This window comes from Palaemon carinicauda, chromosome 24, assembly GCF_036898095.1.
Source record: "Palaemon carinicauda isolate YSFRI2023 chromosome 24, ASM3689809v2, whole genome shotgun sequence".
In the NCBI taxonomy this organism is placed as follows: domain Eukaryota; kingdom Metazoa; phylum Arthropoda; class Malacostraca; order Decapoda; family Palaemonidae; genus Palaemon; species Palaemon carinicauda.
In genome coordinates, this window is record NC_090748.1 from 98,656,826 (window position 1) to 98,721,825 (window position 65,000).

The window sequence follows — 65,000 nt, forward strand, 5'->3', positions numbered from 1 at the left end:
ACAGATGTGCTGCATTGTCCACTGGTACACTATTGTTCGTCCCAAGCGCTACGTTAGTTTTTTTTTTTTTTTTTTTTTTTTTTTTTTTTTTTTTTTGGTCACGTATTATTACATATCAAAGTATTACAAAAATACATTGATATAAAAAGACAGTAGGCTATAGACCGAAAGGCACTGAAATTAATTACTATGCAGTACCATTACTTAATGCAATGTTTTATATGAATCTAAATAGGTTGTTAAGCAAAGACCTATCCACGCGTGCGCGCTTGTTCACACACACACATTCTTATATATATATATATATATATATATATATATATATATATATATATATATATATATATATATATATATATATATATATATATATATATATATATATATCAGACATTTCAAATTTTGATATTTCAAAATGGAAGATACAAAGGAAATCTGGATTCATATCAAACCTCAAAAATGAGATTTTGAAATGGGATTAAACAGTTTAATTATTACAAAATAATAAAGCACTGGGATGCACCTTCTTTTCGTAATTCGGTCATTGACTTTTTTTTTTTTTATGTACCGCACGTGTTTAATCAACGTAGTACACTGTAACGGTTTTGCTTATTTTTTTCTTTTCACTCGCTCTTCCCTACACTGTTAATAGACCAACCTGTATAAGCATGCTAGCTAATGATCTATTATTTTTTAATTTTTGTGACATTCTTACTCGCAAGTCCTTTTATATATACAGTACTCTTGTACCATGGTCTTCCACTGTCTCTTGGGTTAGAGTTCTCTTGCTTGAGGGTACACTCGGGCACACTCTATATAACTTCTCTTCCTCTTGTTTTGTTAAAGTTTTTATAGTTTAAACAGGAAATATTTATTTTAATGTTACTCTCCTTAAAACATTTTATGTTTCCTTGTTTCTCTTCTTCACTGGTCTATTTTCCCTGTTGGGGCCCCTGGGTTTATAGCATCCTGCTTTTCCAACTAGGGTTGTAGCTTAGCAATTAATAATGATAATAATAATAAAGTTTAGTTTGCATTCACCTCGCCTCTCAGTTACAACCGCGGTTGACCGTTTATGTGGCCAAGTGTCTTTTATAACTGACATAGCTGAATGTTGGCGATGATCTTAGAGCTGTAATTTAAGTGTCAATGTTGTCTAGGTCATATCTTATTTTACTTTCTTTAAGAGCTGCTTTCCTGGTTCTCTCACACATGGGAACCATGTGCCCGGTCAACAGGACTTGCAGGATCTGTTTGCCGTATACTATACATTCTCGGGTAGGCTATTTAGGGTTGTGGTGGCCAACTGGAAAAGTGCCTGCCTGGCGTCCTGCTTGACGGGAGATAGTCCCACTCAAACTCGATAGTTTCTCGTAGTGTCTGTAACCTCATCATCCTTTTGAGTTAAGGCTGAGGGGTTTGGGGGAGCCTATAGGTCTACCTGCTGAGCATCAGCAGCCATTGCCTGGCCGTCCCTGGTCCTAGCTTGCGTGGAGAGTGTCTTGGGCGCTGATCATATGGATATATGGTCACTCTCTAGGGGATTGTCACTGTCCCTTGCCTCAATTTTAACTGAAGCTTATGTCGTAGAGGATGTTCGTAGTCTTTTATAAAAAAAGAAAATAAAAAATTCTATTTCGGAATGAACAAAGATACACATGTCCCAAATGGCTGAATTTTTTTTTTTTTTTTTTTTTAATTCCGTTTAAGAGAATGTTAGTATCGCAGTAGCAAGGTCGAGATCGGGCACAGTGACAAGGTTCCTTATCCACGTGTTTCTTTTGCTCAAAAAGAAAATCTCTCAATTATCTCAAGTCTTTCCACGTGTGAACTGGTTTGATGGGATATCTCGACACGTGTTTCTTTTGTAAAAAAAGAAAAAAGAAAATAATAATAATAGTAATAATTCTTTAATCCTTCCACGTGTGAGCAGGTTTATCGAATATCTTGACAATTGTTTTTTTTTTTTTTTTCTTTTTTTTTTTTTTTTTTTTTTTGGAAAACCCCTCTCTGGGCCCGATGTGGTAACGTCCCTGGCTGGTGATCGCCAGACTAGGGTTCGAGTTCCGCTCAGACTCGTTAGTTTTTTTGGTCGCTGCAATCTCACCATCCTTGTTAGCTAAGTATGTGGGGTGGGTGGGTTTTGGGGGAGCCTACAGGGCTATCTGCCGAGTCATCAGCAGCCATTGCCTGGCCCTCCTTGGTCCTAACCTGGGTGGAGAGGGGCTTTGGGCGCTGATCATGTGTACACTGTTCTATCTAGTTTCTCTTCCTCTTGTTTTATTAAAGTTATTATAGTTTATATAGGAAATATTTATTTTAATGTTACTATTCTTAAAATATTTTATTTTGCCTTATTTCCTTTCCGCACTGGGCTATTTTCCCTATTGGGGCCCCTAGGCTTGTAGCATTCTGCTTTTCCAATTAGGGTTGTAGCTTAGCATTTAATAATAATAATATATGGTCAGTCTCTAGGGCAATGTCACTGCCCCTTGCCCATGCCATTCATGAGTGGCCTTTAAACCTTGAAGTCCGTTCCCAAGTGAGTAGGCTACACTCGGATAATTCGTGTCTCCAAACTGGCGGGCGTTGGCTTGGAAAAAATCGGATCAGCGTTTTACAACATTGCCTTCCAGTATGGTATACTTCATAATTTGCAACGCACGTTTACTGCTAGGCGGTTGAAATCTCCTGTTGAGAATAGGGCATCGGTGATTTAGGGAGGAGCAACGGCTTGTACTGCTGGGTCCAGGTTTCGCTATAAATTTGTCCCCGTTTTGTCCGCTTTGAAGAGCTTGCAATGGAAGAAATGATTTAGTTGGCGTATTATTACTATTATTACTAGTTTATGCGACCCGTCAAAAATGGTGGTTAAATATTCAGATTGATATCTGCTGGGTCTAGGTTTCTCTATAAATTGGGCCCTATTTGTCCGCTTTGAAGAGCTTGCAATGGAAGAAATGATTTAGTTGTCGTATTATTACTATTATTACTAGTTTATGCGACCCGTCAAAAATGGTGGTTAAATATTCAGATTGATATCTGCTGGGTCTAGGTTTCTCTATAAATTGGGCCCTATTTGTCCGCTTTGAAGAGCTTGCAATGGAAGAAATGATTTAGTTGGCGTATTATTACTATTATTACTAGTTTATGCGACCCGTCAAAAATGGTGGTTAAATATTCAGATTGAAATCTGCTGGGTCTAGGTTTCAGTATAAATTTGTCCCCGTTTTGTCCGCTTTGAAGAGCTTGCAATGGAAGAAATGATTTAGTTGGCGTATTTTGTTCACCAAAATGTATATAAATTATTGTTTTTGAGTGACTAAAAATCAAAATCAAGATGGGTGATGTTGTAAATTGTTAAATTAGAGGGATTTGTTTATAGAAAAATGCAATTAAATGTGAATATACTGTAAATATTGTGATTGTAAAGAAGATATAATTTAACTTTTTGATAAAAAGATAAAAAAATTACTACTAGTTTACGCGACCCGTCAAAAATGGTGGTTAAATATTCAGATTTAAATCTGCTGGGTCTAGGTTTCAGTATAAATTTGTCCCCGTTTTGTCCGCTTTGAAGAGCTTGCAATGGAAGAAATGATTTAGTTGGCGTATTATTACTATTATTACTAGTTTATGCGACCCGTCAAAAATGGTGGTTAAATATTCAGATTTAAATCTGCTGGGTCTAGGTTTCAGTATAAATTTGGCCCCGATTTGTCCGCTTTGAAGAGCTTGCAATGGAAGAAATAATTTAGTTGGCGTAGTATTATTATTACTAGTTTACGCGACCCGTCAGAGGGACGGGGAGAGCTCAGCGTGACCGGAAAAAATATATGTATTTATAAATGTATAGTCATACACTTACTCTTTTTTTTACATAGGAGAGATTATTATTATTATTATTATTATTATTATTATTATTATTATTAAGCCACAACCCTATAATCCCAAGGGCTTCAACGAAAAAAAAAATAGCTCAGTTAGGAAAGGAAATAAACTATATGAGTTTTTAAAGTTTTTATAGTTTATATATGAGAGATCTATTGTGATTTTGTTACTGTTCTTAAAATATTTTATTCCAGTTGATCATTATTTCTCTTGTAGTTTATTTCCTTGTTTCCTTTCCTCGCTGAACTATTTTTCCCTGTTGGAGCCCTTGGGCTTATAGCATCCAGCTTTTCCAACTAGGGTTGTAGCTTAGATGGTGATAATAATAATAATGATAATAATAATTGAGACATACAATGAGAGAATAGTACTACCTTTCCGGTCTCCCATTTAACAGCGTTGCTGTTTAATGAACTAGCTATTTGTGTTCATTTGAAGATACCAGTGTGCACTTTTTATTTTTATGAAGTAGGAAGTTTAAAAGGATTTACTCTGTTTATTTTTACTATTATAAATATCAACATAAATTATCATCTGATAGTTTAGTCAATGATTCAGGAAACTGATGCAACTGTTGGTTAAAGGATTGGTCTCAGATTTAAATCGAAAAGGAAGTCTGAAAGAAACGACCAGCATCTTCGATGCAGTTGCAATGATCACTTGGGTGTCTGAGTTGTGTTCGAGTATCGTTCGGGTAGCAAAATATGAAATCTACTGTTGGAAGGCCATTGGAACCGTTATTTATTCATTATCATTTCCTCCTAGGCCTATTGATGCACAGGGCCTCGATTAAATTTCGCAAGTCGTTTGTCTATTTTGGGCTTTTAAATCAATAGTTCTCCATTCATCTACTTCACTCTTCATAGTCCTCAGCCATGTAGGTCAGGTCTTCTAGCGCCTTTCTAAGAGGGCAATTTTATATGAACGTTTAGGCTCATTAAAATTGTGGAGAGAGAGCCTTACCTTATTGCCTTATTGTCTTATTTTTTGTTTGGGTTCCCCCAGGTCCCTCAGTGTGAGGCACCTCGTATATCCACCAGAGAGTTGCTAATGCATCTTCCGGTGTATTTTGCATCTTCCAGTCTTGGATAGCCTGAGATGCATCTTAGGTATTTATCGAACTTATTCTTAAACACATCTACGCTCACTTCTGATATGTTTCTTAGATGAGCTGAGAGAGAGAGAGAGAGAGAGAGAGAGAGAGAGAGAGAGAGAGAGAGAGAGAGAGAGAGAGAGAGAGAGAGAGATATATATATACTGCTTTGCAACTCTTGTAATATCGTGCATTTTGAACATGAATTTGTGGCATTTTCCCGGACTGCCTTAGCAAATAGACATTGTTAATGAAGATTGCCCACGGTTTGTTGAAAGCTGAGTTGTCATTCCGATAAATAATTACTTTCACGATGTTGTCGTGATATATATGCAACCAGAAAGATCGGTCAGAATCTGTTATGATACTTTCCATAACTGACATGGATCAAATTGAAATTTTTTCCTTTGACAACAGAAGCTAGTTTAAAGGTCTATCATGAAGTATGCTTAGAGACTGACCATATATTATTATTATTATTATTATTATTATTATTGTTGTTGTTGTTGTTACTTGCTTAGCTACAACCCTAGTTGGAAAAACAGGATGCTCCAAACTCAGAAGCTCCAACAGGAAAAATAGCCAAGTGAGGAAAGGAAACCATGAAAAAATAAAATAATTTGAGAAGAGTAACAATATTAAAATAAGTATTTCCTATGTTAACTATGATCAGCTCCCATAGCCCCTCTCTATGAAGCTAGGTATAGGGAGGGCCAGGCAATGGCTGCTGATGGCTGAGCAGGTAGACCTATAGGCTCCCCCAAATACGCTATCCTTAGCTCACAAGGATGGTGAGTTGCAAACACTACAAGAAACTATAGATCTTGAGCGTGTCTCGAATCCCTGTCTAGCAGATCGCCTAGCAGAGATATTTCTAATAAGCTATCGCAAACAAAATGTTGCGTTGCAGAACTAGAGGGAGTTATTCATTTCCAGTTTTTATCTAATAATTATTCATTTTCAGTTTTTATCTGATAGTTAGTCATTTCCAGTTTTTATCTGATAGTTATCAATTTCCAGGTTTTATCTGATAATTATTCTTTTCTAGTTTTTAACTGGTAGTTATTCATTTCCAGTTTTTATCTGATAATTATTCCTTTCCAGTTTTTATCTGATAGTTATTCATTTCCAGTTATCATCTGATAATTATTCCTTTCCAGTTTTTATCTGATAGTTATTCATTTCAAGTTTTATCTGATAATTACTCATTTCCAGTTTTCAGCTGATGATTATTCCTTTCCAGTTTTTATCTGATAATTATTCCTTTCCATTTTTTATCTGATAATTATTCCTTTTCAGTTTTTATCTGATAGTTATTCATTTCCAGTTTTTATCTGATTGTTATTCATTTCCAGTTTTTATCTGATAGTTATTAATTTCCAGTTTATATCTGATAGTTATTCATTTCCAGTTTCTATCTGATAATTATTCTTTTCCAGTTTTTAACAGGTAGTTATTCATTTCCAGTTTTTATCTGATAGTTATTCATTTCCAGTTTCTATCTGATAGTTATCAATTTCCAGGTTTTATCTGATAATTATTCTTTTCCAGTTTTTAACTGGTAGTTATTCATTTCCAGTTTTTATCTGATAGTTATTCATTTCCAGTTTATATCTGATTGCTATTCATTTTCAGTTTTTATCTGATAGCTATCCAATTCCAGTTTTTATCTGATAGCTATCCAATTCCAGTTTTTATCTGATAGTTATTCATTTCAAGTTTTTATCTGATAATTACTCCTTTCCAGTTTTCATCTGATAATTATTCCTTTCCATTTTTTATCTGATAATTATTCCTTTTCTGTTTTTATCTGATAGTTATTCATTTCCAGTTTTCATCTGATGATTATTCATTTCCAGTTTTTATCTGATAGTTATTCATTTCCAGTTTATATCTGATAGTTATCACTTTCCAGGTTTTATCTGATAATTATTCCTTTCCAGTTTTTAACTGATAGTTATTAATTTCCAGTTTTTATCTGATAATTACTCATTTCCAGTTTTCATCTGATGATTATTCCTTTCCATTTTTTATCTGATAATTATTCCTTTCCATTTTTTATCTGATAATTATTCCTTTCCAGTTTTTATCTGATAGTTATTCATTTCCAGTTTTCATCTGATAATTATTCCTTTCCAGTTTTTATCTGATAATTATTCCTTTCCAGTTTTTATCTGATAGTTATTCATTTCCAGTTTTTATCTGATAGTTATTCATTTCCAGGTGTTATCTGATAGTTATGCCTTTTCAGCATTTACTGGTATCCAGGAATAGTATCAAATTTTATCCAATAATAAGCAATGGTTGATTTCATAGACATCTGTATGTCGTTGTATACTTTTCTCTCCACCATTAATTTTATTTTGATATGGTATTTCTTTATCAATTCGCCATTAATTTTATTTTGATATATTATTTCTTTATCAATTCACCCTTGATTTATTTTGATGTATTATTTCTTTATCAATTCACCATTAATTTTATTTTGATATATCATTTCTTTATCAATTCACCCTTAATTTTATTTTGATATATTATTTCTTTATCAATTCGCCATTAATTTTATTTTGATATATTATTTCTTTATCAATTCACCCTTAATTTTATTTTGATATATTATTTCTTTATCAATTCACCCTTAATTTATTTTGATATATCATTTCTTTATCAATTCACCCTTAATTTATTTTGATATATTTCTTTATCAATTCACCCTTAATTTTATTTTGATATATCATTTCTTTATCGATTCACCATTAATTTTATTTTGATATATTATTTCTTTATCAATTCACCCTTAATTTTATTTTGATATATTATTTCTTTATCAATTCACCCTTAATTTTATTTTGATATATTATTTCTTTATCAATTCACCCTTAATTTATTTTGATATATCATTTCTTTATCAATTCACCCTTAATTTATTTTGATATATTTCTTTATCAATTCACCCTTAATTTTATTTTGATATATCATTTCTTTATCGATTCACCATTAATTTTATTTTGATATATTATTTCTTTATCAATTCACCATTAATTTTATTTTGATATATTATTTCTTTATCAATTCACCATTAATTTTATTTTGATATGGTATTTCTTTATCAATTCACCATTAATTTTATTTTGATATATTATTTCTTTATCAATTCACCATTAATTTTATTTTGATATATTTCTTTATCAATTCACCATTAATTTTATTTTGATATATTATTTCTTTATCAATTCACCCTTAATTTTTTTTTATATATTTCTTTATCAATTCACCCTTAATTTTATTTTGATATATTTCTTTATCAATTCACCCTTAATTTATTTTGATATATTTCTTTATCAATTCACCCTTAATTTATTTTGATATATTTCTTTATCAATTCACCCTTAATTTATTTTGATATATTTCTTTATCAATTCACCATTAATTTTATTTTGATATGGTATTTCTTTATCAATTCACCCTTAATTTATTTTGATATATTTCTTTATCAATTCACCCTTAATTTATTTTGATATATTTCTTTATCAATTCACCATTAATTTTATTTTGATATATTTCTTTATCAATTCACCCTTAATTTATTTTGATATATTTCTTTATCAATTCACCCTTAATTTATTTTGATATATTTCTTTATCAATTCACCCTTAATTTATTTTGATATATTTCTTTATCAATTCACCCTTAATTTATTTTGATATATTTCTTTATCAATTCACCCTTAATTTATTTTGATATATTTCTTTATCAATTCACCATTAATTTTATTTTGATATGGTATTTCTTTATCAATTCGCCCTTAATTTATTTTGATATATTTCTTTATCAATTCACCCTTAATTTATTTTGATATATTTCTTTATCAATTCACCCTTAATTTATTTTGATATATTTCTTTATCAATTCACCCTTAATTTATTTTGATATATTTCTTTATCAATTCACCCTTAATTTATTTTGATATATTTCTTTATCAATTCACCATTAATTTTATTTTGATATGGTATTTCTTTATCAATTCACCCTTAATTTATTTTGATATATTTCTTTATCAATTCACCCTTAATTTATTTTGATATATTTCTTTATCAATTCACCCTTAATTTATTTTGATATATTTCTTCATCAATTCACCCTTAATTTATTTTGATATATTTCTTTATCAATTCACCCTTAATTTATTTTGATATATTTCTTTATCAATTCACCCTTAATTTATTTTGATATATTTCTTTATCAATTCACCCTTAATTTTATTTTGATATATTTCTTTATCAATTCACCCTTAATTTATTTTGATATATTTCTTTATCAATTCACCCTTAATTTATTTTGATATATTTCTTTATCAATTCACCCTTAATTTATTTTGATATATTTCTTTATCAATTCACCATTAATTTTATTTTGATATATCATTTCTTTATCAATTCACCCTTAATTTTATTTTGATATATTTCTTTATCAATTCGCCCTTAATTTATTTTGATATATTTCTTTATCAATTCACCATTAATTTTATTTTGATATATTATTTCTTTATCAATTCACCCTTAATTTATTTTGATATATTTCTTTATCAATTCACCCTTAATTTATTTTGATATATTTCTTTATCAATTCGCCCCTTTTATCAACAGAACCCTTCAATTGTCTCACCCTCCTCAACTTCGTCTTCCGGGTCGCCCTTTCTCTTTCCTTATCACCTTCCCTTCATTTGCCCTTTGTAAATCCCTTCATTTGCCCTTTGGAAAAATGTATAGGTTCCCGTGTTTCACCTTTGTTTTCCATCTCCGCGTTCGTTATGTGTATTTATGCGGCCGGCTAGGGCGTCAATCCTCCGGCAAGAGAACATATATACGTAGCTTAGGAGGTTGTGAGCTGCTGTGAGTACACGAAGCTTCCTTAAGATGAGCTTTCTGGGGGGATATATGGGTGCGCTATTGCGCACTTCAACTCCTCTAATTGACACGCTCAAGGGCTTTGGGCAATTTAAGATGGAAGGGAGAGAGAGAGAGAGAGAGAGAGAGAGAGAGAGAGAGAGAGAGAGAGAGAGAGAGAGAGAGAGAGAGAGAGAGATAAAAACGTTGAATCTAATGCATATTAAATAAAAGAATGAATTAAACATGCATACAAAGAGAGAGAGAGAGAGAGAGAGAGAGAGAGAGAGAGAGAGAGAGAGAGAGAGAGAGAGAGAGAGCTGAAAACGTTGAATCTAACACATTTAATAAAAGAATGAATTAAACATACATACAGAGAGAGAGAGAGAGAGAGAGAGAGAGAGAGAGAGAGAGAGAGAGAGAGAGAGAGAGAGAGAGAGAGAGAGAGAGAGAAATGTAAACGTTGAATGTAATACACATTTAATAAAAGAATGAATTAAACATAAATACTGAGAGAGAGAGAGAGAGAGAGAGAGAGAGAGAGAGAGAGAGAGAGAGAGAGAGAGAGAGAGAGAGAGAGAGAGTCATAAAAATTATTATACTCGAATTAATTGCAATCTCTAGGGATCTTTTGTGTTACTTTGAATATTCATCTATTATTTTTTATATTTTGTGTGCTTATGTACATATGTAAATTTAGGCGAAAAACACAGACAAATTGAACATAGCTAACGCAGATCTTTAGGTATTCATTTGCTAAGGTTATGTGAATTACTTATAAGATCCAGAGGTAATGAAACTATTTATGTAAAACTTAACTGAAAATTTTCCAGGCATTGTAAGAGAGAAGAGCAGTAAACTTCATTATTATTATTATTATTATTATTATTATTATTATTATTATTATTATTATTATTAGCTAAGCCACAACCCATGTTGGAAAATCAGGATGCTATAATCCCAGAGGCTCCAACAGGGACAATAGCCCAGCGAGGAAAGAAAAAAAAGGAAAATAGAATATTTTAGAAAGAGTAACAACAGTAAAATAGATATCTCCTATATAAGTTATATTAACTTTAACAAAATAAAAGGAAGAGAAATAAGACGGAATAGTGTGCTCGAGTGTACCCTCAAGCTAGAGAACTCTAACCCAAGACAGTGGAAGACCACGGTTCAGAGGCTATGGCACTACCCAAGGCTAGAGAACAATGGTTTGATTTTTTAGTTTCCTTCTCCTAAAAGAGCTGCTTACCATAGCTAAAGAATCTCTCTCATAAGATTCCTTAAGGGTCTACAGGTGCTCTCAATAGAGTGCAGACCTCCGCCGTGGTTTATTTTCTCGACTTTTGCTCGACCTTGACCATCGACCTTAACATGCATCAATTGGCGTGATTTTTCGTACATTCGAATATGAACCATGTTTGAAGTCTCGTTGGCGGAGGTAAAACTAAAAGATATATTGTAAATCAGTAAAACCATATGGATTTTGGGCTTGATTAAAAGTCTAATAGTCAATAGCTTGAAGGTGCACTCGGGCACACTATTCTATCTTATTTTTTTTTCCTCTTTTTTTTTTTTTTTTTTTTACGTTTTTTATAGTTTATATCTGAAAGATTAATTTATAATGTTGTTACTATTCTTAGAATATTTTGTTTTTATTGTTCCTTACTTCTCTTACAGCTACTTTATTTATTTCCCTATTTCGTTTCCTCACTGGGCTATTTTCACTGTTTGAGCATCGTGCTTTTCCAACTAGGGTTGCAGCTTAGCAAATAATAATTATAATAATAATAATAATGATAATAATAGATATAGTTGCATTGCATTATTATTATTATTATTATTATTATTAGTAGTAGTAGTAGTAGTAGTAGTAGTAGTAGTAGTAGTAGTAGTAGCTGCAATCCTTCGAAGAAAATTACTAATGCTTTTATCGAACTGGTAGAGCAAAACTTGCTGTTATACATAATGATTGACCCTGGGTACACATTCAATATATGGTAATGGTTTTGCTGTGGAAATTTTACTTCGCGGTGTGATAATGTACTTTGTTGTTGTTGTTGTTGTTGTTGGTGGTGTTGTTGTTGTTTTGGCAATGAATATGATAAAGTATAAATCAGAACTAAGTATAATTTTTAAAAGCTAAATTTTGTGTTTCTACTACTCGACATTGTGCCAGAAAAAAATATTTGTAAATGCAATATGACCAAGTGTAGATAAAACAGATTGATAAAGATAGTTAGTTCTAGAATACGAAATTCTCAATTGGCTGGATTGTTCTGATGATGCAATTTTGAGGTCCTTCCCATATTCTTTTCAATTTCCAAGTGCGCTTCTAGAGTAGACTTCATTTATAAGCCCTCCATAATTTTCTTATGAAAGTAAGCTAATCGTCAGGCTACCAGCTTAACCTCCTACAAAACTGTCATGGCAAACTCTTCTTTAATTGACAGTACTTGTCAGTTTCTGTTAATTGAGCCTTATATATACCTTTATTTATGGACAAATTGAATGGGAATCTGTTTTGGGGCTTGGCACAATTATTACCATTTGATTAGTCTTTGTTTGCTATCAGCTCAACCTCCTACAAAACTGTCATAGCAAACTCTTCTTTAATTGACAGTACTTCTCAGTTTCTGTTAATTGTGCCTTATATATACCTTTACTGATGGACAAATTGAATGGGAATCTGTGTTGGGTCTTGGCACAATTATTACATTTGATTAGTCTGTGTTTGCTATCAGTTCAACCTCTTTCAAAACTCTCATAGCAAACCCTTGTTTAATTGACAGTACTTGTCAGTTTCTGTTAATTGAGCCTTATATATACCTTTACTGATGGACAAATTGAATGGGAATCTGTGTTGGGGCTTGGCACAATTATTACCATTTGATTAGTCTGTGTTTGTTATCAGCTCAACCTCCTACAAAACTGTCATAGCAAACTCTTCTTTAATTGACAGTACTTGTCAGTTTCTGTTAATTGAGCCTTATATATACCTTTACTGATGGACAAATTGAATGGGAATCTGTGTTGGGTCTTGGCACAATTATTACATTTGATTAGTCTGTGTTTGCTATCAGCTCAACCTCTTTCAAAACTCTCATAGCAAACCCTTGTTTAATTGACAGTACTTGTCAGTTTCTGTTAATTGTGCCTTATATATACCTTTATTTATGGACAGATTGAATGGGAATCTGTGTTGGGTCTTGGCACAATTATTACCATTTGATTAGTCTGTGTTTGTTATCAGTTCAACCTCTTTCAAAACTCTCATAGCAAACCCTTGTTTAATTGACAGTACTTGTCAGTTTCTGTTAATTGTGCCTTATATATACCTTTACTTATGGACAAATTGAATGGGAATCTGTGTTGGGTCTTGGCACAATTATTACCATTTGATTAGTCTGTGTTTGCTATCAGTTTAACCTCTTTCAAAACTCTCATAGCAAACCCTTGTTTAATTGACAGTACTTGTCAGTTTCTGTTAATTGAGCCTTATATATACCTTTACTGATGGACAAATTGAATGGGAATCTGTGTTGGGGCTTGGCACAATTATTACCATTTGATTAGTCTGTGTTTGTTATCAGCTCAACCTCCTACAAAACTGTCATGGCAAACTATTGTTTAATTGACAGTACTTGTCAGTTTCTGTTAATTGTGCCTTATATATACCTTTACTGATGGACAGATTGAATGGGAATCTATATTGGGTCTTGGCACAATTATTACATTTGATTAGTCTGTGTTTGCTATCAGCTCAACCTCCTACAAAACTGTCATAGCAAACTCTTCTTTAATTGACAGTGCTTGTCAGTTTCTGTTAATTGTGCCTTATATATACCTTTACTGATGGACAGATTGAATGGGAATCTGTGTTGGGTCTTGGCACAGTTATTACCATTTGATTAGTCTGTGTTTGTTATCAGCTCAACCTCCTACAAAACTGTCATGGCAAACTATTGTTTAATTGACAGTACTTGTCAGTTTCTGTTAATTGTGCCTTATATATACCTTTACTGATGGACAGATTGAATGGGAATCTGTGTTGGGTCTTGGCACAGTTATTACCATTTGATTAGTCTGTGTTTGTTATCAGCTCACCTTCCTACAAAACTGTCATGGCAAACTCTTCTTTAATTGACAGTACTTGTCAGTTTCTGTTAATTGTGCCTTATTTATGCTTTTACTGATGGACAGATTGAATGGGAATCTATATTGGGTCTTGGCACAATTATTACATTTGATTAGTCTGTGTTTGCTATCAGCTCAACCTCCTACAAAACTGTCATAGCAAACTCTTCTTTAATTGACAGTGCTTGTCAGTTTCTGTTAATTGTGCCTTATATATACCTTTACTGATGGACAGATTGAATGGGAATCTATATTGGGTCTTGGCACAATTATTACATTTGATTAGTCTGTGTTTGCTATCAGCTCAACCTCCTACAAAACTGTCATAGCAAACTCTTCTTTAATTGACAGTGCTTGTCAGTTTCTGTTAATTGTGCCTTATATATACCTTTACTGATGGACAGATTGAATGGGAATCTATATTGGGTCTTGGCACAATTATTACATTTGATTAGTCTGTGTTTGCTATCAGCTCAACCTCCTACAAAACTGTCATAGCAAACTCTTCTTTAATTGACAGTGCTTGTCAGTTTCTGTTAATTGTGCCTTATATATACCTTTACTTATGGACAAATTGAATGGGAATCTGTGTTGGGGCTTGGCACAATTATTACCATTTGATTAGTCTTTGTTTGCTATCAGCTCAACCTCCTACAAAACTGTCATAGCAAACTCTTCTTTAATTGACAGTACTTGTCAGTTTATGTTAATTGTGCCTTATATATACCTTTACTGATGGACGGATTGAATGGTAATCTGTGTTGGGTCTTGGCACAATTATTACATTTGATTAGTCTGTGTTTGCTATCAGCTCAACCTCTTTCAAAACTCTCATAGCAAACCCTTGTTTAATTGACAGTACTTGTCAGTTTCTGTTAATTGAGCCTTATATATACCTTTATTTATGGACAAATTGAATGGGAATCTGTTTTGGGGCTTGGCACAATTATTACCATTTGATTAGTCTTTGTTTGCTATCAGCTCAACCTCCTACAAAACTGTCATAGCAAACTCTTCTTTAATTGACAGTACTTGTCAGTTTCTGTTAATTGTGCCTTATTTATGCTTTTACTGATGGACAGATTGAATGGGAATCTATATTGGGTCTTGGCACAATTATTACCATTTGATTAGTCTGTGTTCATGAGACTTTTCGTCCTCTTGGCTTTGCATACTCAGCCAAATCGGATCTTGTTCTTTTTGTACTCTTGGTAATATTTCATTCATTTGTTTGTTGGCGTTTGATGAACATAGTACAATAGATTTGGTTCATTCCTAACAGTTTACTTGCATTGGTAGAGGATTTTTTTTTTAAATGGGGTAAGTCATATCTGCTTTTTAACTGGAAAGTCAAAATAGCTCAGTAACGTTAATGTCTTCTGTGATACAGTTGCTCATCTTATTAAAAGGGAAAAATTAACTACAAATTATGATACCACAGATGATTCAGCAGATAGACCTATAGGCTCCCCCAAACCCCACATCTTTAGCTCACAAGGATGGTGAGGTTGCAGCGACCAATCTAATATCAATGTAACATAGACACTTTTTCCTTCTTTTTGCTCATTTTCCTTTGGATAGACGAATCATCATCTCCTCCTACACCTAATGACGCAAAGGGCCTCGGTTAGATTTCGCCAGGCGTCTCTATCTTGAGCTTTTAATTCAATACTTCTCCATTCATCATCTACTACTTCACGCTTCATAGTCCTCAGCCATGTAGGCCTGGGTCTTCTAACTCTTCTAGTGCCTTGTCTCTAGGCCACTCCCTTTGCCATTCATGAGCGACCTTTGATATTTCTAGAAGCAAGCTTTAATCTTACTAAATAGGAATAATGAAATTTATTTATATATAGCCTTGTTTCCTAAGTACTTAAGCTTTTTTGAACATTCATTTCAAGAAATAGAATTAATTCTTTAGTATAAATCATAACCTGATATCTTCTAACGTTTTATCCTACAGGTAAATGACCAACCTTCTGATCTTCAAAGTTCAAATAGAAAAGATCTACCTCTCAGCTTCCAAATATTTCTTCTTATCAGATAACGAAGATCTACAAGGGGAATACGGTCATGTCCCACAAGTATGTACAATTATTATTATTACTATTATTATTATTAATATTATTATTGTTATTAATATTGTTATTATTGTTATTATTATTATTACTATTATTATTATTATTATTAATATTAATATTATTATTATTATTATTATTATTATTATTACTATTATTTTTATTATTATTATTATTATTTTTATTAGTATTATTATTATTATTATTATTAATATTAATATTATTATTGTTATTGTTATTATTATTTTTATTATTACTATTATTATTATTATTATTATTATTATTATTATTATTCCTACTACTTTCGCCAACTTCGTTGTAAAGGTTATGTTTTGATAGGCGTGTATTTATGTATGTCTGTATGTTTGTTTGTGATTATTATTATTATTATTATTATTATTATTATTATTATTATTATTATTATTCCTACTACTTTCGCCAACTTCGTTGTAAAGGTTATGTTTTGATAGGCGTGTATTTATGTATGTCTGTATGTTTGTTTGTGATTATTATTATTATTATTATTATTATTATTATTATTATTATTATTATTATTATTTTTATTACTTTCGCCAACTTCGTCGTAAAGGTTGTTTTGATAGGCGTGTATTTATATGTCTGTATGTTTGTTTGTTTGTGATTCGCATAACTTAAAAAGTATTTGACTGAATCTTATGAAATTTGGTGGGGCAATTTGAATAGATTTTGGAAGTAATTAGGTCAAAGGGCAAGGTCACGGAAAGGGTAAAAACGTCTTTTTGCTACATCGTGGTCAATTTTTATCCGATGCAATCATGAAATCTATTATATTGTAGATGTGATGTTGATAATCTATACCTTCTTGATAATTAATTTCCATGATAACAAATATGGCATTGGCAAAAGTATGCGCTCTTTACTGAGTGCCCCTTCTATACTTAATTTTTTTAATGAGGCGCATTTGCACTGACTCACAGCGGTGCCCTTTTAGTTCGGAAAGGTTTCCTGCTATCTGATTGGTTAGAAATATCTTGTCCAACCAATCATCGATCAGGAAACTTTTCCGAGCTAAAAGGGCACCCCTGCGAGCCGGTGCAAATCTGCCTCCCTAAAAAGAATTGACTATATTTATTGTTATTAATAGCTAAGCTACAACTTTAGTTGGAAAAGCAGGATGCTCTAAGCCCAAGGGACTCAACTAGGTAGCTCAGTGAGGAAAAGAAATAAACTATACACTTAAAAAAACCCGTAATTCTAATCGGAAATTCTCCGTAAAACTTTACTGTTCTTAGCCGTATTTCAGTAAAATCCAGGAGACCGAAATTTTATCCTACTTTGTTATCAATTTTACGGATGGGTGACCGTTATATCACTCTTTTACGTCAATATATCCGTTTTTAAAACGTTGTCTGGCAACATTTATGCCAGGAGTTTTACCCGATTTTACTGCGAATTTTTAACAATGTATGAATAAGAAATTAAGTATATAGAATACCTTTCCTCTTCTATTAATGACTAACTGATATAATTAATCTCTCCTATACTCATTTTTTTTAATGAGGCGCATTTGCATCGACTCGCAGCGGTGCCCTTTTAGCTCGGAAAAAGTTTCCTGCTTCCTGATTGGTTACAATTATCTTGTCCAACCAATCAGCGCTGCGAATCGGTGCAAATCTGCCTCGCTAAAAAGAATTGACTATAGTTATTTTTATATTTGTATCCTTCCTGTCGCTACATTGAGTCCTTACGGATGTTGTGGCCTGATTGGGGAAGTCTCTACCTGATGTTTTGCCATACGGTGATTCGAGTCCAGCTCAGACTCGTTAGTGCCTTTAGTGTCTGTAACTTTACCATCTTTGTGAGCCTAGGTTAGCGGATTTGGGGCAGCCTATAGATCTATCTATAGATCTAGCTTACAAGGATGGTGAGGTTGCAACTTTCAGCTTGAGTGGGTCTTGAACCCCCGTCCAACAGATGACGAGGCAGGGGCGCTTTCCATAGGCTACCAGTGCCATCGTACATAACTATAGTCCATTTCTTTTAGCGTTGCATATTTGCACCGACTCGCAGCGGTGCCCTTTTAGCTCGGAAAAGTTTCCGGATGTTGGACAAGATAATTCTAACCAATCAGCGATCAGGAAACTTTTAGCGATGCATTTTTGCACCGACTCGCAGCGGTGCCCTTTTAGCTCGGAAAAGTTTCCGGATCGCTGATTGGTTGGACAAGATAATTCTAACCAATCAGCGATCAGGAAACTTCTTTTAGCGATGCATATTTGCACCGACTCGCAGCGGTGCCCTTTTAGCTCGGAAAAGTTTCCGGATCGCTGATTGGTTGGACAAGATAATTCTAACCAATCAGCGATCAGGAAACTTCTTTTAGCGATGCATATTTGCACCGACTCGCTGCGGTACCCTTTTAGCTCGGAAAAGTTTCGGATCGCTGATTGGTTGGACAAGATAATTCTAACCAATCGGCGATCAGGAAACTTTTCCGAGCTAAAAGGGCACCGCCGCGAGTCGGTGCAAATATGCATCGCTAAAAGAAATGGACTATACGTTCAAGGGTTTTGTGTTTGCGTTTGTACGGAGGGCGTCTGGTTGTTTATGCACCCATGACGCACATTATCGTCGAAGTATTATAATAAGGAAGATAGCGCTCGAGTATTTACGGTGTCTGGCAGAATAAAAAAGCACTCTCTTGTAGATTTTATCTGGCTTAAGCGGTACTACGCATAATGAGCGCTTTGGTGACATTTAGTAAATGTTTGCTCAGAGGCAAGAGACAAGTTACGAGCTGGGATTTTAGCTAACTGGTTATTATGCCGGAGAGCAGAAGGCCTTAGTGATATTCAAAGCAAATGTATACGCATGTATATATATATATATATATATATATATATATATATATATATATATATATATATATATATGTGTGTGTGTGTGTGTATGTATTACATATGTGTGTGAATATATAATTCTATATACCGTATGTATACATACATATATATATATATATATATATATATATATATATATATATATATATATATATATATATATATATAAAACATCCATATATATATATATATATATATATATATATATATATATATATATATATATATATATATATATATATATACTGTATATATATAATGTGTTGTATATATATATGCTTATATATAAATATATATATGTGTGTGTTTGTATATATATTTATACATGTATATATAATATATATATATATATATATATATATATATATATATATATATATATATATATATATATATATAATATATATATGTGTATGATTGTATATCTATTTATATATGTATATTTATATATATATATATATATATATATATATATATATATATATATATATATATATATATATATATATATATATATATATATATGTATATATATACATTCTGAAAGTTGATCTAGAAAAAAATAAAAACTAAGTGCTGTTTTTTTTAAGACCTTTGAGCCAGCATGAAGACTCCACCTCTTGCCAATCTTAAATGGAAATATTACTGTTCAGAAAGAAATATTTGTACATTTTATATAATTAACAATAATCTTGTAAATGTTTTATTTTCTTTATTCTTATGCATTCGTAATTGCATCGAAATTTATTCTATCGTTAAAAAAAGAATAGAAATATATTTTGGTTTAAAAAAATCTACAAAAAATTGTACCTTTACTAAGATGTTTTTTTCAGAAGCAATAATTCCTCAATAGACTTTGGAAGTCCGTTGTTTAAGGTTTAAAGGCCGCTCATGAATAGCAGAAGCAAGGGACAGCGCTAATGCCCTAGTTTGCAGGACAATGCCCTAGAGTGACCGTATATACATATGGTCAGCGCCCAAGCCCCCTTACCATTCAAGTTAGGACCAGGGAGGGCCAGGCAATGATTGCTGATGACTCGGCCGGTAGACATATAGGCTCTCCCAAACTCCCCATCCTTAGCTCACAAAGATGGTGAGGTTGCAGACACTACAAGAAACTATCTCTCTTGAGGGACGTTTACAATAGGCCACCACAACCCTATACTCTGTGTTTCATAAGGCTCAATACCACACACTATTCAAGAAGTTTTATTCCAGCTGTGACCAGATTGGGGAATGATCTTCCTAATTAGGCAGTTGAATCGGTAGAACTTCAGAAGTTCAAATTTGCCTGTCATGTTTTTTATGTTGAACAGGCTGACATAAGTCTCTCTTCATGGTTTATGTATAATAGATCTATTTTAACTATCCATAAAACCTTTACATTAATTTTTCATTACTTCTCGTGTAGTTTCTCTATTCCCTTATTTCCTTTCCTTACTTGGGTTTTTTCATCTGTTAGAGCCCCGGTGCCTATTTGATCTGTTAGAGCCCCGGTGCCTATTTGATCTGTTAGAGCCCCGGTGCCTATTTGATCTGTTAGAGCCCCGGTGCCTATTTGATCTGTTAGAGCCCCGGTGCCTATTTGATCTGTTAGAGCCCCGGTGCCTATTTGATCTGTTAGAGGCCCGGTGCCTATTTGATCTGTTAGAGCCCCGGTGCCTATTTGATCTGTTAGAGCCCCGGTGCCTACTTGATCTGTTAGAGGCCCGGTGCCTACTTGATCTGTTAGAGGCCCGGTGCCTACTTGATCTGTTAGAGGCCCGGTGCCTACTTGATCTGTTAGAGGCCCGGTGCCTACTTGATCTGTTAGAGCCCCGGTGCCTACTTGATCTGTTAGAGGCCCGGTGCCTACTTGATCTGTTAGAGCCCCGGTGCCTACTTGATCTGTTAGAGCCCCGGTGCCTATTTGATCTGTTAGAGGCCCGGTGCCTACTTGATCTGTTAGAGCCCCGGTGCCTACTTGATCTGTTAGAGCCCCGGTGCCTATTTGATCTGTTAGAGGCCCGGTGCCTATTTGATCTGTTAGAGCCCCGGTGCCTACTTGATCTGTTAGAGCCCCGGTGCCTATTTGATCTGTTAGAGCCCCGGTGCCTACTTGATCTGTTAGAGGCCCGGTGCCTACTTGATCTGTTAGAGCCCCGGTGCCTACTTGATCTGTTAGAGCCCCGGTGCCTACTTGATCTGTTAGAGGCCCGGTGCCTACTTGATCTGTTAGAGGCCCGGTGCCTACTTGATCTGTTAGAGCCCCGGTGCCTACTTGATCTGTTAGAGGCCCGGTGCCTACTTGATCTGTTAGAGCCCCGGTGCCTACTTGATCTGTTAGAGGCCCGGTGCCTACTTGATCTGTTAGAGCCCCGGTGCCTACTTGATCTGTTAGAGCCCCGGTGCCTACTTGATCTGTTAGAGGCCCGGTGCCTACTTGATCTGTTAGAGCCCCGGTGCCTACTTGATCTGTTAGAGGCCCGGTGCCTATTTGATCTGTTAGAGCCCCGGTGCCTACTTGATCTGTTAGAGGCCCGGTGCCTATTTGATCTGTTAGAGCCCCTGTGCCTACTTGATCTGTTAGAGGCCCGGTGCCTACTTGATCTGTTAGAGCCCCGGTGCCTACTTGATCTGTTAGAGGCCCGGTGCCTACTTGATCTGTTAGAGCCCCGGTGCCTACTTGATCTGTTAGAGCCCCGGTGCCTACTTGATCTGTTAGAGGCCCGGTGCCTACTTGATCTGTTAGAGCCCCGGTGCCTACTTGATCTGTTAGAGGCCCGGTGCCTACTTGATCTGTTAGAGCCCCGGTGCCTATTTGATCTGTTAGAGCCCCGGTGCCTATTTGATCTGTTAGAGGCCCGGTGCCTATTTGATCTGTTAGAGCCCCGGTGCCTATTTGATCTGTTAGAGCCCCGGTGCCTATTTGATCTGTTAGAGGCCCGGTGCCTATTTGATCTGTTAGAGCCCCGGTGCCTACTTGATCTGTTAGAGCCCCGGTGCCTACTTGATCTGTTAGAGCCCCGGTGCCTACTTGATCTGTTAGAGGCCCGGTGCCTACTTGATCTGTTAGAGGCCCGGTGCCTACTTGATCTGTTAGAGGCCCGGTGCCTACTTGATCTGTTAGAGGCCCGGTGCCTACTTGATCTGTTAGAGGCCCGGTGCCTACTTGATCTGTTAGAGGCCCGGTGCCTACTTGATCTGTTAGAGCCCCGGTGCCTATTTGATCTGTTAGAGCCCCGGTGCCTATTTGATCTGTTAGAGGCCCGGTGCCTATTTGATCTGTTAGAGCCCCGGTGCCTACTTGATCTGTTAGAGGCCCGGTGCCTACTTGATCTGTTAGAGCCCCGGTGCCTACTTGATCTGTTAGAGCCCCGGTGCCTACTTGATCTGTTAGAGGCCCGGTGCCTACTTGATCTGTTAGAGCCCCGGTGCCTATTTGATCTGTTAGAGGCCCGGTGCCTATTTGATCTGTTAGAGCCCCGGTGCCTACTTGATCTGTTAGAGGCCCGGTGCCTACTTGATCTGTTAGAGCCCCGGTGCCTATTTGATCTGTTAGAGCCCCGGTGCCTATTTGATCTGTTAGAGGCCCGGTGCCTATTTGATCTGTTAGAGCCCCGGTGCCTATTTGATCTGTTAGAGCCCCGGTGCCTATTTGATCTGTTAGAGCCCTGTTAGAGCCCCGGTGCCTATTTGATCTGTTAGAGCCCCGGTGCCTATTTGATCTGTTAGAGCCCCGGTGCCTATTTGATCTGTTAGAGCCCCGGTGCCTACTTGATCTGTTAGAGGCCTGGTGCCTACTTGATCTGTTAGAGGCCCGGTGCCTACTTGATCTGTTAGAGCCCCGGTGCCTATTTGATCTGTTAGAGGCCCGGTGCCTATTTGATCTGTTAGAGCCCCGGTGCCTATTTGATCTGTTAGAGCCCCGGTGCCTATTTGATCTGTTAGAGCCCCGGTGCCTATTTGATCTGTTAGAGCCCCGGTGCCTATTTGATCTGTTAGAGCCCCGGTGCCTATTTGATCTGTTAGAGGCCCGGTGCCTACTTGATCTGTTAGAGGCCCGGTGCCTACTTGATCTGTTAGAGGCCCGGTGCCTACTTGATCTGTTAGAGCCCCGGTGCCTATTTGATCTGTTAGAGCCCCGGTGCCTATTTGATCTGTTAGAGCCCCGGTGCCTATTTGATCTGTTAGAGGCCCGGTGCCTATTTGATCTGTTAGAGCCCCGGTGCCTATTTGATCTGTTAGAGGCCCGGTGCCTATTTGATCTGTTAGAGGCCCGGTGCCTATTTGATCTGTTAGAGGCCCGGTGCCTATTTGATCTGTTAGAGCCCCGGTGCCTATTTGATCTGTTAGAGCCCCGGTGCCTATTTGATCTGTTAGAGCCCCGGTGCCTATTTGATCTGTTAGAGGCCCGGTGCCTATTTGATCTGTTAGAGCCCCGGTGCCTATTTGATCTGTTAGAGCCCCGGTGCCTATTTGATCTGTTAGAGGCCCGGTGCCTACTTGATCTGTTAGAGGCCCGGTGCCTACTTGATCTGTTAGAGGCCCGGTGCCTACTTGATCTGTTAGAGGCCCGGTGCCTACTTGATCTGTTAGAGCCCCGGTGCCTATTTGATCTGTTAGAGCCCCGGTGCCTATTTGATCTGTTAGAGGCCCGGTGCCTATTTGATCTGTTAGAGCCCCGGTGCCTATTTGATCTGTTAGAGCCCCGGTGCCTATTTGATCTGTTAGAGCCCCGGTGCCTACTTGATCTGTTAGAGGCCCGGTGCCTACTTGATCTGTTAGAGGCCCGGTGCCTACTTGATCTGTTAGAGGCCCGGTGCCTACTTGATCTGTTAGAGGCCCGGTGCCTACTTGATCTGTTAGAGCCCCGGTGCCTACTTGATCTGTTAGAGGCCCGGTGCCTACTTGATCTGTTAGAGCCCCGGTGCCTATTTGATCTGTTAGAGCCCCGGTGCCTATTTGATCTGTTAGAGCCCCGGTGCCTATTTGATCTGTTAGAGCCCCGGTGCCTATTTGATCTGTTAGAGGCCCGGTGCCTACTTGATCTGTTAGAGGCCCGGTGCCTACTTGATCTGTTAGAGGCCCGGTGCCTATTTGATCTGTTAGAACCCCGATGCCTATTTGATCTGTTAGAGGCCCGGTGCCTATTTGATCTGTTAGAGGCTCGGTGCCTATTTGATCTGTTAGAGGCCCGGTGCCTATTTGATCTGTTAGAGGCCCGGTGCCTATTTGATCTGTTAGAGCCCCGGTGCCTACTTGATCTGTTAGAGCCCCGGTGCCTATTTGATCTGTTAGAGCCCTGTTAGAGCCCCGGTGCCTATTTGATCTGTTAGAGCCCCGGTGCCTATTTGATCTGTTAGAGCCCCGGTGCCTATTTGATCTGTTAGAGCCCCGGTGCCTATTTGATCTGTTAGAGCCCCGGTGCCTATTTGCCCCGGTGCCTATTTGATCTGTTAGAGCCCCGGTGCCTATTTGATCTGTTAGAGCCCCGGTGCCTATTTGATCTGTTAGAGCCCCGGTGCCTATTTGATCTGTTAGAGCCCCGGTGCCTATTTGATCTGTTAGAGCCCCGGTGCCTATTTGATCTGTTAGAGCCCCGGTGCCTATAGTATACTGCTTTTCCAACTAGGTTTGTAGATTAGTTCTCTCTCTCTCTCTCTCTCTCTCTCTCTCTCTCTCTCTCTCTCTCTCTCTCTGATCAAAATTCTACAAACAGGATATTAATCTATTCCTGAAATCCATGTTTCCTACATTCAGCTTATGTTTTAGCAGTGACTTATTTTGTAAATTCTTTCAAAGTGTTGTTATTTATATAGAATATATTTATTTCTCCAAAGAGTGTATTATTCCAATCATCATTGTTCAAGACCAGAATAGCTATAATGATGATGAATGTAAAACAAAAGGGTATTATGAAAGATGAAGTAAATTAGATTGTACTCGTGTTTTAGCGTTAACAGAGTGTGTGTAGTAAGAATGCAACATAAAATGGCACACATATATGGAAGAACAATAGGTTTTTTTTTCAGTTGCGTGATTTCAACAATATTTTATACATAGTAAAGTGTTATATCTAAATTTACTAAGGGAAACTGAGACATGCATTTTTAAGAATGTATTTATTTTCAAGTTTCCGTTACCAAAACATAAACATGTTTTTTTTTTTGATAATGAAATATAGTTTGTATGGAAAGTAATTATAAAAGCAACGAAGAAGATTAATTCGGGGAGAGAGAGAGAGAGAGAGAGAGAGAGAGAGAGAGAGAGAGAGAGAGAGAGAGAGAGAGAGAGAGAGAGAGAGAGAAACTTTCCGAACCTTTACCGCAAGTTTATGACTAAGATCAATGTATCAACAACAATAATAAATTATAAAACAACATCAACAAGAACAATAACTGAGAGAGAGAGAGAGAGAGAGAGAGAGAGAGAGAGAGAGAGAGAGAGAGAGAGAGAGAGAGAGATTCTTGTCGAAAGGACAACTTAGAACATTTACCGCAAGTTTATTACTAAGATCACTGTATCAACAATAATAATAGATATTATAAAAACGACATCAACAATAACAATAACTGATATTGAGAGAGAGAGAGAGAGAGAGAGAGAGAGAGAGAGAGAGAGAGAGAGAGAGAGAGTTGTGACAGTAATAAGAACTTGCAGATAGTTTAGCCCGACTTGTGAAGTCGACTCTACAACATAAATTTTCTTAAGATGAAAGATTCGACGGAAGGGAATGGGTAGGAGTGACAGGGGGGTGGGGAGAGGGGGTAAGGGAAATTGGGTGGGGGGAGGGTTAGAAGGAGGAAAGAGGCCACTCGCTGTCCAAGAAGTAGGCTGTCAACATTCAAGAGGGCGTGACAGTCTTTGCATTCTTCCACACCCGTAGTCGTCGGACCTCAGTGGCGCCACCATTGGAAACGGCGGAGGAGAGAGGAATTAATAATCAAAAATACACAAATGCCTCGGGTCGTATCGGGGAGACAAAACCAGTGTGTTATAAGTAGCTGTCGGGGGGTGGGGTGAGGGAGGGGGGCGGGGTTTGGGGGATATAGAAGACAGGCTTATATTCTCTCGCCCATATTTCACTTTTACGATCTTACTGGAATGGGCGTAAAGGAATTGAGGCTGGGGTTAAGGGTATTCAAGCTTTTAAAGTTTCTTTCTCTCTCTCTCTCTCTCTCTCTCTCTCTCTCTCTCTCTCTCTCTCTCTCTGATCTTGATATGGTATTCAGGGCAGGGTGGCTCCTCCTTCAGCGTGTGGAGGCACTCAGCTCCGGCTGGTGCCAATCTCTCCCTGGGGGCTTCGCAAACGCCTTCTTACGCCCATGTTCAATGGGCTTCTTTGCCTGCCACTATTCCTGACCTCTCCCGGGGGGGGGGGTTATAAATCAAATTGCGTTGTTTACACGGGCCATTTACGTTTAACGCTAGGTGCTTTGTTGAGAAGTCTGATTTTTTGGGGGATGGCAGGATTGGAGTCGGGGGGGGGGGATTTATGAATTATCGTTCATTGAAGAAATCAGTTTTCAGGAGTTTTGATTATAATTAGGTTATTGATAATAAGAAAAATTAAAATAAATAATAATGATGATTATTATTATTATTATTATTAGCTAAGCTATAACCCTAGTTGGAAAAGCAGAATGCTACAAGTCAACGGGCTCCAACAAGCAAAGCAGCCTAGGTCGGAAAGGAAATAGAAAAGTAAAAAATAAACCTTAAATGAGAAATAAAAAGAAATAGATATTGAAATATATCAGGATCAATAAAAACGTTAAATAGATAAGTCATATATAAAATCTAGAATGAGACTTCTGCCAACCTGTTCTATAGAAAAACGTTTACTACTGGAATAGAATTTCTAGAAAATGTATAGTATCAAGATTTATGATGGAGAAGGCCTATGCGGTAACTGGTGATCGCCAGACTAGGGGTTCGAGTCAAACTCGTTAGTTCTTTTCGTCGCTGCAACCTCACCATCCTTGTGAGCTAAGGATGGAGGTGGATTTGTAGGTGCCTATAGGTCTATCTGTTAAATCATCAGCAGCCATTGCCTGGCCCTCCCTGGTCTTAGCATGGGTGGAGGAAGGGGGACTTGATCGCTGATCATATGTATATATGGTCAGTTTCTTGTTTGAGTCCCGCTCAAAGTCGTTAGCGCTTTTGGTCGCTGCAACTTCACCATCTTTGTGAGCTAAGGATGAAGGTTTTGTGGGTGCATATAGGTCTATCTACTGAATCATCAGCAGCCATTGCCTGGCCCTCCTTGGTCTTAGCTTGGGTGGAGGAGGGAGGTTGGGCGCTGATCATATATACAGTATATATGGTCAGTCTCTTGTTTGAGTCCCGCTCAAACTCGTTAGTTCCTTTGGTCGCTGCAACCTCACCATCCGTGTGGGGTGAGGATGAGGGTTTTGTGGGTGCCTATAGGTCTATCTGTTGAGTCATCAGCAGCCATTGCCTGGTCCTCCTTGGTCTTAGCTTGGGTGGAGGAGGGTGCTTGGGCGCTGATCATATGTATGTATGGTTGGTCTCTATGGCATTGTTCTTCTTGCTAGGGCAATGATACTGCCCCTTGCCTCTGCTATTCATGAGCGGGAAAAAAGGAAGAAAGAAAGAATTAACTGTGAACCGAGTAGTACACAGAGGATGGAAAGATCTGAATGGAAAGGATGGTCAGAATTGAGAAATATCTTATGAAACTTGTACAAAGATCTAATTGAGCTACCAGAGTTTAATATCAAAATCTAGAATACGTAATTTGATAGACCACAAGTTTTTGTTCAACAAATTAAGATGATAGTCAGGATAGCAATATTCAAAACATGTTAGGAAGAAAGAATTAAAATATTCATCATGTCAAATTGATCACTTAAAATCTAAAAAGACTTTTTCAATGTACCATTTTTTTTTAAGAAGAAACATTTCGGACGTGTTGCTTAGACATATTTTCAATCAAGAATAACACTTAGAATTTCAAATGATTTGTAAGTAATTAAGGGACATTATTACTGAAAATATCTGGATCATGAGGACCAACTGTCCTTGTCCTACTTACAAACATGCTTTGAGTTTTGTTAGGGTTCAACATCATGCCCCATAATTTACACCATGCACTATATCTAGTTAGATCTCTATTAAGGGATTCAGTAACCCCAGATATACACTCAGGAGATGGATATTATGCAAAGAGAGTAGAATCATCTGCAAAAGCAGCAAGCTTATTTTGGAGGCTAAACCCCATATCATGCAAATATAATATGAAAAGTAATGGCCCGAGAATACTACCCTGTGAAATCCCCGATATTACATTCTTATAGTCGCTATGGTGCCCATCAGCGACTATTCTTTTCAATTTATTGCTTAGTAATTCAATAACGATGCTATGAAAATACCAACCTATTCCAATCTGTTCAAGTTTGAAAACAACTATGATTAACACGGTTAAAGGCAGCACGAAAATCTGTACAGGGGGCAATCACATGTTGCAAGGCTTGCAAAAACCAAACTGCAGATTAGGCAACAGATTATACATACATATTGAAATATCGAACCACAAATATCTTTTTAATATTTAATTCTCTCCCACACGGGATCGCAGACCCAAGAGGAAATGATTTTAGAAGTGCTCCTGCCTGGGCAATGATTCGAACCTTTGCCGCAGTGTCGATATAAGGGTGACAGTAGTCTGTCATGGCCATTCGGCCATGTATATATATATATATATATATATATATGATTTTAGGTAAATTTCTCGAATGCTATTTCTCGAAAGTCAAATTCTCGAACTCAATTGCACGAAAAATAATTTCTCGAACTATCATTTTCTCGAATCTCATATTTCTCGAAAACTGATATCTATTTTGTCGAGAAAATTGAATGGAAGAATTTTCATGTATTTCAAGGAAAGATATATCCTTTTGGGTTGACAAACACAAATGTTGAAAATTTATTGTAAATGAAGGAATGAAAAAAATGCAAAGGTTATAATTTTATTGTATGAATAAAAATATTATCATTTAGAATGAAATACAGTATTAAAATTTAATCAATCAAAATGAAATGTTGTATGCTACTCTTCGTAGATATTCTTTGACAGACCTCTCTTCGTCTCTTTTTATTTTCTGATTTTCACTTATTTAAGCCTCACTCATTTTCTTTCTACTTTGTTTTTCCATACTGTATTACTTTATCTAAAAAAATAAAGTTAATATCTTTTATGACGCAAAAGTGTGATTACAAATAGGTACGCAGTGTATCGTGCATAATACGTACGCCCGTACATACAGGACATCACGGAATGGTAATAGACTCTTTATAAATTGGTCGTTGGCGCTTATGGGAGACTTTCGATTGTATTCGAGAAATTTACTTGTTTGTTTTCGAGTAATTGACATTCTAGAAAATGATAGTTCGAGAAATTATTTTTCGGTCAATTGAATTCGAGAAATTTATCTTCGCACAATTGATTTCGAGAAATTCGCCTGACACCTATATATATATATATATATATATATAATCGTCCTGTCTGTTGCTTCTTTTATGGCATTTCTGGAATTTCTCGTAATCTTTATTTACTTGCTCTGTTTTGATGTCCTTAAATCTAGTGTTTGTTTATATTTTTTTTTATTGATGATACACACGCAAACACACAAAAACACCCCCCTCCAAACACACACATACACACATATATATATACATATATATATATATATATATATATATATATATTTATATGTATTCACAGAAATGAGAGAGAGAGAGAGAGAGAGAGAGAGAGAGAGAGAGAGAGAATGTATAAAGACCAGCCTAAAATACTCCTACAGATTTGTAGATGAGGAGAAAAAACCTGCGTTTAGCCCCTATAATCTTAAACGACAGCTTGGTCAGTCCTAAAGGTGACAAGTGTCAAATCCCGAAACCATTACACCTTCAAATCATGTCGCGGTGTCGGGGAATTCCCCACAAAACGGATGACGGCCACATGAAAACTAAATTAATATCTTGGCCAGATGTACAGTGATGGTGCCTTGCCTTTTCTGGAGAAAGAAAAAACATGATGTTTCTTCTACTGTTACTGCTTCTTCTGCTGTTGTTGCTATTATTAATTATACTGCTGCTGCTACCAGTACTTATACTACTTTTGCTACTGCTACTACTAATATGGCCAGATGTACAGTGGTGTCTTGCCTTCTCTGGAGGGAAAAAAAAAACATGATGTTTCTTCTACTGTTGCTGCTTCTGCTGCTATTACTAATTATACTACTGCTGCTGCTGCTACCAGTACTTATACTACTTCTGCTGCTGCTACCAGTACTTATACTACTTCTGCTGCTGCTACCAGTACTTATACTACTACTGCTGCTGCTACCAGTACTTATACTACTTTTGCTACTGCTACTACTAATATGGCCAGATGTACAGTGGTGCCTTGCCTTTTCTGGAGAAAAAGAAAAACATGATGTTTCGACTGCTGTTGCTGCTTCTTCTGCTGCTGTTGCTATTATTAATTATACTACTGCTGCTGCTGCTACCAGTACTTATACTACTACTGCTGCTGCTACCAGTACTTATACTACTTTTGCTACTGCTACTACTAATATGGCCAGATGTACATTGGTGCCTTGCCTTTTCTGGAGAAAAAAAAAACATGATGTTTCGACTGCTGTTGCTGCTTCTTCTGCTTCTGCTGCTATTACTAATTATACTACTGCTGCTGCTCCTACTACTCATACTACTTCTGCTGCTGCTCTTACTACTCATACTACTTCTGCTACTGCTACTACTAATAATTATACTAAGTCTGCTACCATTACTACTACTACTTATACTACTTCTGCTGCTGCTGCTACTACTACTACTACTTGTACTACTGCTGCTGCTACTACTATTGATGTTACTGCTTCTGCTACTACTATTGATGTTCTAGCTTCTTTACTATACTGATTCTACCACTACTACTGTTATTTCTGAAGCTAATACTACTACTACTCTACTGATGATACTACTACTAATGTTGTTCCTGCTACTACTACTACTACTACCTCTGAAGCTAATACTACTACTACTCTACTGATGAAACTATTACTAATGTTGCTCCTGCTACTAGTACCACTACTACTACTACTACTTCTAAAGCTAATACTACTATTACTGTTACTGAGGCTACTACTAATGTTGCTCCTGCTACTACTACTACTACTACTTCTAAAGCTAATACTACTACTACTGTTATACTGTTCTGAGGCTACTACTACTAATGCTGATTCTGCTATTGCTACTCCTACTACACCTACTACTTATACTTCTGAAACTAATACTACTACTACTACTAATGCTACGACTACTAATGTTGCTCCTGCTACTACTACTACTACTACTTCTAAAGCTAATACTACTACTACTGTTATACTGTTCTGAGGCTACTACTACTAATGCTGATTCTGCTATTGCTACTCCTACTACACCTACTACTTATACTTCTGAAACTAATACTACTACTACTACTAATGCTACGACTACTAATGTTGCTCATGCTACTACTACTACTACTACTACTACCACCACCTACTAATGCTATGACTACTAATGTTGCTCATGTTACTACTACTACTACTACTACTACTAAAGCTAATACTACTATTACTGTTACTGAGGCTACTACTACTAATGCTGATTCTGCTATTGCTACTCCTACTACACCTACTACTTATACTTCTGAAACTAATACTACTACTACTACTAATGCTACGACTACTAATGTTGCTCATGCTACTACTACTACTACTACTACTACTACTACTACTAATGCTACGACTACTAATGTTGCTCATGCTACTACTACTACGACTACTACTACTACTACTACTACTACTACTACTAATGCTACGACTACTAATGTTGCTCATGCTACTACTACTACTACGACTACTACTACTACTAATACTACTACTACCCTACTATTGCTACGATTACTAATGTTGCTCATGTTACTACTACTACTACTACTACTTCTACTACTACTACTACTACTACTACTACTACTCCTCATAGTACTACCAAATATGTCAATACCATACAAAAGAAAATCCTGGTACTCTTCTCACGTCATCACGCAAGTACTGTATCAAAAATGACTCTGGGTAAAAACTTACGCATGAAGATCACGTTAGTCCTAATTGCGCCATTACGGTGACTCCCTTTCCTCTTAGTGAAATAATGATATACTTGTCCGATTTTCAATCATTTTTCCCTTTTAATTTGTTCTTTAGGGTACGAGACTCCGTTGCCACTTTGTCGATGTATCAGAATTTTTTTTTTTTATCTTTGAGAATTATTGTTGAGTGGCGAGTGTGTGATAATGAGATTATGGATAATCTCATCTATATAATATAGAGCATTTTTCTGGTTTTGTATATGGATATATATATATATATATATATATATATGTATATGTATGTACAGTATGAATATATATATAAATATATATATATATATATATATACGGTATATACAGTATATACAGTATATATGTATATATATACTGTGTGTATATATATATATATATATACAGTGTATATATATATATATATTTATATGAATATATATATATATATATATATATATATACACAGTATATATATACACACATGTATATATATACTGTATATATACAATATACATATATATATATATATATATATATGTATATATATATATATACACAGTATATATATATATATATCTATATATATGGATATATTGCCTGTTACGCTAAGTGGCATTGCCAAACGTTTGACTACTCGGTCTCCTCATCCCTCGGGTAGTGGAGAGAGGACGTAGTCATACCTTTGTGAGAGTGAGTAACTCCTAGAGGTAGTTAGGGAATTGGGAAGGTTTAAATCTGTGTTTGTGTGCGTGCGTGTGTGTGTATACATATCTATCTTTCAGTTTAATAATTTGTGGTTTGACTTTTTCTGATCTTGGTCCTGTAGAGATTTTAACCCTTTATTTTTCAATGCCAGTCTTCAACTCATGAACAAACTTTTAAAATAGGTTTTTAAAATAGGTTTTTAAAAAAGGTTTTCAAAATAGGGTTTTAAAAAAGGTTTTCATAATAGGTTTTTAAAATAGGTTTTTAAAATAGGTTTTTAAAAAAGGTTTTCAAAATAGGTTTTCAAAATAGGCTTTTAAAAAAGGTTTTCATAATAGGTTTTTAAAATAGGTTTTTAAAAAAGGTTTTCAAAATAGGTTTTTAAAATAGGGTTTTAAAAAAGGTTTTCAAAATAGGCTTTTAAAAAAGGTTTTCATAATAGGTTTTTAAAATAGGTTTTTAAAAAAGGTTTTCAAAATAGGTTTTTAAAATAGGTTTTTAAAAATGGTTTTCAAAATAGGTTTTCAAAATAGGCTTTTAAAAAAGGTTTTCAAATTAGGTTTTCAAAATAGGCTTTTAAAAAAGGGGTTTCAATATAGGTTTTCAAAATAGGTTTCCAATTTGTAATAAAAGAAACTTTTTCCGTTTTCAAATTTCGCACAAAAGAAATCAGAGTTTACACATTTTCCTTTTTTCAGTCTTCATTTATTAAAAATCTCTGTAGGTATTTGTTCATTTTTTTGTTCTAGTGTGATCGATCCTTGGCTTAAATTCTCTTTTGATAATTACCTCCGCCAACGAAATTGGAAGGAGGTTATGTTTCACCCCCTGTTTGTGTGTTTGTGTGTGTGTATGTTTGTGAACAGCTTCCTAGCCACAATTTTAATCGCAGAGTAATGAAACCTTCAAGGATTAACTTATGTGAAGACTTGAAAGGATTTAATTTAGGAAGGTTAAGGTCACGGTCGAGCAAAAGGACTAGCCATAAATTGCCGCGTCGGAGGTCTGCGCTTTACGGAGTGCTCCTAAAGTTTGTTCAATATTATCGGCATCAATGACCTGCGATATCAGGATGCCAGAGAACTTCAAATCATTCATTCATTTATTCAGTATTAGCTTAAGATCTTTTTATAGTTTATATATGACATATTTGTTTTTGACGTTGTTAATAGTTTATATATGACATATCTGTTTTGACGTTGTTGCCTTTTTTAGAATGATTTATTGTTAATTTGTTATCACCATTTCTTTATTTCCTTTCCTCACTGGGCTATTTTTCCCTATTGGGGCCCTTGGGCTTATAGCATCTTGCTTTTCCAACTAGGGTTGTAGCTTGGATAGTAATAATAATAATAATAATAATAATAATAATAATAATAATAATAATAATATACGTAAACCATGTTCCTGTCTTAATTAAGAATCGTCGATAATCATCCTATTTAGTCGTTTAACGAAGTGCAAAGTTCATTGGGTTATTTTCTGCATGCCAACGTTCCTTTGGCTTACCCAACATGGTATAAGCAAATAAGATACATAAGATACAATCCCCAAATGTATGCTTGAGTGACTCCTTCATTAGACCTTCGTCCGTATATCAATTGAATGGTGAGGCAATTATTGGACACCCATTTTGAAATTTTTTTCAGTGGTATTTAATAATTTTTCAAAAGCAATCATACTAATATTTATAAAGTAGGAGGTTGGGCAGTTTCTATAAGCATTATAGTTTCGATAAACTATAAATAGTTTTAGAGATATTGCATCTGTTCAACTTTTGCCTTACTTGTCCAAAATTGCCTTGCCCTACTATATATATATATATATATATATATATAAATTAGCTTCTCTCACATTCCTTGATCAACCATATACTTGAGTTGATTTGAGTACTTGAAATATTACATTTATCGAAGGGGTTAATTGTCAACCACATTTCCATCTTAATGACATAAAAGTACTAAAGTATGCTTTACTATTGCCTTATGTTTCTTTAATTGGTTTAATAAAATATGTAGAAGATTGTTATGATTGTTTTAAACTAACGATTCGAATTCATATCGTTGTTATGACTGGAGAAGTGGTGACTGATAGAATTTTATAGGCTTACTCTGGTGAAGTTGAGAGAGAGAGAGGAGAGAGAGGAGAGAGAGAGAGAGAGAGATTTTGTCTGATGACAAATATTTCAATCGCTTCTAGGCAGCATTGATAGAATAATGTTACTGTGTTAAACAGCTGAGAGAGAGAGGAGAGAGAGGAGAGAGAGAGAGAGAGAGGAGAGGGGGGGGTCGATATCCCATCTGTATTAGCTTTTCTACAAAGTTTATTGTTGTTTGTCTTAGCATCAGCCCGACATTATTATTCCCATCCATCATATTGACTAGATAGGCCTTCGCAGCAGGGAGTCTGAAGTATGATAAAACCCCAATAGAGGGCAGCACGCTGACATATATCTGATGTAAGATAACTGTAATGCTGAGGGCGAGTCTGGCTTTCTTTTACGAAATTGCCTCTTATTTATGTTATATTCACTGACTCACAGAGGTGCCCTTTTAACTCGGAAAAGTTTCCTAATAGGTGATTGGTTAGAATTATTTTTTCCAACCAATCAGCTATTAGGAAACTTTTTCCGAGCTAAAAGGGCACATCTGCGAGTCGATGCAAATACGCCTCAGTAAAAAATATTTAGTATAGTCTCACCTGCAGAGCTTGAGAAGCTTTCACAGGAAATTCTATTTAAGTATGAACAGTGACAGTAGGAGGAAAGAGCTAAATGAACACTGGATGGATACAGGTAGGAAAACAAACATTATTGGAAAGTTTAATTAATCTCTAAATAAAGTTTATTTCTTATATATATATGCCGCTTATTATTATTATTATTATTATTATTATTAGTATTATTATTATTATTGTTGTTGTTGTTGTTTATGTTATTATTATTATTATTATTATTATTATTATTATTATTATCATCATTATTATTACTAGCTAAGCTACAATCCTACTTGGAAAAGCAAATTTAAGAAAAAAACCAACAGCGTAACAACATCAATATGAGACTTATGAAATGTGTCTCCTGTCATCACTGGGAGCATAAACATGTCAATTCGCTTTTTGAAAAAAAAAAAAAAAAAATAATAAAAGGGCCCAGTAGTAGCGTGTTATTTTTCATTTGAAAAAGAGTACACCTCGTGAAGAGAAACAACGAATGTATAAAATGAAAGATGAATTTTTACGGTCAGATAATTTTATCACGGTGCTGGAGGTAGATGAATAGCTGTGAGATAAATTCTGACCCTCCCTGGTCCTAGCTTGGGTGGAGAGGGGTGCTTGGTTGATGATCATATGTATATATGGTTAGTCTCTAGGACATTCCTTTACTATGCCTCTGCCATGCTTATTTCCTCATTTTCTAACCTTTCAAGCAGGGATATTCCCATAGGCCATATCAGCTATTTTAAACCTCATAAATCCTGTCCCTTTCTCTGCCATTCATGAGCGACCTTTAAAACATTTAAAGGACTCTGTTCACATCTCTATTTAGATGCAAATTTCTGTAGGAAAAGACGTGGTGAATGCTGGATGGCTAACGTTAACTTCATTGAATGAAAGTAGAAATATTTGCAAATGGAAACGAGCTATTTTATTCAAAGAAATAGAATAGCAGTTTGTTTTTCTGATGATTTTGTTTATGTCAATACTACCGCCATGTTGATTTTTATATTTGTGATCGAAGATTTAAATAGCATTTCTAATGATGAATATTTAGGTCGCTTCCAGTAGCATTGATAAAAGTGATGTTACTGTCTTAAACAACTTTGACAGAGAGAGAGAGAGAGAGAGAGAGAGAGAGAGAGAGAGAGAGAGGGTTTATCTAATGAATATTTAGATCGCTTTCAAATAGCATTGATAATTGATGTTACTGTCTTAAAACAACTTTGTGTGTGTGTGTGTGTGTGTGTGAGAGAGAGAGAGAGAGAGAGAGAGAGAGAGAGAGAGAGAGAGATTTTGTCTAATGACGAATATTTCAATCGCTTCTAAGCAGCATTGGTAGAATAATGTTACTGTCTTAAACAGCTGAGAGAGAGAGAGAGAGAGAGAGAGAGAGAGAGAGAGAGAGTGAGTTATTTAAATGTCATCCTGGGACAACGGAGGGAGTGAGAGATTTTTTTTCACGATAGACAAAGCCCGACAAATTCTTCTTCTCCCCTTTCCTTATCAGGCCATTACAGTCTGCGACTAAGCCATAAAGTGTGGCCTAAGTGACACTGTGCCACTTGACACCAAGTAGAGTGACACTACTCTCTCTCTCTCTCTCTCTCTCTCTCTCTTCTCTCTCACACACAAAGTTGTTTAAGACAGTAACATCACTTATCAATGCTACTTGGAAGCGATCTAAATATTCATTAGATAAAATCTCTCTCTCTCTCTCTCTCCCCTCCCCCCCTCTCTCTCTCTCTCTCTCTCTCGTCTCTCTCTCTCACAAAGTTGTTTAAGACAGTAACATCACTTATCAATGCTACTTGGAAGCGATCTAAATGCTCAATAGACAAAATCTCTCGCTCTCTCTCTCTCTCTCTCTCTCTCTCTCTCTCTCTCACTAAGTGGTTTAAGAAAGTAACATCACTTATCAATGTTACTTGGAAGCGATCTAAATATTTATTAGATAAAATCTCTCTCTCTCTCTCTCTCTCCTCTCTCTCTCTCTCTCACTAAATGGTTTAAGAAAGTAACATCACTTATCAATGCTACTTGGAAGCGATCTGAATATTCATTAGATAAAATCTCTCTCTCTCTCTCTCTCTCTCTCTCTCACTAAGTGGTTTAAGAAAGTAACATCACTTATCAATGTTACTTGGAAGCGATCTAAATATTCATTAGATAAAATCTCTCTCTCTCTCTCTCTCTCTCTCTCTCTCTCACTAAATGGTTTAAGAAAGTAACATCACTTATCAATGCTACTTGGAAGCGATCTAAATATTCATTAGATAAAATCTCTCTCTCTCTCTCTCTCTCTCTCTCTCTCTCTCACTAAGTGGTTTAAGAAAGTAACATCACTTATCAATGTTACTTGGAAGCGATCTAAATATTCATTAGATGAAATCTCTCTCTCTCTCTCTCTCTCTCTCTCTCTCTCTCTCACTAAGTGGTTTAAGAAAGTAACATCACTTATCAATGCTACTTGGAAGCGATCTAAATATTCATTAGATAAAATCTCTCTCTTCTCTCTTCTCTCTCTCTCTCTCCCTCTCTCTGTAATCTGAAGAATAATTGTTAGGGTACCATGAGATAATCTTTCTCTCCGAATCTCCAAATAAGGAGTGTTAATATATCTTGAAAGGGAATATTCAAATTATTTCTTATATATTTAAATGTTTATCATGAAGAAAGCGTCTATCTATCTATCTATCTATCATGTGACAGGTTTCATAAAATGGTTCAAATGTTACTGTTCTTGGAATATTGTATTTTTGATTGATTATTACTTTTCTTGTTTCTTTTCCTCACTGGGATATTTTTCCCTGTTGGAGCCCTTTGGCTTATAGAATCTTGCTTTTCCAACTAGGGATGTAGCTTGTAATAATGATAATAATGATAATAATGAAGGGTTGAGAGAGAGAGAGAGAGAGAGAGAGAGAGAGAGAGAGAGGATTTGATGACAATATATCAAGTGTATGTATGCATGCGTAATAAACTACATACATTTTATTAACATGCACAAGCGTATGTCGGTGTCTCGACGTGTTTATATGAGCCATAAAACCTCGTAAAAATATTACCATTGGAATTCTCCATATGTGACAACAGGTGAACCTAGAAAATATGAGAAGGAAGAAACTATTCTTGGTGTTCAAACAGGAAGGACAAAACCTGCTGGAGACATTTGTCGACACCTAATTAAAAAGGCAGCAAGAGCGTGTGGTTTACATAAGGTCAATGTTAAATCCTTGATTAACTATGAGGGACCACTGAGGTGAAATGACAGGTGTTTCCATGTAGGTGAAAAGATGAGTGTTTCCACTGCGTCACAGTGAGAGTGGCCGTATCTGCGTCACAGTGAGAATGGCCTTATCTGCGTCTTAATGAACGTAGCCTTATCTGCATCATAATCTACATGGCCTTATCTGTGTCATAATGAGCGTGGTCTTATCTGCATCCTAATGAGCGTGGCCTTATCTGCGTCACAGTGAGAGTGGCCTTACCTGTGTCATAATGAGTGTGGCCTTATCTGTGTCATAATGAGCCTGACCTTATCTGCGTCACAGTGAGAGGGGCCTTATCTGCGTCTTAATGAATGTGGCCTTATCTGCATTATAATCAACATGGCCTTATCTGTGTCATAATGAGTGTGGCCTTATCTGTGTCATAATGAACGTGACCTTATCTGTGTCATAATGAGTGTGGCCTTATCTGTGTCATAATGAGCGTGACCTTATCTGCGTCACAGTGAGAGGGGCCTTATCTGCGTATTAATGAATGTGGCCTTATCTGCATTATAATCAACATGGCCTTATCTACGTCATAATGAGCGTGGTCTTATCTGTGTCATAATGAACGTGACCTTATCTGTGTCATAATGAGCGTGGCCTTATCTGTGTCATAATGAGCGTGACCTTATCTGCGTCACAGTGAGAGGGGCCTTATCTATGTCTTAATGAATGTGGCCTTATCTGTGTCATAATGAGTGTGGCCTTATCTGTGTCATAATGAGTGTGGCCTTATCTGTGTCATAATGAACATGACCTTATCTGTGTCATAATGAGCGTGGCCTTATCTGTGTCATAATGAGCGTGGCCTTATCTGTGTCATAATGAGCGTGGCCTTATTTGTGTCATAATGAACGTGACCTTATCTGTGTCATAATGAGCGTGGCCTTATCTGTGTCATAATGAGCGTGGCCTTATCTGTGTCATAATGAGAGTAGCCATATCTGCGCCATAATGAGCGTGGCCTTATCTGTGTCATAATGAGTGTGACCTTACCTGTGTCATAATGGGCGTGGCCTTATCTGCGTCATAATGAGCGTGGCCTTATCTGAGTCATAATGAACGTGGTCTTATGTGCGTCATAATGAGCGTGACCTTATCTGTGTCGTAATGAGCGTGACTTTATCTGCGTCATAACGAGCGTGACCTTGTCTGCGTCATAATGAGTGTGGCCTTGTCTGCGTCATAATGAGCGTGATCTTATCTGCGTCATAATGAACGTGGTCTTATCTGCGTCATAATGAACGAGGCTCATCTTACGATGGCTTTCTGATTGTCCGCACAGTTCTCCACAATGAGCATCTCCGGAGCAAAGTATGATAGTGAGACGTTTGTTTTAGTCTAAGAATGTTTTTACGAACAATGACGTACAACGTATAAATTACAATTTTTTTGCGTATAAATGTCAAATCTAATTCATCCTCACTAACGCGATAACAAATCTACACAACTATAGATAAAGAGATCCTCATCAGGAACCGAGCAAAAAAAAAAGTTAATAACCCGTCCAACCCAAACAAGAAATATGTTGTCCTCAGGATCCCCTTAAAGAAGGCGGTATCGAGTGTCTGCGAGGGAGGCCTCAGGAATCTGTTATCTGACGCGGAAAATAAACAGGGGCAGAGGCCTCCTCGTCTAAGCTCATCATCAGCATACGTCGCGGGGTGAGACAAAGGGATGGTTGGCAGTAACTCACCACGGGGTATTGTTGGGAGCAAGGGGGTCCTTAAAAGTTTAAAGGTCGCTCATGAATGGCAGAGGCAAGGGATAGGTCATTGCCCTATCGAGAAGGACAATGCCCTAGGGACTGATCATATATACATATGATCAGCGCCCATGCCCCCTCACCATCCAAGCTATGACCAAGGAGGGCCCGGCAATGGCTGCTGATGACTCAACAGATCAACCCATAGGTTCCCCCCAAACCTCCCCGCCTTAGCTCACAAGGATGGTGAGGTTGAAGCATCCAAAGAAACTAACGATTTTGAGCGGGATTGGAACTCCACTCTGACGTTCACTAGTCAGGGACGTTACCACATCGACCACCACAACCCCTAAAAAACATAATGATAGTCTGCCCCATCACCACCCACCCCCACATTTTTTTCTACCTAATACTAGGAAACGCACTGTCACAGATTCCTACGCCTTTTACCGCTATTGTAATATTTATTTTTCTCCTATTTTTTCTTTGGGACAAGATAGGACTTCTTCGCGTGCTACCTGTGCTCGGTTTAAGTAAAGACTGATATTACCAACTAAGATACTGTTAGGGTACAGTTGATTGATGCGGCTGACCTTTGCGTATAATGCGTATAATTCATTACATTCCAGCTGTATTTTCTGGCGACATTTGGCTGCTGGAAATCCTCCGATTTACGCGTTTTCATCTGGAATGTTCTCTTCCGGGTTTCCTACCCTTAATGTTTAACTTTTTATGGAAGCGTATATTTCTCAAGCTTGGTATTCTTTTCATATGATTACAACAACAACAACAACAACAACAGCGTATGGAAGCGTATATTTCTCAAGCTTGGTATTATTTTCATATGATTACAACAACAACAACAGCGTATGGAAGCGTATATTTCTCAAGCTTGGTATTCTTTTCATATGATTACAACAGCAACAACAACAACAACAGCCGTATCTAGTCCACTGCAAGACAAAGGCCTCAGACGTGTCCTTAGTCTGGCGTTTGGCCAATTTTCATCATAAAGCTTGCCAATGCGGATTGTCGATGGTGGGAGACTAGTGTGATAGCTCACAGCAAACCAACCTAGTATATGGATGGCCCTGACTAGTACAGCTTTGCAGGTCATGGCGATACACAAACCCTTATTTCTCTTCCTCTTGTTTTTTGTTGTTGAAGTTTTCATGGATTAAATATGAGAGATTTATTTTAATATTACTGATAAGATATTTTATATTAATTGTTAATTACTTCTCTTATAGTTTATTTATTTCCCTATTTCCCTTCCTCACTAGGCTAATTTTCCCTTTTGGAGTCATTGGGCTTATAGCATCATGGTTTTCCATCTAGGGTGGTAGCTTAGCAAATAATAATAATAATAATAATAATAATAATAATAATAATAATAATAATAATAATAATAATAATAATAATAAGGTAACCACACTCAGAAATTACATACCAAGGCTAATTATTTTGCGTAATGGTTATGTTATACCATCAATTCTTAAAACAGACAATCGATCATTATTCAGCAGTTAATTCGTAACCAACAAACACTTTGCCATCCAGATTTTAAGATAATCTGTTCTTGAAAGACTGAAATTTAACCATGAAAAATAAATATTTAGAAAATAATAAAGAACTCAGTCACTGTTTCTCTACCTTTGCACGTATATATAATCTTAATTAACGACTGTATATGCGAAAATAAAACTACAGGCTTATAGAATTATCGTATAAGCTTCGTATTCGCACAAAGAAAAGGTGGAAGATGTAACTAGCATGAATAGGATATCGGGAACAAGGAAACTGCTCAGTGGATAGGAGTAGTAGGATATCGGGAACAAGGAAACTGCACAGGCACAGTGGATAGGAGTAGTAGGATATCGGGAACAAGGAAACTGCACAGGCACAGTGGATAGGAGTAGTAGGATATCGGGAAGAAGGAAACTGCACAGTGGATAGTAGTAGGATATCGGGAAGAAGGAAACTGCACAGTGGATAGGAGTAGTAGGATATCGGAAACAAGGAAACTGCTCAGTGGATAGGAGTAGTAGGATATCGGAAACAAGGAAACTGCTCAGTGGATAGGAGTAGTAGGATATCGGAAACAAGGAAACTGCTCAGTGGATAGGAGTAGTAGGATATCGGAAACAAGGAAACTGCACAGTGGATAGGAGTAGTAGGATATCGGGAAGAAGGAAACTGCACAGTGGATAGTAGTAGGATATCGGGAAGAAGGAAACTGCACAGTGGATAGGAGTAGTAGGATATCGGGAAGAAGGAAACTGCACAGTGGATAGTAGTAGGATATCGGGAAGAAGGAAACTGCACAGTGGATAGGAGTAGTAGGATATCGGGAAGAAGGAAACTGCACAGTGGATAGGAGTAGTAGGATATCGGGAACAAGGAAACTGCACAGTGGATAGGAGTAGTAGGATATCGGGAACAAGGAAACTGCACAGTGGATAGGAGTAGTAGGATATCGGGAACAAGGAAACTGCTCAGTGGATAGGAGTAGTAGGATATCGGGAACAAGGAAGCTGCACAGTGGATAAGAGTAGTAGGATATCGGGAACAAGGAAACTGCTCAGTGGATAGGAGTAGTAGGATATCGGGAACAAGGAAACTGCACAGTGGATAGGAGTAGGATATCGGGAACAAGGAAACTGCTCAGTGGATAGGAGTAGTAGGATATCGGGAAGAAGGAAACTGCACAGTGGATAGGAGTAGTAGGATATCGGAAACAAGGAAACTGCTCAGTGGATAGGAGTAGTAGGATATCGGAAACAAGGAAACTGCTCAGTGGATAGGAGTAGTAGGATATCGGAAACAAGGAAACTGCTCAGTGGATAGGAGTAGTAGGATATCGGGAACAAGGAAACTGCTCAGTGGATAGGAATAGTAGGATATCGGGAAGAAGGAAACTGCACAGTGGATAGTAGTAGGATATCGGGAACAAGGAAACTGCACAGTGGATAGGAGTAGTAGGATATCGGAAACAAGGAAACTGCACAGTGGATAGGAGTAGTAGGATATCGGGAACAAGGAAACTGCACAGTGGATAGGAGTAGTAGGATATCGGGAACAAGGAAACTGCACAGTGGATAGGAGTAGTAGGATATCGGGAAGAAGGAAACTGCACAGTGGATAGGAGTAGTAGGATATCGGGAACAAGGAAACTGCTCAGTGGATAGGAGTAGTAGGATATCGGGAACAAGCAAACTGCACTGTGGATAGGAGTAGTAGGATATCGGGAACAAGCAAACTGCTCAGTGGATAGGAGTAGTAGGATATCGGGAAGAAGGAAACTGCACAGTGGATAGTAGTAGGATATCGGGAACAAGAAAACTGCACAGTGGATAGGAGTAGTAGGATATCGGGAAGAAGGAAACTGCACAGTGGATAGGAGTAGTAGGATATCGGGAACAAGGAAACTGCACAGTGGATAGGAGTAGTAGGATATCGGGAAGAAGGAAACTGCACAGTGGATAGGAGTAGTAGGATATCGGGAACAAGGAAACTGCTCAGTGGATAGGAGTAGTAGGATATCGGGAAGAAGGAAACTGCACAGTGGATAGGAGTAGTAGGATATCGGGAACAAGGAAGCTGCACAGTGGATAGGAGTAGTAGGATATTGGGAAGAAGGAAACTGCACAGTGGATAGGAGTAGTAGGATATCGGGAACAAGGAAACTGCACAGTGGATAGGAGTAGTAGGAAATCGGGAACAAGGAAACTGCACAGTGGATAGGAGTAGTAGGATATCGGGAACAAGGAAACTGCACAGTGGATAGGAGTAGTAGGATATCGGGAACAAGGAAACTGCTCAGTGGATAGGAGTGGTAGGATATCGGGAACAAGGAAACTGCACAGTGGATAGGAGTAGTAGGATATCGGGAAGAAGGAAACTGCACAGTGGATAGGAGTAGTAGGATATCGGGAACAAGGAAACTGCACAGTGGATAGGAGTAGTAGGATATCGGGAACAAGGAAACTGCACAGTGGATAGGAGTAGTAGGATATCGGGAACAAGGAAACTGCTCAGTGGATAGGAGTAGTAGGATATCGGGAAGAAGGAAACTGCACAGTGGATAGGAGTAGTAGGATATCGGGAACAAGGAAACTGCTCAGTGGATAGGAGTAGTAGGATATCGGGAACAAGGAAACTGCACAGTGGATAGGAGTAGTAGGATATCGGAAACAATGAAACTGCTCAGTGGATAGGAGTAGTAGGATATCGGGAACAAGCAAACTGCACTGTGGATAGGAGTAGTAGGATATCGGGAACAAGCAAACTGCTCAGTGGATAGGAGTAGTAGGATATCGGGAAGAAGGAAACTGCACAGTGGATAGTAGTAGGATATCGGGAACAAGAAAACTGCACAGTGGATAGGAGTAGTAGGATATCGGGAAGAAGGAAACTGCACAGTGGATAGGAGTAGTAGGATATCGGGAAGAAGGAAACTGCTCAGTGGATAGGAGTAGTAGGATATCGGGAACAAGGAAACTGCACAGTGGATAGGAGTAGTAGGATATCGGGAACAAGGAAACTGCACAGTGGATAGTAGTAGGATATCGGGAACAAGGAAACTGCACAGTGGATAGGAGTAGTAGGATATCGGGAACAAGGAAACTGCACAGTGGATAGGAGTAGTAGGATATCGGGAACAAGGAAACTGCTCAGTGGATAGGAGTAGTAGGATATCGGGAAGAAGGAAACTGCACAGTGGATAGGAGTAGTAGGATATCGGGAACAAGGAAGCTGCACAGTGGATAGGAGTAGTAGGATATTGGGAAGAAGGAAACTGCACAGTGGATAGGAGTAGTAGGATATCGGGAAGAAGGAAACTGCACAGTGGATAGGAGTAGTAGGATATCGGGAAGAAGGAAACTGCTCAGTGGATAGGAGTAGTAGGATATCGGGAAGAAGGAAACTGCTCAGTGGATAGGAGTAGTAGGATATCGGAAACAAGGAAACTGCTCAGTGGATAGGAGTAGTAGGATATCGGAAACAAGGAAACTGCACAGTGGATAGGAGTAGTAGGATATCGGGAACAAGGAAACTGCTCAGTGGATAGGAGTAGTAGGATATCGGGAACAAGGAAACTGCTCAGTGGATAGGAGTAGTAGGATATCGGGAACAAGGAAACTGCTCAGTGGATAGGAGTAGTAGGATATCGGGAACAAGGAAACTGCACAGTGGATAGGAGTAGTAGGATATCGGGAACAAGGAAACTGCACAGTGGATAGGAGTAGTAGGATATCGGAAACAAGGAAACTGCACAGTGGATAGGAGTAGTAGGATATCGGGAACAAGGAAACTGCACAGTGGATAGGAGTAGTAGGATATCGGAAACAAGGAAACTGCACAGTGGATAGGAGTAGTAGGATATCGGGAACAAGGAAACTGCACAGTGGATAGGAGTAGTAGGATATCGGGAACAAGGAAACTGCACAGTGGATAGGAGTAGTAGGATATCGGAAACAAGGAAACTGCACAGTGGATAGGAGTAGTAGGATATCGGGAACAAGGAAACTGCACAGTGGATAGGAGTAGTAGGATATCGGGAACAAGGAAACTGCACAGTGGATAGGAGTAGTAGGATATCGGGAACAAGGAAACTACACAGTGGATAGGAGTAGTAGGATATCGGAAACAAGGAAACTGCACAGTGGATAGGAGTAGTAGGATATCGGGAACAAGGAAACTGCACAGTGGATAGGAGTAGTAGGATATCGGGAACAAGGAAACTGCACAGTGGATAGGAGTAGTAGGATATCGGAAACAAGGAAACTGCACAGTGGATAGGAGTAGTAGGATATCGGGAACAAGGAAACTGCACAGTGGATAGGAGTAGTAGGATATCGGAAACAAGGAAACTGCACAGTGGATAGGAGTAGTAGGATATCGGGAACAAGGAAACTGCACAGTGGATAGGAGTAGTAGGATATCGGGAACAAGGAAACTGCACAGTGGATAGGAGTAGTAGGATATCGGAAACAAGGAAACTGCACAGTGGATAGGAGTAGTAGGATATCGGGAACAAGGAAACTGCACAGTGGATAGGATTAGTAGGATATCGGAACAAGGAAACTGCACAGTGGATAGGAGTAGTAGGATATCGGGAACAAGGAAACTGCACAGTGGATAGGAGTAGTAGGATATCGGAAACAAGGAAACTGCACAGTGGATAGGAGTAGTAGGATATCGGGAACAAGGAAACTGCACAGTGGATAGGAGTAGTAGGATATCGGGAACAAGGAAACTGCACAGTGGATAGGAGTAGTAGGATATCGGAAACAAGGAAACTGCACAGTGGATAGGAGTAGTAGGATATCGGGAACAAGGAAACTGCACAGTGGATAGGAGTAGTAGGATATCGGGAACAAGGAAACTGCACAGTGGATAGGAGTAGTAGGATATCGGGAACAAGGAAACTGCACAGTGGATAGGAGTAGTAGGATATCGGGAACAAGGAAACTGCACAGTGGATAGGAGTAGTAGGATATCGGGAACAAGGAAACTGCACAGTGGATAGGAGTAGTAGGATATCGGAAACAAGGAAACTGCACAGTGGATAGGAGTAGTAGGATATCGGGAACAAGGAAACTGCACAGTGGATAGGAGTAGTAGGATATCGGGAACAAGGAAACTGCACAGTGGATAGGAGTAGTAGGATATCGGAAACAAGGAAACTGCACAGTGGATAGGAGTAGTAGGATATCGGGAACAAGGAAACTGCACAGTGGATAGGAGTAGTAGGATATCGGGAACAAGGAAACTGCACAGTGGATAGGAGTAGTAGGATATCGGAAACAAGGAAACTGCACAGTGGATAGGAGTAGTAGGATATCGGGAACAAGGAAACTGCTCAGTGGATAGGAGTAGTAGGATATCGGGAACAAGGAAACTGCTCAGTGGATAGGAGTAGTAGGATATCGGGAACAAGGAAACTGCTCAGTGGATAGGAGTAGTAGGATATCGGGAACAAGGAAACTGCACAGTGGATAGGAGTAGTAGGATATCGGGAACAAGGAAACTGCACAGTGGATAGGAGTAGTAGGATATCGGGAACAAGGAAACTGCTCAGTGGATAGGAGTAGTAGGATAGTGTTCTCTTTCAAGGAGGAGTCTCCTTGTCTTCCGGCATCCTTACGCCCATCTCGGGTTTTCTTGGTAGTTCAGATTATTTTGTTATTGTTATCATTGTTATCCTTTAGTGTATGCGACCCGTCAAAATGACGTATAATTTTTTAGATAGATATGCACAAACACAGATTCAACCCTTCTCAGCCCTTTCCCTTTACCTAAATACAGTACATCTTGCTGGTTCGGCAATTTGTGGTCGTGTGGTTTCCGAGTGTACCTTTCGGGGTACCCCTTCTCACCAGGGTATGACTACTCCTTCCGTTCCCCGTAAAAGGATTTATTTATATATATAATATATATATATATATATATATATATATATATATATATATATATATATACATATACATATATATACACATATACATATATATACAGTATATATACACACATATATATACATATATATTTACACACATATACATATATATGTATATATATATATATATATATATATATATATATATATATATATATATATATATATATATATATATATATATATATATATATATATATATTTACAAATACTCAGTATATATAGTCAGACAATTTCCCTTTATTATATAGGGGAAATTATTATTATTGCTAGCTAGGGTTGTAGCCTAGTTATAAAAACAAGATGGTGAAAGCCAACTGGGAGAAGCACCCCAGGGAGAAGAGGAAATAAGGAAATAGATAAACTACACAAGAAGTAATGAATAAGGAATATAACGTATCTTAAGATCAGTAACAACGTTAAGATAGATCTGTCGTATATAATGAGTTATATAATACAATGTCTCTGCGTAAGTGATTCTGTATAGTGAAGTATATATTAAAACTGGATGAACACTTAGTATAGTGAAGACCTCTGCTGCGGCAGCTTATTTCTCGACCCTTTGCTCGACCTTGACCTTTGCTCGACCTTGACCTTGACCTTTGACCTTAATGTGTATTTATTGATATGGGTTCTCTTACACTCACATATGAACCAAGTTTAAAGTCTCTGTGACAACTATGTCCAAACTTATGACTGATTAGGTGAATTGGACATTTTGCTTGACTGTGACCTTGGCCTTTGACCTTGACCTTCCAAAATTGAATCATTTCCAGCTCTTTAGATAACCGTTAATCCCTGCAAGTTTCATTACGATTAAAATTCGGGCAACGAAGCTGTTCATAAACAAACACACAAACTTGGGCGAAAACATAACCTCCTTCCAACCTCGTTGGGTGAGGTAACTATATCAATTTAACCTGTGGTAATTTTGATAAAATTAAACCAATAGTTAAATGAAGCATTCAAATCTAAGCCAAACACACACAAACATGGGCGAAAACATAACCTCCTTCCAACCTCTTTGGGTGAGGTAAATATATCCATTTAACCTGTGGTAATTTTGATAAGAATAAACAAATAGATAAATGAAGCATTCAAATCTAAGACAAACACACACAAGCGCACAGACATGGGCGATAACATAACCTCCTACCAACCTCGTTGGGGGAGGTAACTATATCAATTTAATTTTGCTTAAATTAAACAAATAGATGAATAGGGTATTTGAATCTAAGCTTAGTTAAAGTTTGGGAATATGGGTTCTACGATCATTATGCGGTGTAACGACGTTTGATTTGTCACCTGGAAGCCACAGAGAGGCGTAACGCTATTCCAGCCATTGGTTTAACCTTTCCAGGCTGTTTGTCACTCAACACCGTTGCCACTGACCGCTGTAGGGGGACCGTTGCGCCCAAGAGATGATGGCAGAAATGGAGGTTTTAACATGACGTTGGACAGGGATATGCGACATAAGTTTTCTTATAGTTTATATATGACATATCTGTTTTGACGTTGTTATTGTTTTTAGAATAATTCATTGTTAATTTGTTCTCATCATTTATTTATTTCCTTATTTCCTTTCCTCATTGGGCTATTTTTCCCTGTTGGTGCCCTTGGGTTTATAGCATCTTGCTTTTCCAACTAGGGTTGTAGCTTGGATAGTAATGATAATAATAATAATATCTGTTTTGACGTTGTTACTGTTTGTAGAATGACTTACTGTTAATTTGTTCACAACATTTATTTATTTCCTTATTTCCTTTCCTCATTGGGCTATTTTTCCCTGTTGGAATTCTTGAGCTTATAGCATCTTGCTTTTCCAACTAGGGTTGTAGCTTCGATAGTAATGATAATAATAATAATATCTGTTTTGACGTTGTTACTGTTTGTAGAATGACTTACTGTTAATTTGTTCCCATCATTTATTTATTTCCTTATTTCCTTTCCTCATTGGGCTATTTTTCCCTGTTGGAGCCCTTGGGTTTATAGCATCTTGCTTTTCCCAACTAGGGTTGTAGCTTGGCTAGTGATAATAATGATAATAATAACTGAATTGGGGTTTAGTTGTGGCTCGATTGATTACGGTTGTCCAAGATGTCCACTACATTATTATTATTATTATTATTATTATTATTATTATTATTATTATTATTAGTACCTCCGATAACGAAGTTGGAAGGAGGTTATGTTTTCGCCCTTGTTTGTGTGTTTGTTTGCATGTGTGTGTCCTTTTGTTTATTTGTGAAGAGCTTCGTGGCCACAATTTTAATAGTAGAGTAATGAAACTTGTTATTATTATTATTATTATTATTATTATTATTATTATTATTATTATTATTATTATTATTATTATTATTATTATTACCTGCTAAGTTGTATACAACCCTAGTTGGAAAAGCGGGATGCTATAATCCTAAGGGTTCCGACATGGAAAATAACAAAGTGGGGAAAGGAAACAAGAAAACAGATAGAATAGTGCTCCTGTGTGTACCCTCAAGCAAGAGCAAGTGTCTGACTATATATGAAATTATATATATTTTATATATTTTTTTCCTCTCATGCTCAGGGAGAGAGGGTGTAGTCATACCCTGGTGAGAGGGGATGCCCCCGAGAGATGCACTCGGAAACCACTCCCTCCCACAAATTGCCGAAACAACGGGTTGTAGTTAAGAAAGGGGGAGGGAAGGGAAGTGTTTAGTTTGTATGTGTGTGTTTGTGCGTATCTATCTAAATACTTGTATGTTATTTTTGACGGGTTGCATACACTAGTAATATGAATATCCTTTGTTTGGTTTCATCCCTGTAAGATGAGTATTACCTCCTCGAGGTTTTCTATCCTAAAAGCTAAGGATGGGGGTTTTGGGGGAGTCTATAGTCAACAGCAGCCATTGCCTGGCCCTCCCTGTTCCTAGCTTGTGTGGAGGGGTGGTTCGCGCGTTGATCATATGTATATATGCTCTGTCTAGAACAATGTGACTCGCCCTTGCCTCTGCAATTCATGAGTGACCTTTAAACCTTTATAAAACGCTGATCTTAACTAACAATCGAATATGTAAAGGAGGTGAATTTGATTTTACCCAAATAACATAATCGCATTATTCATCTTTCGTAAAAATTCAACCTTTGTATCGATGTTCATCTTGGAAGTCATGGAAGGAAAGAACGAATAGAAAGAATAACATAATTGGGAAAAAATAAGAATATTCACGTCATGGAAGATTTAGGAGTCTTAATCTCGTTGATGGTTATACTGTAAATGCATTTTTTTTTGTAGTCCCAGGACATATGAAGACATCATCCTACTGGTTATGTTATATATATATATATATATATATATATATATATATATATATATATATATATATATATATATATATATATATATATATATATATATACACATACACACACACACATTATATATATATATATATATATATATATATATATATATATATATATATATATATATATATATATATATATATATATATAGTGATACAACTACTTGAATTCCACAAATCTGTAAATTACAAATTTTCTCATTTGGTCAATATGTAAAGCTGATTCGTAATCTGTCACAAAGATATTACTCTATATACCATTGCAACTGGAAAAGTTATCAAATATTCTTACTGGGCCAGGTCTGTAAAACTGAAGTCTAATTTGCTGTGTGAAGAGTTGACTATAAAGACCATTGCAAATCGAAAAAGGACCAAATCTTCGAACTGGGCCAAGTCTGTGAAGCGAAAGCGCAACTGTTATAGAAATGAATATAAAGACCATTGGAACTGGAAATGTTTCCAAACAATCCTACTGGGCCAAGTATGTAAAGCTAAAACGTTACTGTTGTAGAGATGACTATAAAGACCATTGCAACTGGAAAAGTTACCAAATCATCGTACTGGGCTAATTCTGTAAAGCTAAAATGTAACTGTTATAGAGATTGCAACTGGAAAAGTTACCAAATCATCGTACTGGGCTAATTCTGTAAAGCTAAAATGTAACTGTTATAGAGATTGCAACTGGAAAAGTTACCAAATCATCTTACTGGGCTAATTCTGTAAAGCTAAAATGTAACTGTTATCGAGATTGCAACTGGAAAAGTTACCAAATAATCTTACTGGGCTAATTCTGTAAAGCTAAAATGTAACTGTTATAGAGATTGCAACCGGAAAAGTTACCAAATAATCTTACTGGGCTAATTCTGTAAAGCTAAAATGTAACTGTTATAGAGATTGCAACTGGAAAAGTTACCAAATAATCTTACTGGGCTAATTCTGTAAAGCTAAAATGTAACTGTTATAGAGATTGCAACTGGAAAAGTTACCAAATCTTCGTACTGGGTCAAGTCTGTAAAGCTAAAACGTGACTGTTGCAGAGATAACTATAAATTCCATTGCAACTGAAAAAGTTACCAAAATCTCCGCACTGGGCCAAGTTTGTAAATCAGAATGTAATCTGTAGCAAAGAGATGACCATAAATACCATTGCATATCCAAGTACACCACAGATATGCGAACCCATTTTCTTTTCTTAACCTTTCCATCTATGAGCGTGTCAGTCTACCCATTTGCCTATCATTGCGTGCGCCCCATTCTGAGCCATCGCTGGTCGCGAATGATCGGCCCCCCCTCCTTTGAGACGTCTGATATATCGGCAGCAAACATAGCTGTGCAAAGACAGGCGTCACGCGAGGCAGCCAGTTTAGGAATATCCAAACAGTATTGAATGACTTCACAGGCTGTTATCAGTGAGCAAATCGCCCGGAAAAACGGGACCGGACGAGGAGTTTATTGGCTCTGAATAAACCGACGGGTCCGATGGAATGGCAGAAAGTGACATTTCGGATTAGAAATGGGGTCGGGTGCATCATGGGAATTGCTGGTGGAATTTGTATACGGGGCGGATTATGATCCCTTCTTAGGATGTATAAAAACGAAATGAGGCAGGGTAGAATATGGTAGAAGGTTAGGAAGAATGAATGACATATTACGAATGACTTACGATATCTTCAAAGAAGATTACAGTCATACTCAGTGTCATGATTTTTTTTTATATATATATATTGGGACGGATTTTCTGTCAAAATATCGTTCACATAATTTTCTACTTAGAAGAACAAAAAACTTGTTATACAAAAGCTCCTTTTAAAGCTAGCAAATATTTTATGTCAGTTTTTACTCCTTTTTTCACATAAAAAACAGGCATTAAATAAGCTACTTTTAAAGGTAGGTAGCAGGTTGGCCAGGGTACCAGCCACCCGTTGAGATACTACCGCTAGAGAGTTTGGGATCCTTTGACTGGCCAGACAGTACTACATTGGATCCTTCTCTCTGGATACGGTTCATTTTCCCTTTGGCTACACATACGCCGAATAGTCTGGCCTATTCTTTTCAGATTCTCCTCTATCCTCATACACCTGACAACACTTAGATTACCAAACAATTCTTCTTCACCCAAGAGGGCAACTAGTGCACTGGAATTGTTCAGTGGCTACTTTCCTCTTGGTAAGGGTAGAACTCTTTAGCTATGGTGAGCATCTCTTCTAGGAGGACACTCCAAAATCAAACCATTGTTCTCTAGTCTTGGGTAGTGCCATAACCTCTGTACCATGGTCTTCCACTGTCTTGAGTTAGAGTTTTCTTGCTTGAGGGTACACTCGGGCACAGTATTCTATCTAATTTCTCTTCCTCTTGTTTTGTTCAAGTATTTATAGTTTATACAGGAAATATTTATTTTAATGTTAGTATTTTTAAAATATTTAATTTTTCCTTGTTTCTTTTCTTTACTGGTCTATTTTCCCAGTTGAGGCCCCTGGGCTTACAACATCCTGCTTTTCCAACTAGGATTACTAGCTTGTAATAATAATAATAATAATAATAATAATAATAATAATAATAATAAATGTTTTCTGTCAGGTTTTACTTTTTTTCCACATAAAAAACATGCAATAAATAAGCTACTTTTGAAGCTAGGTAAATGTTTTCTGTCAGTTTTTACTGTTTTCTTTTTATCCACATTCGATTGGTAGTAAAACAACGATATGTTTTCCTTCCAATGTTTTGACTTCTTTATTGCTCTCTCTTTCGAATGTGTACAGACCCAGAAAATCATACGGTCTTACGACACGATGAAAACGCAACGTGTAATAAATAACAATGTTTTGACCTCTTTATTGCTCTCTCTTTCGAATGTGTACAGACCCAGAAAATCATACGGTCTTACGACACGATGAAAACCCAACTTGTAATGAATAACAATGTTTTGACTTCTTTATTGCTCTCTCTTTCGAATGTGTACAGACCTAGAAAATCATACGGTCTTACGACACGATGAAAACGCAACGTGTAATGAATAACAATGTTTTGACCCTTTTATTGCTCTCTCTTTCGAATGTGTACAGACCTAGAAAATCATACGGTCTTACGACACGATGAAAACACAACGTGTAATGAATAACAATGTTTTGACCTCTTTATTGCTCTCTCTTTCGAATGTGTACAGACCTAGAAAATCATACGGTCTTACGACACGATGAAAACCCAACTTGTAATGAATAACAATGTTTTGACTTCTTTATTGCTCTCTCTTTCGAATGTGTACAGACCTAGAAAATCATACGGTCTTACGACACGATGAAAACGCAACTTGTAATGAATAACAATGTTTTGACTTCTTTATTGCTCTCTCTTTCGAATGTGTACAGACCCAGAAAATCATACGGTCTTACGACACGATGAAAACACAACGTGTAATAAATAACAATGTTTTGACTTCTTTATTGCTCTCTCTTTCGAATGTGTACAGACCCAGAAAATCATACGGTCTTACGACACGATGAAAACACAACTTGTAATGAATAACAATGTTTTGACTTCTTTATTGCTCTCTCTTTCGAATGTGTACAGACCTAGAAAATCATACGGTCTTACGACACGATGAAAATGCAACGTGTAATGAATAACAATGTTTTGACTTCTTTATTGCTCTCTCTTTCGAATGTGTACAGACCTAGAAAATCATAAGGTCTTACAACACGATGAAAACACAACGTGTAATAAATAACAATGTTTTGACCCCTTTATTGCTCTCTCTTTCGAATGTATACAGACCTAGAAAATCATATGAAAACGCAACGTGTAATAAATAACAGTGCACTAAAGTGCACCTATACACGTATGCATACACGTCACTAGAGACACTTGCTTTCAGAGACATGCAAATACACAGTAGTGTAAATTACCTTTGTGAATTATTATTACTTTCTGAACAGCAGAGGTTAGATGTACATTTACGCTCAGAGTATCAGGATAAAAAATGGCTCCACAAACCAGAGGAAAGAATGAAGGGGCCATAATCACGGACACGCGAAATGTCTCTCTGACATATGCGCGCGTGCGTGCGACTCGTCGTGAATTTAGTCTGGAAGATCTTGTCTTTTTACTTAATAAATCTTGTCTTTTTACTGAAAAAACAAATCTTGTTTTTTTTACTGGAAAGGAATCTTGTCTTTTTACCGGAAAGGAATCTTGTCTTTTTACCGGAAAGGAATCTTGTCTTTTTACTGAAAAAACAAATCTTGTTTTTTTACTGGAAAGGAATCTTGTCTTTTTACTAAAAAGAAATCTTGTCTTTTTACTAAATAAATCTTGTCTTTTTACTAAAAAGAAATCTTGTCTTTTTACTAAATAAATCTTGTCTTTTTACTGAAAAAAACAAATTTTGTCTTTTTACAAAAAAACTTGTGTTTTTACTAAAAAAACAAATCTTGTCTTTTACTAAAAAAAATCTTGTCTTTTTACTGAAAAAACAATTTTTGTCTTTTTACAAAAAAACTTGTCTTTTTACTGGAAAAACAAATCTTGTCTTTTTACTGAAAAAACAAATCTTGTCTTTTTACCGGAAAGGAATCTTGTCTTTTTACTGGAAAGGATTCTTGTCTTTTTACTGAAAAGGAATCATGTTTTGGAAAGGAATCTCGTCTTTTTATTGGAAAGGAATCTTGTCTTTTTACCGGAAAGGATTCTTGTCTTTTTACTGAAAAGGAATCAAGTTTTTCATAAGACAAAATATTATTTTTACTAAATAAGTCTTCGCCTTTTTACCTTAAAAAATTATTGTCTACCGAAAAAAAGCTCGTCTTTTAACGGAAAACTTTTTTTTTTTTAAATTAAAAAACTTGTCTTTTTTTACTCAAAAAAAACTCTTGTATTTTTGGGTGAAAGAACTTACCATTTTACTGAGAAATATCTTGTCTTTTTACTGAAAAATATCCTGTCATTTTTTCTGAAAAATCTTGTATTTTTAATGAAAAGATCTTGTCTTTTTACTGAAAAGATCTTGTCTTTTTACTGACAAAATCTTGTCTTTCTACGGACAAGGTCTTGTATTTTTGCTAACAAAATCTTGTCTTTTTACTGAAAAAATCTTGTCTTTTTACTGACAAAACTTTTTACTGACAAAATCTTATCTTTTTACTGACACAATCTTGTCTTTTTACTGACAAGAACTTGTTCTTTTACTGAAAAAAACTTGTGTTTTTACTGACAAAATCTTACCTTTTTACTGTCAATTTCTTGTCTTTTTGCTGACATGATCTTGTCTTTTTACTGACACAATTTTGTCTTTTTACTGACACAATCTTGTCTTTTTACCGACAAAATCTTGTCTTTTTACTGACAAAATCTTGTCTTTTACTGAAAAACTTGTCTTCTTACTGACAAATCTTGTCTTTTTCTTTTTACTGAAAAAACTTGTCTTCTTACTGACAAAAACTTGTCTTTTTACTGACACAGTCTTGTCTTTTTACTGACAAGAAATTGTTTTTACTGAAAAAAAAACTTGTCTTTTTACTGACAAAATCTTCTCTTTTTTACTGTCAAGTTCTTGTCTTTTTGCTGACATGATCTTGTCTTTTTACTGACAAGATCTTGTCTTTTTACTAACAAGATCTTGTCTTTTTACTGACAAGATCTTGTCTTTTTACTGACAAGATCTTGTATTTTTACTGACAAGATCTTGTCTTTTTACTGGAAAAACTTATCTTTTTGCTGAACAAATCTTGTCTTTTTACTGACAAGATCTTGTCTTTTTACTGACAAGATCTTGTCTTTTTACTGACAAGATCTTGTCTTTTTACTGACAAGATCTTGTCTTTTTACTGAAAAAACTTGTCTTTTTGCTAAACAAATCTTGTCTATTTACTGAAAAATCTTGTCTTTTTACTGAAAAAACTTTTCATTTTAATGAATAAATCTCATCTTTTTACTGAAAAAAATCTTTGTTTTTAACTGAACATTTTTGTCTTTACTGAAATAAATTTTGTCTATAGAAGGAATTTTTCCCCTCACATTTATCGTATTTCAAATAAAGCTAAAAGGCCAGCTGTTTTTGATGGTATACAATAGTGAAAGGCTGATACAAAGCGATTATACTTGGTAAGGAAGGATACAAAGATTATATAGAGAGAATAGAAAAAAAACGGCATAAAGAGAGAGAGAGAGAGAGAGAGAGAGAGAGAGAGAGAGAGAGAGAGAGAGAGAGAGAGAGAGAGAGGAGAACAGCTGAGAAAAGATGGAGCAAAAAAGAATGAGAGAGAGAGAGAGAGAGAGAGAGAGAGAGAGAGAGAGAGAGAGAGAGAGAGAGAGAGAGAGAGAGAGAAAACAGTTGAGAAAAGATGGAGCAAAAAAGAATGAGAGAGAGAGAGAGAGAGAGAGAGAGAGAGAGAGAGAGAGAGAGAGAGAGAGAGAGAGAGAGAGTAAAGGAATATTGCTTTGACAGCTAGAGAATAAAAGAAACCCTTTTTTTTAACAGTGGTTGTGTGTGTGTGTGTGTGTGTGTGTGTGTGTCACTCGTCCGCCCATTTCTCTGGATGTTGTTGTGGTATTCGAGGCGACTCCCGGGTATATTAAAACCGTGACAGACGAGATATGATTAAAAGGCCAGATGGCAGCCGGAGTAATTGACACGTTCGAGTCAAAAGTCAATCCCAGAGAGAGAGAGAGAGAGAGAGAGAGAGAGAGAGAGAGAGAGAGAGAGAGAGAGAGAGAGAATAAAAAGACATTCCCAATGTAGTACTTAGGGCCCCCAGCGCGCGTCAGAACAACTATTATTAAGGATCGAGTTAGGTTGAAATTAGCCTCGAATAAATATTGCGGAATCACACTGTTGAACGCAGTCAAAGTTGCAATGATCGAGATATAACCGTATTTATTTGGAAGTCAAATGACACCTGGGGAGGTGCATAAAGCGAACACAACACGGAGGGCGTGAGTTAATGGAGAAATAAGAGCCAATAAAAGAGCACGACTGCTCTCATGCTGTCAGTCACTCCAAGAAGGCCCGTCTGGGGGCCAGATATGAGGCGCTGATCAAATTGTATATATCGGACGACTGGGAAACGAATGTCAGTGACCCTGGATTAAGGTTGATCATAAGGGGAAGGGTCAGAGTGAAATGGAAAAGCCGATTTAAGGTAAAAACATAAACATTTAGAGGAGCACTCAGTAGAGCGCAGACCTGCGCTGCAGCAGCTTATTTCTCGACCTTGACCTTTGACCTTTGATCTTTACGCGTATTAATTGGCGTGGATTTTCAAAGCCAATTTAAGGTAACAACATAAAAAATTAGATGAGCACTCAGTAGATCGCAGACCTCCGCCCCGGCAGCTTATTTCTCGACCTTGACCTTTGACCTTAACGCGTATTAATTGGTGTGGATTTTCAAAGCCAATTTAAGATAAAAACATAAAAAATTAGATGAGCACTCAGTAGATCGCAGACCTCCGCCCCGGCAGCTTATTAAATGGCGTGGATTTTCAAAGCCAATTTAAGGTAAAAACATAGACAAAAACTAGAGGAGCACTCAGTAGAGCGCAGACCTCCGCCGCGACAGCTTTTTTGAGGAGCACTCAGTAGAGCGCAGACCTCCGCCGCGGCAGCTTTTTTCTCGACCTTCTGCTTGAGCTTGACTTTTGACCTTAACGTGTATTAATTGGCGTGGATTTTCAAAGACAATTTAAGGTAAAAACATAAACAGAAAGTAGAGGAGCAGCTTATTTCTCGACCTTCTGCTCGACCTTGACCTTGACCTTTGCCCTTAACGTGTATTAATTGGCGTGGATTTTCAATCAATCAAATATGAACCAAGTTTGTAAAGTCTTTGTGACCACGATGTCCAAAATTATGGATGATTACGGGAATTGGATATATTGCTTGGCCGTGACCTTGACCTTTGAGCTTGACCGTCCAAAATATAAAGATTTCCAGCTTTTAACTTAATAGATAATCCCTGCAAGTTTCATTACTCTACGATTAACATTGTGGCCAGGAAGCTGTTCACTAACAAACACATACACAGACACACACACAAACAGGGGCTAAAACATAACTTCCCTCCAACATCGTTGGTGGAGGTAAAAATAAGGCATCATTTGGTCTTCTCTTATTGTATGATCGTTGAAGTACGATGTAGTTATAGCTGTATTTTAGGTCTGAAATGGGAGAATTTGGAAGCCAACTGTAGAATAAAGGGGTACTTAGACATATTCGGAGAGAGAGAGAGAGAGAGAGAGAGAGAGAGAGAGAGAGAGAGAGAGAGAGAGAGAGAGAGAGAGAGAGATACGTACTCATAAACAAACTAACATTTGCGGTAAATTACAACTTTATTACTCAGTAAGAGCCTGTCTTGTTAGGGAAAATAGTCTTAAGAATGAACGAATCCAGCTGATTTGTAATGATAAAATTACTATGAATAAATCACAGGTACCTTAGAGGTAAAGTCACTTAGCAAGACCGTATAAAAAAAAAAGTCAGTCCAGGATTCGCAGTGTTACCAAATGACACCGCCATTGGAATAGAGCGAGCGATAACTCAGTTTTATGGCTTAGTGGCACTTGGTTTTGGCACAACTGCTCCCGCTTAAGGAGGTGCCATGAATATGTTTAAGACGTTAATAGCCGTCCTTGATTATTCACTTCCGGGATTCTGTTCTTTTTTGGAAGAAAGGGGAGAGAGAATAATAGAGAAGGAGAAGGCATAGAAATAAAGTTAAATGCAATTCTGATTCGGACTGATTATTACTCTATTCATTTATATATTTATTTACCTCTTTGTATATGTAAATATGCTCGCAAACACTCACTCACTCACACACACACACACACACACACACACACACACTATATATATATATATATATATATATATATATATATATATATATATATATATATATATATATATATATATTTATATATATATATATATACACGCACATACAAGAAATAGGCAGCAGGAGAAGATGGCTTAACAATTGATTTGATAATAAGTGGAGGATATTTAATGGCATTAAAACTCGCTGTATTTCTCACAGATTGTCTGAAATAATGCTCTATACCTACAACTTGGGAAAACTTTACCTTTATCCTAATTCACAAAAAGGGATAGACAAAAGACCTGAAAGATTACCGTCCAATAAGTTTACTCTCAGTAATAAATGAGATATTTACAAAGATCATAGGCCGACTAGAAAGCCAGCTAGATTTTAATCAACTTAGATTACAGGCAGATTTTAGAAGCGGGTTTCCAACAACTGATCATATCCATGTAATTAACCAACTATAGTCCATTTCGTTTAGCGATGCATATTTGCACCGACTCGCGGCGGTGCCCTTTTAGCTCGGAAAAGTTTCCGGATCGTTGATTGGTTGGACAAGATAATTCTAACCAATCAGCGATCCGGAAATTTTTCCGAGCTAAAAGGGCACCGCCGCGAGTCGGTGATAATTCTAACCAATCAGCGATCCGGAAACTTTTCCGAGCTAAAAGGGCACCGCCGCGAGTCGGTGCAAATATGCATCGCTAAAAGAAATGGACTATAATGGTAAAATCAACAGAGTATGACAAACTACTATATATGGTATTTATAGACTATGAGAAAGCTTTTGATTCTCTCAAAACTTCAGCAGTAATGAAAGCCCTTCAAATGCAAGGTATATATGAATCTTGTGTTACGAATCTGGAAGATATCTATAATAAAAGTAAAGCAATCCTAAAACTACATATAGTGAGAAAACTCCAATCGAATGAATAGTAAATATTTTTTTTTAATAATTTTATTGTTAATTAACTAATTACCGGTTGCTATTGGTGAATGCATTTCAGCTAACATTTTCGTAAATATTTTCCCCCTCCGTCATAGCGTGAAAATAATTAAATGGGCCTGTGATTGAAATATTGTGGTTATAATTTAAGCAATATCATAATGTCATGTGTTTTTCCCCACGACTTTATTTATTTTACATTTTAACTTGGGATTTATAAAGACTAAAGAATATTTCGTCAATGTTTTTTTGTGGAATTTGGCTATTAAGTATAATCTATTTTCTTTACAATTTTGACTTTTCATATGATCCTTTCCATTTTTATTAATAGTAATGTAGCTTCATTTTTTATAAAAGATATATGCTTTTAAGATAGGTATGCAACACGTAAAGGTCGTCAATTAGTGACTAATTAGTGACTTTTGAATAAAATATTTTGAGATGCTGTGTTATTTTTGGGAACTACTGTTTATTCGTTCTTAATATTTTGGAGATTATACTAAGACTGTCATAGTTAGCATATATTGAAATTACTTTTATCAGATGGAATAGTTATACCCTGGTGAGATGAAGTACCCAGAGAGGTACAGTTAGAATCAAAAGAACGCCGACACTCGGGGGAAATCTTCCGTCAGATGTCTCTATTGTTCCCATGGAAAAACAGGCAAGGTGTTGATCTTCTTACTACTTCTACGAAATGGGCGGAGCCTTCTCCAACCTTAGCAAATCAAAGACAGCAAAGAGGTGTTTTTGCCAGTGAAAGCATTAAAATTTTACAAATAAGAGTTGCCATATTTCATTCTGTTTTATCATTTGACATTTCGAATATCCTCTGCAAATACTGAATACACACACACACACACACACACACACACACACACACACACACACACACACACACATATATATATATATATATATATATATATATATATATATATATATATATATGTGTGTGTGTGTGTGTGTGTGTATGTGTGTGTGTGTATATATATCATGAATCCGCAAAATCATGTAAAAATTATTTTAGTACTGCAGCTAAACAATGACTTCCGTTAACAGCTACATTAGATTATTTCGATATAACTCTTGTTCAAGTCACCTATGAAAGAAAAGGTACTTTCAGATATGGTTCGATATAAAATAATGATAAAAAAATACCATTCATGAGTTATACCGGCCTAAAGGACATTCAGAGAGAGAGAGAGAGAGAGAGAGAGAGAGAGAGAGAGAGAGAGAGATTCGGCCTGAATACATCGTTTTTAATATATTTGTAGTACGTTAGTCAAAATTCGCCCGTATCTTTTTGAGTTAAGTTGGTGACAAACAAATAGGCAGAGATGAAAACATGACCTCTTTGGGGGGAGGTAATAATAATAATAATAATAATAATAATAATAATAATAATAATAGTTGAACCAAAACGTAAATTTAGAGAGTTCTGACGAGGTGAATATTGGCCCGCGCACTGAGCCCTTTTATAATTTGAAATTGCAAAATATTTCTTTGGATTTATTAAACCTACGTAATTAGTTCTTCTTACCTTCTATATTCCTGGAATTTATCCATTTTTCCAAATCTACCGAAACCTTGTAACCCTTCCAGAAACCACATTATTACTTCCATACTTGCCTGCTTGTCTTTCAACATCATGTTTCGAGAGAATGGGACTTGTAATGTTTCTCAGGATGATATTTGTTCTGAAATTTAGTTTTATGTAAGTGGGCGATATAAACTCGACGCTATCTTTTATCATTTATTATGGAGAGAGAGAGAGAGAGAGAGAGAGAGAGAGAGAGAGAGAGAGAGAGAGAGAGAGAGAGAGAGAGAGGGGGGTTGGGGGTTGGTGAAGAAGTGAGAAGGGGTGAAAGAGTCCGAGGGTGGTGAGAGCGAGAAGTGGTGAGACTGAGAAGCGGTGAGAGCGAGAAGGAGTGAGAGAGGGAGAAAATATTGAGAGTCAAAGAAGATTGGGGGCCAAGATGTTCATTCCATACAAGTCATGTTACAGATGAAATCTTTATGATTAGTTGGTACTTGACTCTGCGTTATCAATTTCAGTGTTAAAATTACAAACTTCATTTCTAATTAAGCTGATATTATCTGGTTACCGATAATCTGTTGTGCTACGTCTTTATAGTGCGATTTGCCAGCGGTAAGGGGGGAGCCCTGCCCCACCAGCGGGAAAAGGGAGCCCCGCCCTGCCAGCGGGAAGGGAGGAGCCCTGCCCTGCCAGCGGGAAGGGGGGAGCCCCCCTGCCAGCGGGAAGGGAGGAGCCCTGCCCTGCCAGCGGTAAGGGGGGAGCCCCGCCCTGCCAGCGGGAAGGGAGGAGCGCCGCCCTGCCAGCGGGAAGGAAGGAGCCCCGCCCTGCCAGCGAGAAGGGGGGAGCGCCGCCCTGCCAGCGGGAAGGGGGGAGCGCCGCCCTGCCAGCGGGAAGGGGGGAGCGCCGCCCTGCCAGCGGGAAGGGAGGAGCCCTGCCCTGCCAGCGGGAAGGGGGGAGCCCCGCCCTGCCAGCGAGAAGGGGGAAGCCCCCTGCCAGCGGGAAGGGAGGAGCCCCGCCCTGCCAGCGGGAAGGGGGACGCCCTCCGGGCTAGCAGGAAGGGGGGGAACCCCGCCCAGCCAACAATAGAGAGTTCCTGTATCTAGCTTATTTTTAAAAAAACATGAAGGGTGGAATCAGGACGGCAGTCATAAAAAGCAAAACAACAATCTTGAAGGCTTCTTCTTTCTCTCCATGAGGAAGAAGTCTTCAAGATTCTTGTTTTGAAGATTTCTTCATCCTCATGGAGAGAAAGAAGAAGTCTTCAAAACCAGAATCTTGAAGACTTATTCTTCCTCATGGAGAGAAAGAAGTCTTCAAGATTTTTTGTTTGCTTTTAATTACTGCCTTCCTGATTCCACTTGTCGTTGATCCCTTTCTTCTTGCATCCGGCCATGAAAAATTAGCCAAAACAACTATGGTCAGTGAGTATAATCAGAATGAAAGAAGAAAGGGATCAACGAAAAGTGGAATCAGGAAGGCAGTCATGAAAAGCAAATCATGAATCTTGAAGACTTCTTCTTTCTCTCCATGAGGAAGAAGAAGTCTTCAGATTCTTGTTTTGAAGACTTCTTCTTCATCATGGAGAGAAAGAAGAAGTCTTCAAGATTCGTGTTTTGAAGACTTCTTTCTTCTAAGAAGGAAGGGATCAACGACAAGTGGAATCAGGAAGGCAGTCATGAAAAGCAAAACAAGAATCTTGAAGACTAATAACTGATTTATTTGAAAGGATTTGGAAAGAAAATCCAGGAAGAAGTGGGAGACAGGAAGGAGAACGGAAGAGAAGAAATAAAGTATCCGAAAAGGAGAACTAGTTATTATTAGTTGATCAGTTTACGATTGTGCGGATTTGAAATGAGTAAGTATAGCACATAAGGTTGAAGATCCAAAAATAAAGATTATGCAGAATAAGGCGGAAACTGCACTGAAGTAGAGAATATTGAAGGACCAGAGAAAGCTAAAATTCTTCAATCTGAAGTCATTTTTTTTCTAAAAGGAAGAACTTCTAAGGAGAGACACTCCAATTGGACGTCTTCCTGTTAGCACGCTCTTATAAGAAAAATAATTATCTAGGACCGACGAATGAACGGGTTTGGGATCTGAGATTTTTGGTTTACTGCTTCCCGGAGTTTGAACTTCGGGTTCCAGCTTCGATCGTCATTTTGTGTCCGACTCATCATCATCTGTCTTTCATCAGTGTTCGTGTCATCCAACACAAGTAACAGCTTTTAAAAGATACAACCAACGCTCCATTCCCCTCACGGGCTGCCAACACAATGGCCCGAGGTCTTCCTTTTATATAGGCGGGTCAATCTAAATCATCATCATCAGGAGAGGCAATATGAGACACGAGACCTCTTACGGTCATTTAAAAAAATG

The 65,000-nt window shown here is 37.1% G+C and overlaps 2 protein-coding genes across 2 annotated transcripts; one reads left to right on the forward strand and one right to left on the reverse strand.

Moving 5' to 3' along the window:
* Positions 1-29,968: 29,968 nt before the first annotated feature.
* LOC137618499 (uncharacterized) lies at positions 29,969-30,892 on the forward strand. The gene is made up of 2 exons (XM_068348657.1): positions 29,969-30,119; positions 30,363-30,892. The coding sequence occupies exons 1-2, from the start codon at positions 29,969-29,971 to the stop codon at positions 30,890-30,892; spliced, it is 681 nt and encodes a 226-aa protein (XP_068204758.1).
* A 611-nt stretch (positions 30,893-31,503) lies between these two features.
* On the reverse strand, positions 31,504-31,854 carry LOC137618500 (uncharacterized). The gene has a single exon (XM_068348658.1). The coding sequence runs from the start codon at positions 31,852-31,854 to the stop codon at positions 31,504-31,506; it is 351 nt and encodes a 116-aa protein (XP_068204759.1).
* Positions 31,855-65,000: the final 33,146 nt, after the last annotated feature.

Excerpts from the sequence above, each read along its gene's own strand:
- LOC137618499 (XM_068348657.1), top strand. The coding sequence starts at position 29,969 with ATGGTGCCTTGCCTTTTCTGGAGAAAGAAAAAACATGATGTTTCTTCT. Across the intron at positions 30,120-30,362 it reads TACTACTAATATGGCCAGAT|ATGTACAGTGGTGCCTTGCC; the intron begins GTACAGTGGTGT and ends TAATATGGCCAG.
- LOC137618500 (XM_068348658.1), bottom strand. The coding sequence starts at position 31,854 with ATGAGCAACATTAGTAGTCGTAGCATTAGTAGTAGTAGTAGTAGTAGT.